This window comes from Cryptomeria japonica, chromosome 1 (genome assembly GCF_030272615.1).
Source record: "Cryptomeria japonica chromosome 1, Sugi_1.0, whole genome shotgun sequence".
NCBI lineage: Eukaryota > Viridiplantae > Streptophyta > Pinopsida > Cupressales > Cupressaceae > Cryptomeria > Cryptomeria japonica.
The window spans coordinates 260,173,352-260,245,440 of record NC_081405.1 but is presented as its reverse complement, the minus strand read 5'-3'; the positions used below and the strand labels follow the sequence as shown (position 1 = coordinate 260,245,440).

Genomic DNA, 72,089 nt, shown 5'->3' with positions numbered 1-72,089 from the left:
CAATACCACACAAAATATCAATTCCATTCTTATCACTTTGAACCATACGTTTTAGACCCTCAATTAATGAAAGAGCTTGACTATCAGGATACTCATGAGACATCCATTGGTGAAAATCATCAAATTGGTTATCCAATTTCGAAAGTTGTTCTACATAAACCTCATGGAGAGCTTCTTCATCATTAGGAGGATTAGAGGAATTACCCATGTCCTCATTAAAAAGGCTATTCAAATTAGTTTCCATCTCCTCGGTAATTAAACCTTGGAAAGACTTAATTCTAAGGCTTCGTCTAACGGGAATAGTGTAAGTAGGGCTTATTGTTGTAAAACTCATGCACTAGAGAGAGAGAGAAGATTTTGAATTTAGAGGTAGAAAATTTCAATAAAATTAGCCAATCTCCTAGATTTAAGCTGTTAAATGCAATCATGACAATCTCCCGAAATTTCGAAAAAAATGTCAGGGATCGTGGCGCTCGGGGTGCACACGGTCCTCGCAACTTTTTTTGAAATTTGCAGGGATGAAAGTTACGATGATTTTAAAGCTAATCTGAAAAAATTGATTGATTTCACGATCTGTAGATAGGACAAATTAAAGTTGCAATCTCAAAATTGAACCCTACCAAGATTGTTGAAAAATGCAAAATTTGAATTTTGAAAAAGAGAGGGAAACTGAAATTTGGAATTTTATGATTTTAGAGGGAATACCAAAAGCAATGCAAGTTTTGAATTTTAAAAGTTGACTCAATTTCACGCAAAATTCAATTTTGAAAGTGGAAATCAAAGTTGTTGTAATTAAACACTTAATTTCAAAAGTCACAAATTGCAAGAATTTGAATGAAGCACTGAAATTTCGAATGAATGCCAACACACTTTTCAGATTTAAGGACTGTAAGAACACAATTTTGACACAAAATTTCAATTTCAACAATTTTTGAATGATTAGAAGCCTTAATCCAAGCAATCACTAGACCAACTTTGACCTTAATTTTGAAAGTGTTGTAATTGACAAAATCAGCCAAAATTCTAGATTTTAGCAGAAAAATACAGTAAGATCTAACTCCCGAAATTTTGGAAAAAATGTCGGGGACGATGGCGCCCGAAGTGCACACGGTCCTCGCAACTTTTTTCCAAATTTTCAGGGATGAAAGATATTATGATTTTATTGCGGAATCCAAAGTTACAGCCGATTTGGAAATGTTTTGATCAATGAAATTATCAGTCAAAGGTTGAATCAAGAGGGTTTTAAAAATTAGGGTTTTGACACTTAACCACTTAATTTTCAGAATTAAAGCACAAATATGAATTGACAATTTGTAATAGAAGGGCAGATCTGAAACAAGCATTAACAATTAAACATTTCACAAGCTCAATTACTAAAAAGAAATTTTAGGGTTTTTATGCAATTCACCTCTAAAACTTGCAAAAGATCAAACATGGAAATGTAATCAAGGCATCCAACTTTCAGATCTAACCATGAATAATCAGAAAGGATGTTCACGTCGGGTTCACCAAAATGTAAAGCGAAAAATCGCGAGCGAACCCTAAGTGTTCCCCCCACCACTCTGAGGAGAAAGGGGGTCACTTAGGATTGACGGTTTTCACTTAGGGGAGACTTTACATTCAAAAGAGGGGTTGAAACCCACAAGATCCAATCCTACACAATGCAAGATTGGATTCTAAATGAGTTTCAAGGGTTAAGACAGCAAGGCTACCCTCTTTTGTAAAGAATGTAGATAGAAGGATCAAGCTAGGAATGCATAGAAAGTGAGAAAGATTCGCTTATAAACAGAGATAGGGATATAGGATGAAGCTGCGAACCTGGAATTAGCAGTAAAATATTGAGACAGCGCTGTCCTACAAATTTGAGCAAAAATTGATGGGACGATGGCGCCCGGCGTGCACACGGTCCTCCGAAAAATTTGTGAAACGAAGGGGGATCTGTTCGTCTCTGCACAAGGATTCCAGATCTTCAATTACAGGCGCGTACCTGCAACCTACACACAGAAAAGCGAAGATGATTGGGGGGTTAGGGATTAGGAGTTTGCCCTTAGGTCAAACCTCGGTTTTGGAATTAACCAAGAAATGAGAAATGTTGTAAATGTAAATGATTGTAATGTAAAACAAGTACTAGTACCTTGTTGTAAGAATGTTTGTATTCTTACATGCGAAGGTGTAGATGTTGTTGTATGTTGTATGTTATATGTTGTATGTGGTATGTGATCTCCTCTTCAATGGTTGAATCCTTTGTCTTGAATGCAACACTTAGCCTTGAATGGAGACTTAGAATGCTCAATTGCTTGAAGAAATGCTTGAATGCTTGAATGCTTGAATGTTTTAATGTCGCTTTCGCCTTTTTTCCATCTATCCAAAATGGGAGAGGAAATGTAGTTTATATACTTGTCAATTAGGGTTGATAGACTGATTTTTCCGACCTTAGGCCGACCAGGAAACAATATTTTCCAATTTGCAAACTAAAAGACCCAAAGCCCCATAGGAGACTGGGCCCAAAATAGGGCCAAGGACCAGGGCGTTGGGCGCCATGGTCCTGGGGGACCAGGGCGCTGGGCGCCTGGTGCAGGAGCACCTAACCCAAACATACACCAGGAGGTTAAAGATCATGTCATGAATCATTTCACTCATATTTGAGTTTATATGGTCATTTTAATGTATTTTGAGTCATTTTGTGAAGCATTGTAAGACATTTGTTCAAGATGTGTATTTGAGTCCTAATATGGTCTAGGAGGTCACATTGTGCAAATATGCCCATGGAAGGGTAAATAGGATGTAAAATTTTGTTTTGAGTCCATCTAAATGTATTTCAAGTGCACAAGCAAAGATTAGGGGTCATATTTATCAAAATGTCAAAATTGTCAATTGTGTCAAAAATGTTGGCAAGCACAAATTGCATTATAAAGTTGCAAACCAAGGATGTAATTGGTCTTGGGTAGTTGTAACTACCATATGGATGTGTGAAGGTTATAAAAACCATCATTTGGTCGAATCCAATGGGTGTGTGTAATATTGGAGGAAGGAAATGAATAATATTTGAAGTTTTTACACACTCCACATTGTTTTCTGGGTATTGCAGTCTGATCATTCACATTTTTTTTTATGAAAAATCATTGGTATCCATTGGAAATGTATTGGATATGATAATGGCATGATTTAACTTTGTTTTCCCTTTGGTTTCATTCAATTTCAATCATTTTGAAGCAAGTTATGCAAGATTTGGTGAAAACTATCAAAAAACCCTCCAAATTGGGGTTTGCGGAGAGTTTCACTAAAATCTTTTGATTTCACCATTGGAAATTGTTGTAAATTTGGTGTTTGATATAGGTTTGAACTATCTTTCAAATTAATTCAGTTTCAATGTGATTGGTTAAGTATTTAATGAGATATTTGATGCCCTAGGCGGACCGGGTATGCACATTTCTTGTTTTTTCTGTAACAGTTAAAAAGGTCTCGGTACAGAGGGAATAACTTTCAAATGAACCGTTGGATCGTTCTAAATTTTGGATATGGTTTTAGAAACCTAGTTTTCTACAGCCTCACTGAAGAGATCTTCCAAATATGCTCAGGTTTTAAAGTTATTAATAACTAAGTACGGGTATATCAAACTGTCATTAACCGGGACAGCATAATGCATTTTTGGTCTTGATTAATGTTCAAGGGGTTATAAAATGATATGATGGATTTGATATTGGATTGGTTGGTTGATATTAATATTGTTTTGGACTGTATAATGATGATTATGATCAGATTATGCCTCTAATGCAAGTGAAGATGTTGTGTTGAGATTGGAACTCCATGTTGATTTGGGGTTCTTGAAGGGTTTTTCATGATGCTCCGCATCAGCGCCATGGTCCCACCTCCAGGGACAGCAGGGTGCAAGGAGGATCAGGCCAGGGTGCTGAAAAATGCAGTTTTTGATGTCATGAGCAAGTTTCGGGGCCTCCATTCAGGTTCGGTGTTGCGTCACCATCGTGAAGACCCAAATGCGATCGAAATTGCAAGTGTCGCAATTTTAGGACGCTACACCGATTTCACCAATTTGCCTAGAAATAGGGCTACAAGGATGAGCCCCTATTAGGCCTCCAAATCCAGTTTTCAAGGGTTTTGAGGGAATCGGTCCAAAAGACCCTACAAAAAAGGTTTATTTTTCTTCAAACACTCACCCAACCCTAAGATATTTTGTTGGTTTTAGTCTTCCAACTTGTCGTACAGTGCCCTAATCCAAAAATGAGGGTTTGCTAGGGTTTCTAGGCCTTTAACCGGTAGTGACTGTTCAAGATTGTGAAAAGGGTATCTAAATGACCTTTCAAGCTTTCTTCTTGCTACTAAAACTCTATATGGACCTCATGAATCATCCTAAATGACTTGGTTAAGGTTTGGTATCCACCGGTGCAGTATGCATTCAATTACACCCTGTTTCCTCTAGCTGGGTTGCTCTTGGACTCACCTAGAACAAGGTGGTAACCATGATGAACTCCACTTCTAGAACTCCTCCTTGCATATTTATACTATACAATTGGTTTCCTTCCATGTCCCAATGGTCCATGATGGTAGCACAGAGGGATTTTATGGGGCAACCATTTTACATGAATTTGCTATTTACAAGCCAAAACTGGTTGTTTGGAAATAAAACAATGAAAGTACAAACACACACTAACTTCAAAGAATGAAATGAATCAAATAGTACTAGAACACACCAAATAACTACAATCCAACACTAGATCAATGGATTCAATCCATTTGTATTCACATTTTAAGCAAAATAAGACAAAAACAGTGATAACAGTCCGAAAATGAGTAGTTTCAGATTGTCAATCATACAAAATCAAACCAACCTTGGTAACCGTGCAAGAAGAGGTTTCAATATTCTTCCCCATATGTGGAGGAATCCTAGGGCATTGTGTTATCCCTAACTCCACTGCTAAGCTCTTTAGGACCAAAGTTGTCATGACAACTTTTACAACTTTCCACATTTTGTATTTCCAACCTAAGCAACCTATTTCAAGTCATTACTCATGAATTTTTAAACATTCCTAATACTATTCTAAACCTCTCCAATGCTCATACCAATTCATGCCTCTTTTGACCATCAAGAAGGCCATTTCAACTACTCAAACTATTACCTATTCACAAAGTGCAAACCTAGGAAGAAAACCAACTCAACTAGGCCTACATTTGACTCAAAACAAACTTTACTGACACACCTTGGACCCTCCTAGAGTCCTTATTAGGAACTTGACTTGGCTAAGTTCAGTACAAGCCAAAATTGTGGAAGGACTATGAGCCTAAGTCCTAGGTGCTCCTGCACCATATCTATATATGTGTGTGTGTGTGTGTGTGTGTCTCTGTGTGTATATATATATATGTATGTATGTATATATGTATATGTATATGTATATGTATATGTATATGTATATGTATATATATATATATGCATATATATATATACATATGCATATATATGTGTGTGTGTGTGCATATATATACATATACATATACATATATACACATATATACATATACATATGTATATATATGTATATATATGTGTGTGTGTATGTATATATATATGTATATACACACACATAGTTATATATATCTCAAAAAAAATGTGTCCAATTGTAATACAATGATATCCCCAAAGGGTAAAAATGTCACACATATACATCATGAGGTGCTAGCTTGCACTTTCCGTATCTCCTACTCCTTCTGAGGGGCCTGCTATTGGTGGTTGAGGAGCTCTCATACCCATAAACTCTATTTGATGTCTGAGTCTGTGTCTATCTTGACTGTGTGTGCTTGACAACAGAGAGAATCCACTGATCTTATGGAACTGATCTCTCGTAGAGACTCTGATAATATTAAACCCTACCCTGAGCCCGTCATAGCACTTCTTTATTTTCACTATGTACTTATCATTTGATACATTACTTTGATGCACTATGGATTTAGAGACTATTTCACAGATGATTTGATATCATTGGATATGATATATCCTATATTATGTTTGATTTCAGTACTTATGTTGATGATGTTATGATTCATGTATGCATGCATAATTGATGATTGCTTTATATGATTTCAATGATGTTGCAATTGAGTGAATGGTCACATATGGATTGTTAGGAAAAGTAGTTGGATTCTATCTTTATTGTTATTTGATTAGGAGATCAATTCATGATATGATGTGAAATTGGATGCTATGTGTTTAAAAGTGTATTTCTTTCATATATATGCATATTGTTTTGGACCTACTAATGTGTGGATTGAGATGTGTAAGATATTAATCCATGTGGCCATGGAAATACATAGGAGAACTAGGGCCAAACCTATGTGTGATTGTGAAGCATGTTGACATTTTGCATAGAGATTTCATTAATGATATGTTGTCATTGATGTCAATTGAACCGATAAAAGGTATTCATGTTATTGCTGATATTGTTGTTTTTGATATTGGCTAGTAACTAGTAAGAAGGGAGTTGTAGATGATATTGTAACCGATATGTAAATTTGTGAGTTGAACCGATGAACCTGTGTAAAGGGTCAAACCTTTCTATGTAATATAACCGGTAAACCCTATCAGTTGTTAAACCCTAACCGGTCAAGTTTGTTGGTTTATTATCTGGTGAGCGGTAATGATGGAGACACATGTGATCATTGTATGAGGATAAATTCAAATTGGTTTGGTGTGTTTTCTTATTGTCTAGGGAAGGAGCAAAGAGGATTGCATTTAATGCAGAATGTGTGATGAGTTACAAATTCCAATGGAGCGGTGATCATGGAGCAGTTGGAATTGTCTTGAAGAATGTGAAGAGATTGTCATGATTTCTAACGGTCAAGATTGAACTGACTTGTTTGTAATCTCAATGATGAGAATTAGGTTTTTGTTGTGTTACCAACCTAATTGCTTTTTATTTAAGGTCGATGAAGTTGTTTGTAAAGGTTGTTGGAAAGATTGGTAGAAAACCTATTGAGTGTGTGGTTGCCCAACTAGTGAATGGATCTACATTTTTTAGTAAAGGCAGATTGAAGCTTAGAAGGATTTGATCAAGCAAATGTAGTGCTACTCAAACAGATCAAGAAAACCTATTGTTTTCTAACAATTACAGTAGAAGTAAAATCCCTTAACCGGGTAAGCTCTAACAAGCTTGGTTACTCATTAAATCCTCTAACAAGGTGGTCCATTAGCTTGGATTCTTAAATCCTTGAGTGAGGTTACTCCTAACAGGGTATTGTGCTTCTAACAAGGCATATTTGTAAATCCCTTAACTGGGTGATTCCTAACCAGAATTAGTTCTTAATGGACTTATTGTAAATCTCTAACAGGCTTTCGCTCCTAACAGGGTGAACTTCGAGAGAGTTCAGATAGCTATCCTTGTGAGTCCCATCTCACCGTGGGTTTTACCTATTTGGGTTTTCCACGTATAAACATTTGTGTCAAGTGGTGAATAATTTTGTGGTTGTGATCTTATTTGTTGATTTGGTTAATTTGTGATAAGGCATGTTATGTAGAAGCAATGAGAGATGAATATGTTGAGTTAAGATTAAGCATTGTTGATGTTTACAAGATTGAAGGTGTTTACTACTAAAAGTTGTCATAACAATTAAACTGGTTAATGTCAAGTATTCCTAAGAACATTGATCTTGACTGAGATATGTTTACTTTATTTGATTGAGTTTGAGCTTGGGAACTTTGTATCAGTTTTTCAATATACTAATTCACCCCCCCCCCCCTCTCAATATTCTATCGGATACTTATTCTTTCATCATACCATCAAAGCCAAGGTTTGTCTATTTGGAGAGACAATACCTCGTATGTAATGTGTTTATTTTTGTATAAGTGAATGCATGTGTGTGTTCAATTTGTTAATTTTTAATTTATTTCAACTTGAAAGGGCATGTCCAGTGTATGTTGATGTGTTGTATTTTATGATGTCACTTGACACTTGTAATGTGTTGTGATTTGGCATATGGCATGTCCTTGACAAGGAAATGTGAAAACCTATGCATTTTTGAAACATCTTTTAGTTTTCCCAAAAAGCAACTTGGTTAGGGAGCCCTTGGTATGGTCAAATCAAGTTTGACCCGTAGGTCAACTTTAGGTGGGTTTTTGGGGGATCAAACTAACTTCTATAGTTGAGGTTAAGTCATTTTTTGAAGGCCCAGTTGATATACCTATGGGTAAGGGACCTTTTGGGCATAAAACCACTCACATGTGATTGCCAAGTCACTTCAAAAGTGACCTTTTCTAGATGGATGAATATCAGCTTTTAGAAGATTGAGTTTTGGTAAGACAACTTTCTATTCTTGTGTTAGAATGCACTTCCCCACCTTACACGTACCTTTTCAGTTTCCTCTTTTAGAAACTTTGTAAGAGGGTTGGGAGGACCAACCTATGAGATCTCACCATCATTTTCCAAGGAAGTTGGAAAGTGTGAGAAGAATCTACTTAGGAGAAAAAAAAAATTAAACTTATAATTCATCACCCACTCTCCAATCTTGGAGATCAAGAGTTGTTGAAAGATTTTGAAATTGAAAGGAAAAAATTTAGCTAAGGGAACAACTTGTAGCTAGTTGGAATCTTGTTGTCCTGGGTTGGAAGCTCTTCATCAAATATTCATAGCACATTCCATTTATAGGAGTTGAGGTTGGTGTATAGTCACCCTTAGGATTTAAATGCATATTCTTGATGTTTTATGTGAAAATCTGCATGTTGAAAATGCATTTGTTTGTGACTTGAGTTTTTGTGTCATTGAGATTTTTGGTTGAGTTGTTGCATATTGTAGTATACTTTCATATGAATGTTGTTTATGGGAGTCAAGACCAAACTCACCCTTGGGATGGTAGAATAGTCTTGGGGTGAAGGGAGTATGATAGTCATAGGGTATAGAGTCTCTCTTCTAGGAAGAGAGGGAAACAAGGATTTGGGATCCTTGGTGTTTTTTTTAATTGGGGGTCATAAGGGGAGTATTTGGCTTGAAACTCTAAGGGGGTCATAAGGAATTTGTGTGGTCATGAGAGACCAAGTTTTGGAAGGAGGTTTTTGGCCTTGTGATGGCTATGGTTATTGTAATATACTTGCAGATCTCCCCGTGTCTAGTCCACCTTCACCCCTCTATGAAAATATCTTTTTATGACTGTGTTAAGCTTGGGTTGGGAGTTTTTGTGTTGAATGTTTCCTCTATGTATCCTAAAAATTTGTATGTGTGTTAAAGTTTGTTTGTCATTTGTTTGGTACCTAGTTCTCCCAAGCTCAGGGGTGGCCTCTTGTAGGCCTGGGTTGGGAGGTGAGCCTCCATGGTCACAACCGAAAGAGTTCTTTTATTTGCAGGTCTGCATATTGGGTGTAGAAGATGGAAGCAAAACAGTTACCTGTGTGGTTGATTGAAGAGTGTTATCAAGTTGCATCTTCATGGATGTTTCAAATTATGCTCCTTTATATTTGATTAGTGAAATCTGGAAAAATTCCGTAAAAAGAAGAGAAAACTATGTATTTCATTTTCCTACTATTGAGTTTTAAAAAAAAAAGGATTATGTGAAAAGAATGTATTTGTTCCATTAAGTTTATTTACTTAGTAGCAAAGAAAGAGAAACTAGAAATGTGTAGTTAAGTCTGTTGTAATCTTTATTTGATGAGAATACAAAGCTGGAAAAAGATTTACCCTTTAAATGGTACTGAGTTGTTAGTTTTCAGATTTAAGTTAATGTTAAAATCAATGAAACTATGCAATTTCCTAAACTCGTATTGCATTATTTACATTCTGTTATAAACTCATAGTTAGTTTTCATTCCTAGAAAGATTATTCTTACAAAAATAAAGAAAGAGTTTCATTCTATCTACAACATTTACATTTGTAACAATGTAGAAAAATAAATTGCTTGGAAAATGATATAGTAGTTATATTTAATCCAAGATTAAGAGAAATGTTATTACAATAATAGGAAAAGATTCTTTTTAATTTCTTGTTTTACTTTCCATGATATTTAGTCAGAAACTAAAATAAAAGACTATTAGTTTTAAACAAAACATTAGGAACAAAAGTAAATTCTATGAGAACTTAGTATTCAAGCTCTTTGTTTTGTTTTTTGGGGAGCTTGTAAGGAGGAAGGATCTCCATATTAGGGAGTCCTCCTCTCTTTCCCATTCTCCTTTCATATCTATATATTCTACTCACTAATACTATTGTAAATGATTTAAAATCTACTTATGAGATATCCAAAAGAACTCAGATTTTTATATACTCTTATATATATATATATATATATATCCTTTATAAACCTGCAACTAGCTATTTTGGAAATGTAACCAGATTGAAATGGAGAATCCACTAAATGTATATATATATATATATATATATATATATATATATATATATATATATGCAAACCCTACATAATAACAAATCTGGGAAACTGATTTATAACCTCATTAAAAAAAATCTGAGCATATCTATATATATTCAACATATATATACTTAGTGTGTATATATATACATATATACATATGTGTGTGTATATATATACATATATACATATGTGTGTATATATATACATATATGTATATATACATATGTATGTATATATACATATGTATGTATATATATGTGTGTGTTTATATATATATTTAAACTATTTTTATAAAAAAAAATATAAAGAAAAAAGAGTGTTTCGGGGGCGATGTGTAGGCCGCGACCCACCCAGGTCGGCTCCCACCAAAATGCCTGTGTAAAAAACTGCGTCGTACCAAATAAAAAGGCAACATCTGCCATTGTTGCAGGGTCGGCACCTGCAACAATTGTGCCTAGTTGCATTTTCGCCCCTCCAAAAAAATTTCAAACTCCCTGCCAAAAAAAAAAATAGAAATCCTAACATATGTTAGGGCATAATGAAATAAAGGGGGTTCTATTTAAAATAAAGATGAGTCTTAATAATATTATAAAATAGGGTTTTAGGGTTGAGTAGATAAAATGAATTCTTGGATATTATATTTATGTGTATTTATTTACATACACAAGGGGTATGTAAATAAACACATATATAAATATATATTTGTATATAGTTTTTTTTAAATGAATAATGGGGATGTATTCTATTCATCCCTTTGGGGTGTATATATATATATATATATTTGATAAAAATTATAAAAGGACACCTTGGGTTAATAAATTAATATTAATACCCGAGAATCGTATTAATTTCAAAAATAGTAAAATAGGGGGTGTTAATAATGAAATAGTAAAATGACCATGTTGGTAAATAGATTCATGACTATTAAATTAATATTAATATAAAGAACTTATATTAATATTAATACGAGGAAATTGGAAAATTTGCAATTAAGGGATACATTTAGCAATAAAGTTATAATGGTATTATTTGAGTTATTTTAAGTAACTCTAAACGAAAAATGGACTTAAATAGTTATTTCAAGGGGAATTGGATTATAATCCTTTGGAAAGTTATATTTTAAGTGAATGGAGCTAAATCAAGCACTTAGTTGTGAATTAATGAATAATTTAATTAACCAAATTAAAGTATTGTTGACAACTCTAGGAATGGGATCTTTAATTTATTTCAAAGAACTATTCCCTATTGAGTGTAATGTAGAGCTATGGCTTAAGGGGTTAAATTTACCCCACATAGTCAATGTATGTTGCATGTTGCCATTTTAATTAAAATTTAAATAAAGCATTTAATCGTTGACACTGAAGATCACATTAAGTTGACACTAGAATAACCAAGTTAGTGAAACTAAGTGAGCAACCACATTTTCACATTACGTAAACACAAGTAATTAAGGGTTTAAAAAAATAAAATGTTGTTGTGTTTATGCCCTAAAGTTTGGGCATTATAGCTTGACAATGGATGGAATCCATTGCTCTTGTGACACTGATCTCTCATAGAGACTCCAGTAATACTAAACCTCTCATAGGGCTCTCTCTATCACTCTTCGTGCATATAGGGCCTCTGTAAACAATGTCATATGTTGTCCTAGGTCTAGTGCTCATCAAGCTACATCCCTCTCTCCCCACAGTCGAACTATCTCCACCTCTTACCTACTTAGCCTTGTTTGGAATGTCTTGAGCTCATCTGCCGTCCTCTGCATCTCCTCCCATAGCTTCCCTATGGCCCCACCACTCTTAGCCTCCTCCAACATCATCTGCCTCAGTCTTGATGTTGTCTCTCTTTGAGATGGCTGCCTCCAAATCTTGCCTTAGCGAGTCTCCCTCTTCTCTCAACCGACCTACCTCCTCCTGTAATCTATCTGCTCAAGTCCTCTCCTAGTCTTCCCTCTACCTCTTAGTGGCCAGTTGATCATCTAAGCTCTGTGCTCTATCCCTCTCGATATCTTGCTCTAAAATGGTCTAATCCAAAATGGCCTGTGGTACTTCTCCCCCTACCTCTGTCTGTCCTCTTGCTTCTGCATGTCCCTCCTACCTTGCTAGTATATCCATCGACTCTACTCGTCCTGCCCCCTCATTCTGTGCAGGTCCCCCAATCTATGTTGCGGGTGCCTAAACCTATAAAGGCACCTCCACTTGTGGTACCTATTGTTCTCTCCCCCTCCTCCTCTATCCTCCTCTATCCCTGTCCCTATCTTGGCCCATCTCCCTCCCTGTCGACGATCTCATCCACCAAGGGTGTCACCTCATCTACCTCTAAGACTCTAGGAATAGTAAGTCGGATCGGCCTATGCACATCCCACCAAGCTGCATAATCTCATGTGCAACTTGGACCATCTCCCACCTACGGTCTCTCATCCCACAACACTGTGGCCACCCCTGTCTAGCTTAGTTGTATTACAAACAAACACATAGCATCTCCCTATGTGGCATTTTCCCTAGTAATTTGAGAATATGTGCGCTCATGAACAACAATATCCTATATCACATTGAACTGTCTCATGACCCTATGGGGCAGATACTAATCAATGACATGAATGGTCTGACCGAAGAGCCAACACTCATTTTGTTCCCATGCCAATTGCCAATCATGCCTCCAATGCTCGTAGTCTCTAAACAACAGTCATGTGAATACCATAATCTTGTCCATGATCCTCCTCTAGAACCATATGGCCCCGACCCAAAAATAATGCAATAAACCTTTGTACCTATCCATATAGGGGTAGTGTGGCATGTAATCTTGTACCCCTAATGATCATGTGACAATGATATGCTCCCACACCCAAATGTGTAATAAGGTAATGTTGGTCCCAAGGTTCTTATAACCTCGATATACACACATATGGATGTCATGATAGAGTTGTCCCAACATTGCCACTCCCCATGTATACTTCACCCCATCCTCCAACATATAGTACACACACCTGCTCCATCTGATAGAAAAATTGTGCCCGCTCAAGTCAAGCATAATTTGTTCACTAATCAACCCGCAAATGAATAAGGCCAATCGGGGAATCCTCTATATCTTTATTGCCTCTCGTAGATGCATCCTTATCTTGTCCATGGGTAGGCCATCACACTCCAATATTCTTTAGAAATAATCCTCCTTGTGATCAAATCTATACTCTCGTATCACTCCTCTGATCAGAACCTTTAGGATCTGCCAGACATTGAGGAGGGTGATGGTAGCATCACCTGTCGATAAATGGAAGGTGTGAGGCTCACTGCTCCATCGCTCCACCAATGCAGTCATCATTGCCGTGTGTGCTCGAATCCACAACAATCATCTAACAAACCCAAACCCTAGTGTGTTTACAACAACACCCTCATCTCCATCCAATCATTGGTACAAGCCCATTGTGGGAGGCCAGTGCTCCCATGACTCAATAATGGGAAGATCTTCCTGCATTAAATCAACTCAGGAGGCCAGTGCTCCCATGACTCAATAATGGGAAGATCTTCCTGCATTAAATCAACTCACTTCATAAACTTATTCTAGCTTATTCTAGTCTATTCTAATCTCTTTTCATGTTTGGGGCATCTTGGTGCCCCCCGCAATTTCCCCCCATCCATCCCATTTTATTCCATTTACCCTAAATTTATCCTTAGGTAGAGATGGCATCCTTCTTTAGGCACAGATGTTGAAACTGCACCCTATGCATCGATATATAGAATAGAGACACCATTCTGCAAACCGTCCCTCTTTTTCCCTTCTACCTGCAGACCCGCATCTGCACAAATGCTAGTTGTCTATGTGGGCAGGGATCGACCATTTATAGCTCATTTGGTACCCACATAGGCATAAATCCCCCACATAGACACTGAAATGGTGATCAATGTTTGCGTCCCAACAACCCTCTTGGTGCATTTATTAGCCCTAACTAATGCTAAACCTACTAAATGACAAAGTTAGGCTGGGGTACATACCAGTGGGTTGTACTCAGCTGGTCACTAGAACTGTCAGACTCTCTCATCATGGTGCTCATGATGTGGAATGTGGTCCATCTTTCCTGAGTGATCTTCTCTCTCTCAATTGCCAAGTTTTATGTGTGACAATGACCCCTCCTTGGGCCCCGTGTGGCTTATATAGGGTCCCCCTTCACCCTTTTTCTTTCCCCTTCTCCGTCTTTCTTCCCACCAAATTCTTTTTCTCTCTCTATTTTCCCTTCGTTGTCCTTTTTTCTTCTATCCATTATTTTCTTCTTTTCGATAATTTTCCCGAAATTTTTTAATTTTTTTTGGTTAAATTCTCGAGGGGGCATATACCACCCGCATCTTCACACTGGGGATTTTTTTTGTCTTTTACCCACTGCCAATTTTGTTGCTGCGTAAAAGAGGGGCAAAATGTAGATGTCTAAAATTAATTAAATTAAATATTTAATTAATTTATCCTTTCTACATAGTTAATTTATTTAATTATGTTATTCTCATTCATCTCAGAATTCATTTAATTTAATTTAATTTAATTAATCTTGTCACTATAGTCCAATAATTGATTTATCAAATAAATTTATTCCCCTATTCTTCTAAAGTCACCCAAATAATTAATTCTCTTAAGTCCCTATTAGTCAATTTTAATTAATTAACTTAACTAAAGTGATTCCTATAAATCACTTCTTCTACAAGCCTAATTATCATTATTCCTATAAATCACTTCTTCTAGAAGCCTAATTATCATTATTCCTCAATTTTAAATTGCTCCACTCATTCTCTCTCCTCGTGTCACATCCTCCTAGCTTATCCACTTTCTCTCTAATCCCTCCTCTTGATCATTTGCACAATCCTAATCACCATTATTAGGAGCAAAGTCAACCATTTTTTGTCCCCTTTCACCTTCCAAACCTTAAATGCACCAAATTTGGTCATTTCAAGGATTTCAAATTCTTCCATTTCCCTATGCTCCCTCACTTCCCAAGGAATTTTTAATTCCTTTTCTCTCCTCTTTCTCCCATGCAATCCATTATTTGATAATTTTTAATTCTCTTGTCCTCTCCCAAAGAATTTGAAATTCCTTTTTATCCTCCCAATGTACTTGGGGGTCTCTTCCCCATGTACCTTGAGGTGTGTGGATACAAGAAATACCTTTATAGAAAATCTCTCGAATCCTACACCTTGTCCTCTCAATCCCTTCCATCATTTTCCTTCAATCCTCACCCTCCATTTCTCCCTTCACAAATCTATAAATTGGGGTCTCCTCCCCTTCATTTGGCATCCATTATTTGTGCAATCTCATGATGTTAGATTAGAGATAGAACCATCTTCATAGCATCCTCATTATAGTGAATTTAGGCCTCCATACTTAGTCATTCTCATTATCCATACACTTATCCATCTAGCCATCATAATTGTTGTTGTGTTGTGGAGAGCAATCCACAAATCCATTTGGGACCAATCCAAACAAGTTGAGGAGGGGCACATTCTCAACTTCATCCAAGGTCCAGTCAAAGGAACAAGTGGCTTCATTGAGAAGGTATAAGTTTGTTTTATATTCTATTTGAATGTTTATGTTTATTTGGATTTAAACTAACCTTCTCACCCTTACTTTTATTCCCACTTGGTTCACCAGCTATAAACAAATCCTGCAATGTCATAGTTTCTTGTACAAGAATCGAAAACTCTTGCTAAAATAACATGTCTTTTTGCACCATTTTCATGATTATTTACATAGTTACAGTAATGAGTTTGACTAGGAACCCCTAATAATCCATGCTTTTCACCAAAGATCAAGATTGTCCCAATCACTTAATAGGAGTGGTCGTATTTTATTGTCCAATATACCTCTTCCAAAGATTCCTTATTGATTCATTTCACATCTAGGGTAACCTTCACTCCATTCTTTTCTCTAACCAACCTTCTTCCATAATCATTCCCATTTCACCCTTGAGGACTTAGCACAACAACCTAATCAACATTTTAATCCAAATTCAGTCAACCAATCAAGTTCAATCATCAATCTCCAAATCTAAGGTTAGCACTTTGTGAAGTCTGACTTAGACCTTTATCATTTGCCAATCCCTAATTAGCTTTGTGCTTGAGAAATAAAACATCTTAAGTACCTTGCCTAATTGGTCTTAATCATTTGGGTTGATCCAAACCCTAATCCCTTGTCTTATTTTGCTTAGGGACAAAGTCTATCCTAAGTAGAAGAAGGCTTGATCAAATCCTAATCTAAAGGTCGGATTTTAGCCTATCTTAGTTGTTACCTCACTTTGTGACCCATATCATTGACCTCGACACCTCATCTAAGTTCTAATCCAAGGAATAAGGTGTCATCCAAATAAATCTTGTCCTAATCCAAGGACCAATCCAATTCAATCAGATCTAATTCAAACCTAATCCAAATTTTCTAAGTCCTTGTCCTTGTCTAGCATCATTTCATCGCCTTTCTTGACTAAGTCTCCTCCATCTACCTCTAACTTGGCACTTCATTCTCATCATTTTGAGGTTACCTGTGTATGGTCTTGACTCATTCCCAAAAAGAAAATATGGCCGCCAAAGGCAGTGAGATGCCCACCCCTAGTCTCCATGTTGACTAGGATCCCCAAGAAGAAGAACAATTAGTTGACCAACCTGAGCATTCCCCACATCCGAATACTTTCATAGACGATCCTTGCAATCAAAAAATGTTGGAAAAAATCTTCAAAGTTGATCCCAATGGGTTCCTAATTGAGTTTATCAAGCAAGGGGCACATCTGCCCCCTACCTTTGACTAAGCAATCCTTAACACCCCTATAGAAGGTGACCTTGTAAACCGCCCTATCATCAATACTAATCTCCATCCACCATACATCCAATCCAACCATCTCGCAACCCCCTAGGTCATCTGCACCTCTTCATAACTCTGTTAATTACGTTAATGCTAGTCTACCTCCCATTAGTAACATTATCGCCTCATGCCCTGTGATCACTTCATTGTACCAGTATATTGGTGGTGGTGGTGTACCCATTGTTTCCACACATATCCCAGGGTCTATCAATGATCAATACATTCCTTTTCCAAAATCCACAGCTTGGCCTTATGAAAGAAATCAGGGACACGAAGGATCTTATCAAAAATCTTAAGGATGGGACACGCAAGAAGCCTTACATGTTTGAATAAATATGTCCTTGTCCCTATGATCCTTCTATTTTGGTAGCTCCATATCCTCCTAGTTTTGAAATGCCTAAGTTTGAAAATACAAAGGTAAATGTGACCCTAGGGAGCATGTGTGTGAATTCTATATAGCTTGTCAATAGGTCTCTTATAGTGACATCTACCTAAGAAGACTATTTCCCAAGAGTCTTAATGGACCTGCCCTTGCTTGGTTTTTGACTTTGCCTCATGGATCCATCAAATAATTTCGAGACCTTGTAGAGAAATTTGTGTCCCATTATGAATAAACATTAAAAATGATGCCTCTATGATGGACCTATGCAACACAAAGCAAAGGCCTACAGAGACTTTCACCAACTTCTTGCAAAGGTGGCGACACCTCATCAAGAAATTTCCTTGGGACATACCAAAATCCTATCAAATCAAGGTGTTCCAACTCAACGTAGTACTAGAAATGCCTCACTCTTTGACCTTTCAGTGCCTTGAATCTTTTGAACAAATCACCAAAAGTAGCCTAGCATTAGAAAGATTTCTCCTAGAAGAAGGTACTCTAAAGCCGAATAAAAAAGATTCTAGAGGGTCCTAATCATACAATGACAATCCTAGGTTTTGGTCCAAAAATAAAAATATTGTCAATGATGGAGTCACTAATGTTGAGTGTGTTCAAATTATGACCATCCTAACCAAACCCACCACAACCAATAACCAATTCAAAAACCAATCAGATTCACGCAATCAATCCCAACCTCACAACAACATCTTCGTACAAGGTCACCCCTCTCATTCTAATAATCAATCCCAACATGATTACACCTTGCTTGTTGAGCCCATAGAGGTCATCTTCCAAAATCTTGTCAAGTCTTGCAATGTTCTCTTCCTGATGACTCTCCCTTATGAGGCTAACCAACCGAAAACTAGATGATACAATGAAAATGAATATTGTGATTGCCATCGTGTCCAGGGTCATGATACACACAACTATATGAAACTTAATAATTACATCTAGGACCTAATTGACAAGGGTGATGTTGAAGTTGCAGTTGCTAAGCTCAACAATTCAAATGATAAGCTAAAAATGTATCAAGACCCTTTCCCCAAACATGGAAAGGATAAACCTCCATCATCTCACAAGGTCCATTATGATTACACCAATCATATCACCGGATTTGACTACTTGGTAAGTCGTATAAAGCTCGTTGACACTCATGTCAACACCATTACCATCCAAGGAGTTGATCCCTCATCCACCCCTCACAGACCTAAGGTAACCATTCAATCTTCCCCCCTACCCAACAATACAACAAGTTTAAGATAGTTATCCAAGGCACTTCATCTTCCACCTCGTATTCCCAAAATGACTACAACATCACCACCCACTGAGGAAGAGTTACTACCCAAGGAGCTTCTCCTCCTCCACAATCTTCTACATCATTCACCAATTGCTACAACATCCTTAACCATCTCGGTAAGATTCCTGCACATATCTCCATCCTTGAACTCCTCAAGACCTCACCAATTCATAAAGAGATCCTTGAACAAGACCTCCTGTAATCCCATGTTTTAGATAACATAAATGTTGCCTGATTCCAGACATTAATTAGCAACCTTGCTACACAACACCATCTCATTTTCACCTCGAAATATGCTTCGTCCATTGACCCATCTCACAATAAAATCCTTCATATCAAAACCATTGTTCAAAAGCATAAAATAAATAGAGTCCTTATAGATGGCAGATCTGCCCTGAATCTTTGTACATATAAATTGATCAAACAACTGGGTATCTATGAAGACTAGGTTGATACATATGGAAAAATTACAATAAAGGCATGTGATGATGTAGAAAGTGTCTCCAAAGGTACAATCACATTACTCTTCAAGTGGGCCTTGCAATGATGGAAACTACTTGTCGGGTCTTGGACCTTGATCTCCCATATAATATCCTCATTGGTCATCCATGGATACATTCCATCCACTTATCACCAATGCCTCAAATTCCCTTACAATGGTAGAGATATCATCGTCCTGATTGATACATAACCTTTCCAATATTGCAAACGCCTTGAGGGAAATCACCCTTACCATTGCCCACTCAATACACTAGTTTTGTCACCTCCATCTAGCCCTGTAAATGTTGCATCCACCTCAACTCAACCTAAGATCAAGGTCAAGATAGTTGATAATGGTTGTGGAGAGTATACACTTCAGTACACATATTATATGGGATAGCTCCCACTCTCTGCAAAGTCCTATAGAAAACCTAATGGAATTGAGATTCAAAAGAAGCCTACTATGAAATGCAAGAAGACCACCTTTGAGAAATGGGGCCCACTTGATGAAGAGAACCTTGAAGCTGATGTCACTTCCTATCTCTACAGAGAAGAGAATGAAGCACCTACAAATATCACAAATAATATGTATCCTAAAGCTTTGGCTATTGTAGAAAAAATGGGCTACAAAGGACATGGCCTTGGACCTCAAGAACAAGGACGAAAAGTGCCCATCTCACCAACCTCATACAAAGTACAATAGGGGCTTGGGTTACTCTCCAGTCCCTAAGGTTACTATGATTGGTGCTCTAATAGAACTATTGTCACAAAAAAATTCACCCTTGATGACCCAAGAAACCTTGGCCATCAACCTTGTGAAACATGGAAAAAACCTCTCAAGTGTGGGACCTTGCGTTGTTGTGAGGTTGAGTCTCCGAAGAAGGTTGGTGATGAAGAGAGTCTCGGTGCCAATATAGGATAGGTTCCCCTAATCCAAGGACACACCAAGGACCCTAGCAATCACACAACACTCCAAGGGTTGAGGAACATCAATTTGACAAGTCCCACATCCCTCTCTCTAAACAAAAGACTACTGGTACAAGGTTTCTTTCATTTACCGGTACAAAGTCTCCATGGTCAACAATGGTTTGGTCCCTTCTCCAATGTAACAATGGCTATTTAAGGTTTTATTAGATGTCCCCTAGGTCAAGGAGACCCCCTACAATCACTGAATTCAGGTTCCCTCTACTAGTTTGGGTAACTGCTCCAACAAGGCCTACAAAACCTAGTAGCATTGTCAGACCGATTTTCTACACTTAACTCTTTATGTCTCCAAAAGACTAGACAAAAAATACCAGATTTGGATACCCTTCTGGGAGTTACAAAACATATCCTAAGAGTTCATACCGGTAGGGAACACAAGAATCCAAACCCTACTTGGTTAGGAGACCGATATAGTCCAATTAGGCCTATTTTACAAAGGAGTGTGTAGACACAGACCTTAACTCACTAAAAACACTCAAGGGATACTCTTAAGCCATTATAAAGATACCAAATCCTAAGTCTTAGGCCATGATCAGACCTTTAACCCTTGATGTGAGACCTGTTTGTTTACACTTACTGGTGGCCACATGGAGTTGCCCACCTTAATGCATCAAACTCTCACCTCCAACTGGTCCTAACCTACAAAAGGCCTTTAAAATATTAAAATACATTGGCCATACTTTCATCCCCTTCAAATCCATGAACCACCAATGAAGGATCAGCAAGGTAAGGCCATTTCTTTGCAAAACCCTAGACAAAATTGTCAAATCTAGACTACTTCCAGAAAGTTGTCGACTTCTTCCTTGTCTTGGTGAATTAGGGCCTCAAACTTGATGCATTTGAAAGGTTATTGGCCACTCTAACACATTCCACTAGTTTCCTAATTCAAAAATTATCGTACAATGCGGTACACCACGTAGAGTAACAGAATAGCAGGAAATTCTCATAAATCTATTACTTCAATGATGCCAAAGTTTACAAAGTCATTCTCTCTTCATTATCCCCCTCATTCTCTCCTCCTCATAATGATCGAGGATGACATTTTTATACCTTCCTCAATATTTATCAACCACCTTTTGAACCAAGGTGAACGTTGGAAAGAAGTTTTTATTTGCAACCAAAAGTTGTCATTAAAGTTGTCAACAAAGTTGTCAAGTTTGAGCAACTTTTGACATATGTTAAATCCGACTACCTAGAGGTGTTCTAAGAAATTTCCAACACATAAACACCTAGAAAAATACTCAACCAAATACCCCTAGGCCCATATGCCCATGGTGGCTTATCAATTTTTCAAATCCATGTCATTGGGTAACAAGGTGGGGTTTATTACAAACAAATCAAACATCAAACAAACAAGACTACCCTATTACATAAATTGAAAGGTCACATTCTCATGTGTGTCCTTTAGCCTTTATTTCTCTTATTATCTTAGTCATGAGGTTCTCCTGCACGAGTTGGCTTCCTCTTTAATCTAAAATCCAGAGTGTTGGACCAACCCAACACTGGTAAAACTAATCTACTGATCTGACAAGGAAAGGGGGGAGAGAGAAGGGTTGCATGAAAGAAGGGAAAAGGGATTTGCACCCAGACTTAAATGACAATCTCCCATGCCTATGACAGCACAAAATATAAATGAAATCACCCAAAGCATACACAAGATTAAATCTAAATCAATTATCTAAGAAAGGATGAAGGTTGGAGCTCTTATGAGATACAAAGGGAGTTGATAATTGGCTCATGATTTGTATTCAAAGATGGATTCAACACAATCAGCTATGACTGAGAAAACTAAAAGACATGCATTTAGACAATAAGGTAAAACCTTACATAGATTGAAAGAACTGAATAAGGGAAAAACAAGTGAATTCCATTCATACAAGGGAAAGACAAAACATTACAAGTGCAGAGAAACATGAAGACTTCTACAAGAGAAAAAAAGGGGGAAGATCCTGAGAAAATTACAAAAATTGCCTTTATAGTTCAGGCATAACTAAGATGGTTACAATTGATGAAAACCCTAACCCTAACCAAGGTTAGGTTACAAAATTTTTGTGAGGGGAGAAGATCGGATCAATAGATCTGATGGCTTGTAAAACTAGCCCGAGAGGGCATCCTCTGCCTTAGAAGAAACAAAAACAATCCTCGCAAATAAGGGAAAATCCTACATCGAAATGTGTTTGGGGTACTGGATAGTGTTTGCAGGCACAAAAGGTCTTCAATCTGCATTAAAGAGGCATGGGTGGCATCTGAAAACTACCTGCAGAGTCACCTCTGAAGTTCTGATGTGCAAATCCGACAACTACACATAAATCTAATCCGATTTAGGGCATTGACTGGGTCCAAAAACATCCTCAACCATCGGGTCAATATCCACCCCTGATAGAGAGCACTCAAACTCCAACAACCACCATAAAAATTCAATTTTAGTCGTTGATTTGAGAGATTCGTGGGAAGATGGATGCGCGAGATCTCGCCATGTAAGCGCGCTCAAAATCCCAACAGAAGATTAAAACATGGCCATTGGATAGGGCTTTTATGAAGATCTGACGATCGCAATAGGCTGACGTAGCACTCGAGTCCACGTTTCCTTCACTGCGTTTGACCACTAAATGACCCTACATTTCTTATCCCGCGACATCACTGCGGGTCTACTTTTACCTTACGGGATAAGAGTTCCTTGCTTTGCTTTCTTTGTTTTTTATCCCACGCTACCATTTTGTCTTCATTTTACCCTGCGAGATAAGGCTTCCCTCTTCACTTTGATCGCTCCTTCTTATTCTACGGGTCCCTCATGACCTCAATTTTACCCCATGGGATAAGACATCTCAAGTTTCGCATTTATTTCCTTATCCTACAGGAATGTGCGAGATAATTCCTTTGTTCCCATCATTCCACTCCATGAGATAAGGAGGAATACTTCCTCACCTTTGAAAATTCTTATCCCACAGCCTCTGCTTGTTCCCTTTTAAACCTTGCAAGATAAGCAAAAAGCCTAACCACCTTTGACCTTTCTTATCCTACGTGATACCGTTACTATGTGGGATAAGAGGAAAACTTCCTTGCCTTTGAAAATTCTTATCCCATGAGATCACCTTTGTCTCCATGTTGTTCTTTGATGTCGACTGGGGCCCGCCTTGGTGCCAAATAATACTTTGCAAACTAAGGCAGTCAATAACATGACACGGTCAATAACACGACATGTTACTGACATGAGCTGTTGATATAGAAAATTAGGCATGGGGTCAATAACACTCATATTATTAACACGTCATATAACCCTCATGTTATATGACTCTCTGCAAAAATTATGAAGAAGCAACTAACTTTGTTGAGATGACTAACATGAAGCGTTAGCCACACTGAAATCTTGGATCTGAGCTCTACCAAGGTTGGCACAAAACTTGCCAACATTTTTGGCGACAATAGGGATGGCAAGCCTGTTTTTCACATTGATCAGTAGCCTTATTAAGTCCATTGGGCACAAAGTCAAAATCTGAAACAAAAAAAGATAATCTCTGCCCCTGCAAAATATAAATTTTTTGGCCATTCTGGAAGAGATGACCTATGTATGCACACTTGCTAGAAAGCATGGAGAAAAAATAACTAATGATTACATTATTGAAACTCATAGACAAAGAGACACTCTGCCTCTGTCGAAGATGATCCTTCTGAAGGAGCTAATCTCCCTTAGGCCATGGTCACAGTCACCAACTAATCGCAACATTTGGAATAAACTGCATGCATACATCAGAATATACATGTTGTTGGTGTGGTGAAAAGGAAAATCACCATTTACCTCATTGTTGCAGGGAATCCACATAAAATAAGCTTTTGAAGCACATGGAGGCATATCAAATGTGCATTCTATAGAAAGGGAAGAGTATTCAAGGAGGAGGCCAATATTAGAAGAATTAACCCTTGTAGAAGAGGAAGAAATCTCTTCACACAAGGGAGAGTCATTGCTATCACAACTGTCCTACTTGTGGTATGAATCAAAACCAAAGGAAAAGGCCTAAAACTCAAATTAGGATGATAAGTGTACCATATCTTTGTCTTGATCTGAATGAGGAGGCTCCTCAGACATATCAAATTGGAAACTTTGAAGCTCACGTACACTGTCAGGTTGAGAAACCAAGACTATATGCATGATCATCATGCTGTTGCTCAACCTCAACAAACCTGGTATGTTGATCCCAAGTAAAACACTCAAGCTTTGGCATCTCATCCCTAATGCCAAAAGAAACCTCCTCATACTGGATGAAGGACTCATACTCAATATTGTTGCATTTAGGGATAGGGGAGAACCAACATACATCATAATCACATGTGTTGATATCCAGCTCATCAACACATTTCTTAGGTTCATGAGACACCTCACAAGAAGATCTAAAACCTTCATATTGTCTCTCTATTTATGTTATTTCTTCTTCTTTCAGATTAATAGCCATTCACAAATCCCTATCCTCTTTTGTGATACTGGGGATAGGAGTGTCCTCATCATGGATGCAAAAGGTGCCAAGTCCTAAACTACTGACCTCATCAATTAAGTCAAACTGAAAAGCATTCACCCAATCATCAAGTAGGCAGTCAAGAACCTCCTCCAATTGAGTTGCAAGATCCCTAACAAATACATCCTTATTCTCCTCATGGAAAGAGAAATTCATCTCTATGGGGCTTGGGATATAGGGCTCGATATGGTTTAAGGCAAAGGCTCTTCCTTGATGGTCACCTTGGTCCCATACCTTGCTCTAAAAAACATGTGAGACCAATCAGAGGATAAGTAGCCACCTATCCTAGCAGTGAATTCCCTTTATAGACAAATGGAAAACTAAGCGGGGAGGTCAATAACTGAGATATCTTGCAATACGCTGCAACCCAGGTAGGCATGCAAGATTAAATTTAGATCCTTAATGACCCCCACACCCTAAATTGTTCTATCATCAAGTTGCACAATTCCTTTGTTCACGGGTTCATATTTGATGCCTAGGCGGTCAACCACTGTCTTGGGCATAACTGAGCTATTGGCCCCACTATCTATCAAACAATTATGAAAAAGGCTATTCCCTATGATTAAAGAGAGATATAATGGGGGAGGCTTACCGATTTTCCTTAAATGCTCTACCTCCATAGGTTGCACCTATTACCAAATTTTAGTACAATCAAATTTGGTGGCCTATTGCAGGCCTTATATTTTGTAGTTGGAAAAAGGTACACAATTATTTTTATCAGTTTCTCTATCTTTACATCATGGTTTCAAAGTCAAAAGTTTGTTTCAAGATATGCAAGAATTTTAATGAAGTAACAACAAGATTGCATTGGAAAGATGTAGAAATATAATTTTTTTGATTTCATTCATAAATAAACATGTATGTTGTACAGAGTATTCATTTTCAGATATGCAATTATTTAAACCAAACAAGATATATTCAAGTTTAATATTACATAAAATACATCTTTATTTATGAAAACAAACTATTCACAAGATCCCACACAAGCCTTGGGAATAGTTGAGACAAGTATATCAACATAGAATTGTAAACATATAAGAAATAAGAGGGGTATGTGAAGGAGATAAGTAACTCGTCATTGCCTAAAAAGGTTGACAAGTTATTTTTGATAGTTGATCAACATCACTTGGAATCCAAGTGCCTCGTTGTGTGCTCCAAGGAATCACCTGAAAAGTGAGAGAAGAAAAGATTTGATAGAGCTCAAGGTTACTTACCTCACCCTAACATACATACTACTATTCCCGATATGCTTACAGTGCTAGTAAAAAGAAAGATCAATGTAGATAAAGTGCCATGAGAAAGCAACAAGTATGATGTTTTATCTAACTTGTTTGTTTCATGTGCAGATGCAGGTTCCATGAATATCAGGTATGTGGGTTAAAATGGGCTCCCACAAGGGTCAAGCTCAGCATACTAGTCATCACTTATGGGGTGACACTAATCGGCTGCCTCATGGAGTAAAATCACATCCACAGTCTCATATACTATCACTCAATGACAGTATAAACTACCATCCTATGGTAGCATATACAACATGTTGGCATTTGGCATTATAACAGACAATGGGAGATTGTTGGCATTTCAATAAGGATATTGAGAAGGTTGTTGATGATTATGTATATAAGTGATTAAGGATATTTACTATCTTGATATTATTATTTTGTCATTAATGTCAAGAAATTGATTTTCTAATTCAGTATGATGTTGCAATATCTTGAGAAGTATGATTTGAAGAGTATAAAGATGTCGATAAAAGACACAGAAAGAATATGATGAATAAGGGGATGAATAAGGTATTCAATGGGCAACTATTACTGAGTCAGACAATGATGAGATCATGATGTTTAGATTGTTTTAACATCGTACATACGTTGTAAATTGTAAGGATAATACTATACTATGTTACTGAGCAAAGAACCTAGTCGGTAAACCCTAAGGAACCTAGTCGGTAAACCCTAAGGTTATCACTATCGGTTAATGAAGGCAGAATGTCTACCGAGTGAAGTTTAGTATTTATCGAGTTGTAATCGAGCTGTAATAGAATACATTAAATGGTTACATGCGTTATTTAATGAAGGAAGCTGATGAGATGGAACTGATTAAATGATTGGTATGTCATGCATGAAGTTTGTTAATGAATCTATGGCAAAGGAAAATCGGCATGAAGATCTACAACGTAGATTGAACCGCATTACCCTAGCACAAGTTCCAAGAAATGTATGCAACTTCCAAGGTAGGGTAAAACATTTTCAGATCAAAGGATACATTGAACCTGGACAAGATTGAAGATCTGATGGCTATGATTGATCATGGGAAATGTGATCAAGGAGATTAAGTGGTTGGCAAATTGTTTATAAATAGGAAACTATTGATAAACAATGTATGCGGGCAAATGTATGCACAAGGATACTACATAGTGATTACCGAGCACAGAAGCTTGAAGACCTATTTGAATAACAGAGTATAGAAGCCCAATAGATGGACAAGATTAGTTCTATGTCTAGATTGTATTGAGCAAATAAGAATCTACTTTAGCATTTTAGATGTGAAGTTGCAGATAGATTTTTATTACTGTTATTTTGTGAAGTGACAGAAAATCTCTTAACCGAGTGGACTTAACAGTCTTATTTGTAAAACCCTCTAGCAAGGTGACATTCTGATTGAGTGTTTGAAATCCTTTAACAAGGTCACTTCTAACAAGGTGAAGATCCTAACAGATCTGAGGGAAATCCCTTAACCAGGTCACATCTAGCAATGTGTTTGTAATCTTTAACAGGATTTGCTTTTAACTGAGCATACTCTAGAAGAGTATATTTCTTAGTGGGTTCGAAATCCCACAGTGGTTTTTCCCTATTTGGGTTTCCACGTTAAATCTGGTGTTATGAGGTTTATGATGTTTATATGCTTTTGAGTTTGCATGTTTAGTAGTTTTGGTTATATTACTGAAGTATATGTTACCAAGGTTGAATCTGATGTTTTTATGGAAGATTAAGTTTATATGATTCACACCCCCCCCCTCTCATCTTGTTGGCTATTGGATCTGTACTTACATTAAGTATCAGAACTATTAATTGGTATCAGAGTTTTGGACTCCAAAAGAAAAGTTTAAAGGTACTTGAGGCAAAGATCCAAAGATGTATAAGAGGGATGCACCGAAGCTGAACAAGTCAAGTTTCTCTACATGGCAGAAAAAGATGAAGTTGCACCTATCAGGAGTAGGAGAATATGTTGTATATTATCTAGAGAATGATTTCATCACACCGAGCACCTATCCATTGATAATGGAAGAGATAAAGGCAAAGCAAGAACATATTCAAGCAATGATTGAAATAATATTCGCATTGACCGACTCAAAGTTTAATGATCTAGAAGGCTGCAATGATGCAAAGGCTATGTGGGATAAGCTCATATTTGTATATGGAGGAGATGAACATGTTCAAAGAGAAAAAGTAGACAGTCTGAGAGGACAACTTGAATCTATGAGGATGAATGAAGGTGAGAACATAACTCAGTACAGTACAAGACTAAAGGAGATTGTCAATCAAATCAAAGGAGCAGGAAGAGCTATTGAAGAAAAGGATATAACAAGTAAGTTGTTAAGAACCCTTCTACCGGCTTATCCAATCCAAGTCTCTACAATCAATGAATTGAGGTCTATACCTAATATACCAGTTTCTTTAGATGCTACTATTGGTAAGCTACATGCATTTGAGTTAAGTAACTTTGATAACAGTGGATCTTCGGTAAATAAAGTTGAATCTACATTTAGTTCTTTTCATCTTGATGAATCTAATGATTACAATGAAAGAAAGTATAAGTATGTTGATGGAGATCACAGTGGAGAAAGTGAAAGATTTTGTAAGAACATGGAAGAAGTACACAAACTATATGAGGAAATCAGAAAGCAGGAAGAGTTTGAAGCACTATTAGCCAGAAGGTTACCGAGAGGCAAAGGTAAGTATAAAGGAAAACTACCTTTGAAATGTTTCAATTGTGATAAGATAGGACATATGGCTTCTAACTGTCCTGACAAAGAATCTACTAAAAAGAGAGATTACCGAGATGATAGACAGAAAGATAATCATTACAGAGGACACCGAGACTTCAGAAGAAGAGATAGAAAGACATGCTTAATAGCCAATGAGGAATCCAACAATGATAAATCAGATGAAACTGACACAGAGGAATTAGTTTATGTGGCTATCAAAGATGGATCAGAAAGGTATGAAGAAAAAGCCCTAATATCTCACGTAAATACTAATGATTCTTGGATCATAGATAGTGGATGCTCACATCATATGACAGGAGATAAACACAAGTTTGTTATGTTAGAAGATTATGATGGAGGCTATGTAAGATTTGGTAATGATGCACCATGTCCGGTGAAAGGTAAAGGATCTATAACACTTCTTGACAATGCAAGATGCAATGATGTTTATTGGGTTGAAGGTTTGAAATACAAACTTGTTGAGTGTAGCACAGCTAAACAATACAGGTTACTGAATAGAATTTCAGAAAGGAATTGTCAAAGTTCATGACAAGAATGGAAAGTTAGCTGCTACTGGGACACAAACAAAAGGTAACACATTTCACCTTGACTCAACTCGGAACAAGTGTCTGTATGCAAAGATAGATGATACCTAGTTATGGCATAAAAGGTTTTGTCATGTAAATTTTGACAATCTGATCAAAATAAGTAAGAAGCACCAAGTAAGAGGTCTACCAAGTCTTGAAAAGCCTGAGAATGCTATGTGTCGAGGATGCCAGATGGGTAAGATGACAAGATCAAGCTTTACAAGTAAGTCTTACACTTCTAAGGGAATTTTAGATCTTGTGCACACTGATCTTCATGGTCCTATGAAAGTTCAAAGTTATTATGGTGATAAATATTTCATATTATTTGTGGATGATTACTCAAGGATGATGTCAGTAATGTTTTTAAAAGAAAAATTAGAAGCTTTTCAAATGTTTAAATGGTACAAGGCAAGAGTTGAAAATGAAACAGGAAGACAATTGAAATGTCTTAGATCAAATAAAGGAGGAGAGTTCACATCTGATGAGTTCAACTTATTCTGCAATGATCATGGTATTAAAAGACAAGTCTCTGCACCGAGAACTCCACAGAAAAATGGAATAGCTGAGAGAACAAATAGATCTATTGTGGATTGTGCTAGAACCCTGATGATTGAAAAGAAAGTGCCACAAACATTTTGGAGAGAAGCAATAAGCACAACAGTTTACACCCTGAACCGACTACAACTGAAGAAAGGTACTTTTAAGACACCATATGAAATCTGGTATGACAAGAAACCTAATGTAAGTTATTTTAAAATCTTTGGAAGTAGATGCTATGTACACAAAGATGATAGAAATGGCAAGTTTGATCAGAAAAGTGAAGAAGGAACATTCCTAGGTTATTCTTCTAGAAGCAAAGCATTTAAATGTCTAATCAAATCATCTAACAAAATAGTAGAAAGTGCAAATGTGAAAATTGATGAATTTGCAGAAAGAAATGATGAAGGAAATTCCAAAGAACTAGAAGATTATGATGAATTTGTCTATGTTCAACCGACAAGTCCTATCAAGAAAATTTTTGAAGAAAATGAAGAGAATATCCAGTTACCGAGTGATGAAGAAGATCATACAGAACCTACCGAGCCTGTATTAGCCAAGTATGTCAGAAGGCATCATGCACTAAGTCAGATTATAGGAGATAAGGATGATCCAATGATGACAAGGAACAAACTAAGAGAGAACACATGTCTGATATCTGAATTTGAACCGAGAATAGTGAAAGAGGCAGTTAACAGTGAAGATTGGATAAATGCTATGACAGAAGAGATTGATCAAATTGAGAAGAATGACACATGGACACTAATCCCAAGACCAAAGGACAAAAATGTAATCGGTACAAAGTGGATTTTCAGAAACAAGCTAAATGAAAAAGGTGAGGTCATTCAAAATAAAGCAAGACTAGTTTGCAAAGGTTATGCTCAAGAAGAAGGAATTGATTATGGTGAAACTTTTGCACCTGTGGCTAGACTTGAAGGAGTAAGAACATTGTTGGCATATGCTACTTTCAAAAACTTCAAGGTATATCAAATGGATGTCAAATCTGCATTTCTGAATGGAATATTAGAAGAAGAAGTTTTTATTGAACAACCTGAAGGATTTGTTGAAGACAATAATAAAGATTAGGTATGTAAATTGAACAAAGCATTATATGGTCTGAAACAAGCACCTAGAGCATGGTATGAAAGATTGCACTCTTATTTGATTAAAATTGGTTTTATAAGGACAAGTGAGAACAACAATATGTACATGAAGAATGATGAAAATGGAATACTGATCTCAGCCATATTTGTTGATGATATTATATTTTGTGGAAATGACTCTTTTTGTAAGAACTTTGGAAATGAAATGAGCAAAGAATTTGAGATGTCATTAATCGGTGAGATAAAGTATTTTATAGGTTTACAAATACTGCAAATGAAAAATGAGATTTTCATTACTCAATCCAAGTACATAAAGGAAATCTTGAAGAAATTTGGAATGGAGGATTCAAAACCAGTAAGTACTCCTATGACTACCAACTGTAAACTATCAAAGAATGATGAATCTACATCTGTTGATGAGACACTTTACCGATCCATGATTGGAAAGCTACAATATGTCGTTCACAGCAGACCAGACATAGCACATGCAGTAGGTATAGTTGCAAGATTCTTTGCAGATCATAAGGAAACACACATGACAACAATCAAAAGAATTTTTAGATACTTGAAAGGCACAGAGGATTATGGCTTAGTATATCAGAAAGGAAATGATTTTGATTTAAAAGTGTATACTGATGCTAATTGGGTAGGCAACATTGATGACAGGAAAAGCACAAGTGGAGGAGCCTTCTTTTTAGGAGAAAGACTAGTGAGTTGGCTTAGCAAGAAACAAGGATGTGTTTCACAGTCAACAACAGAAGCTGAATACGTTGTTGCAGCATTGAATTGTACCAACATTGCATGGATCAAACAATTGTTGGAAGGTATAAATGAGAAAGTTACTGAGCTAGTAACTATATTCTGTGACAATACTAGTGCCATTAACATTTTGAAGAATCCTATTATGCACTCTAAGACAAAGCACATCTCTATCAAATATCATTATCTTAGAGAAGAAGCTCAAGAGAAGAAAGTGGTCTTGGAGTATGTTAGCACAAAGGAACAAATAGCAGATATCTTTACCAAGCCACTACCAAGGGAAACTTTTGAATATCTCATAAGTAAGTTAGGGGTCCTACCCCTATCTTCTACTCACTGACCAAGTTCGGTGAAAGCATCAATTCAATGACTCTATCGAATATCTTTTTAGAGTTGATGTTGATTTACACACTTTAGGATGTTTTCTAAAGGTGTGGAGGAAATAATGCAAGATACAATACATGGAACGGGAATTGAAGACAAAATGCTCTGACTGAGACTCAGTTGATACACAACAACAGGAAATCACTTCCTATAGGAAGAAATTATGTTTTAGTTCTTTACTTTTTGGCATTGTTGTCAAAGGGGGAGAAGACTAATATATGGGGAGAAGACTAATGTATGGGGGAGCATTTCAGCATTTCACAGCAATCTGAATCTGAATCAATTAGGTCAAATTAATTGGTTTTGCCATCAATGCCAAAGGGGGAGATTGTTGGCATTTGGCATTATAACAAACAATGGGAGATTGTTGGCATTTGGCATTATAACAAACAATGGGAGATTGTTGGCATTTGGCATTATAACAAACAATGAGAGATTGTTGGCATTTCAATAATGATATTGAGAAGGTTGTTGATGATTATGGATATAACTGATTAAGGATGTTTACTGTCTTGATATTATTATTTTGTCATTGATGTCAAGAAATTGATTTTCTAATTTAGTATGATGTTGCAATATCTTGAGAAGTATGATTTGAAGAGTATAAAGATGTCAGTAAAAGACACAGAAAGAATATGATGAATAAGGGGATGAATAAGGTATTCAATGGGCAACTATTACCGAGTCAGACAATGATGAGATCATGATGTTTAGATTGTTTTAACATCATACATATGTTGTAAATTGTAAGGATAATACTATACTATGTTATCGAGCAAAGGACCTAGTCGGTAAACCCTAAGGTTATCGCTATCGATTAATGAAGGCGGAATGTCTACCGAGTGAAGTTTAGTATTTACTGAGTTGTTACTGAGTTGTAACCGAGCTGTAATAGAATACATTAAATGGTTACATGCATTATTTAATGAAGGAAGCTGACGAGCTAGAACTGATTAAATGATTGGTATGTCGTGCATGAAGTTTGTTAATGAATCTATGGCAAAGGAAAATCGGCATGAAGATCTACAACGCAGATTGAACCGCATTACCCTAGCACAAATTCCAAGAAATGTATGCAAGTTCCAAGGCAGGGTAAAAAGTTTTCAGATCGAAGGATACATTGAACCTGGACAAGATTGAAGATCTGATGGCTATGATTGATCATGGGAAATGTGATCAAGGAGATTAAGCGGTTGGCGAATTGTTTATAAATACAAAACTATTGATAAATAATGTATGCAGGCAAATGTATGCACAGGGATGCTACATAGTGATTACCAAGCACAGAAGCTTGAAGACCTATTTGAATAACAAAGTATAGAAGCCCAGCAGATGGACAAGATTAGTTCTATGTCTAGATTGTATTGAGCAAATAAGAATCTGCTTTAGCATTTTAGATGTGAAGTTGTAGATAGATTTTTATTACTGTTATTTTGTGAAGTGACAGAAAATCTCTTAACCGAGTGGACTTAACAGTCTTATTTGTAAAACCCTCTAGCAAGGTGACATTCTGATTGAGTGTTTGAAATCCTTTAACAAGGTCACTTCTAACAAGGTGAAGATCCTAACAGATCTGAGGGAAATCCCTTAACCGGGTCACATCTAGCAATGTGTTTGTAATCTTTAACAAGATTTTCTTTTAACCGAGCATACTCTAGAAGAGTATATTTCTTAGTGGGTCCGAAATCCCACAGTGGTTTTTCCCTATTTGGGTTTCCACGTTAAATCTGGTTTTATGAGGTTTATGATGTTTATATGCTTTTGAGTTTGCATGTTTAGCAGTTTTGGTTATATTACTGAAGTATATGTTATCAAGGTTGAATCTGATGTTTTTATGGAAGATTAAGTTTATATGATTCACCCCCCCCCCTCTCATCTTGTTGGCTATTGGATCTGTACTTACATTAAGTATTAGAACTATCACAACAATGAAAAATGGTTGCACTCAATGAGGGATAGCTAACTAGAGCCATTACGCAAGTGCAGAAACATTATGAGAACAACATGGTGAAAATATTAAGATACAGTCGTTTCACAAATAGGGAAAATACATCATACAATGCATGATAAGGTAGCAACAAAGTGCAAGCATGTATGCACTAGCATATCAAAATACATAAGTCACAAATCAATACAAAAGTTATTAACTGATAAATTTCCAAACCCTTATAAATTGTACTCAGTGACAAGGTATAAAGTACAAAATTATTTTTCGTATCAAGTTATGACTGTCAAACAGTCCCTGAATAGTGAATAAACTTGTAATGGATAGTCATCTCAAAAGTACAATGTGACCAACACTAGGATGAAAGCATTACATAAGAATCATACTAGGGAAAAGAGATAAGTAGCAATGATGAAAATAGTCTCGAAGTGCTACCAAATACTTGATGCATGATATTGATAACCAAGTTCAAGAACAGTTAAAAGAGAGGATAGAAATTTCAAAAGATAATCAATGAAAGAATAGGGCTAAGAAGCAGTTCAAGGATTTGTAACAGCCATGAAGGTAGTGTGCAATTGCTTGTAGCATTTTTTATATCTCAGTCCGTAACAACAACATCTCCTAGATGGCGTAGACCTAAGTGATAACTCGTTCATATAATCCAAAAGACAGTCTAAGATAAAGTCATAGATGAAATGATATGATAAAAGGACAATCAATAGACAATTACAACCACGTAATGGTCAAGAAGCATAAAAGGTAGTGTATATCCATTGTTAGGAAACACAGTCACAAAAACTTCTTGGAACAAAGATATAATGGTCATACATAAGAGCAGATACAGGTTCAAATAAGCAATATATATAGTCAAGACACAGAGCCCTAATAACCATAGATAAGAGAGTAAAATCTCATCATCATACATAATGGCTTCATAAAGCTTATATAGTGCAATAATCAATGGATATAAAATAGTTAACATGGAGTTCATTATGTATTCCAAGACAGTGAATGATAGATACAAGACAAAGCACAGTGAGCATCATTCAGTACCAAAAGAAAGTAAAATACAGTGAACAATATAAAGAAAGGATAGTGATGATGATATAGTCCCAGACCTGCATAGGGTAACAATGATTGTCATTGCATGTCTCCAAAATAATAGTAAACAACATTGATAGTAAATCACAAGAAAACATATGTAGATCAATGTTCTATTTTACAGCCTAAGCAATCTTTGTGAACCTTATATAACTCAAAGAAAGCACTGGTAGCAGACAGATTGTAATGAAAAACACAGTCAATGAATATGCCAATTACAATCATAAATTTCACCAAAAAGGATATAAACAACAACTCCAACTAGTAAAGCTACAACTCATTGAAGATTTGAGAAAGATCAAGATGTCTCAATGTTGTATAACAATGATTTTGGCAATAGAATGCTAAGGTTAGGAAAAAGTCATCTACAATGACCTACAAATAGAAAATCACCTTCTTGGACAGTGATAGATGCATGATTTGAATACATCAATGATATATTATTTGTATTGGTCAAGGAGCAACAATGATTTTATCAACATAGTATCTCATCACATTTTAAGTGAGGTGAAAAGAATGTCAAATCTTCTATCCAATAGCAGCCAACTGGGAATATACAGGGATCATTGAAGCAATATACAATACAGAATATCATTAGTACAATCATCATTGTCAATTTATATGATAGTGCACAACAATCAAACAATAATACCTTAACGACAAGGTACAATAGTATGTCACAACAAGCACAAGGTATGTAAAAAAAGCAGGAACGGTGCTCTTGTATGATGCATGGTATATAAAACAAAATAGTTGAATGAGAAGTATGATCATACATCAAATATTGTATCCTAAAAATAAGACAATACTAAAAGGATATAAAAGACTTCAAAGTATGTTTGAAACACTTAAACACGCCCATTTAAGGTTGCAAGACAGATGGATATAGTCCGTGCCCCCAAGACAACATTGGCAGAGGTTTCCATAATAGCAATTATCATGCATGGCACTCAAAAGACATCCACAAACCTTAAGAAGACTGAGACAATACAACAACACCAATAAGAGAGAGAAATCATTGAGAATATTACACATGGAAAGTGTTGAAGCAAGTAATTAAGAACATGTTATTCGTGAGCTAGGATTCGGTCAGAACACAGTCTAAATAATCTCTGGGTAACAACAAATAACACAGTTTCAAACTGTCAAAAATGGACAGTCATGAAGTTCTGAGATAAAGTTCCATAGGACAACTATTGATCATAGTCCATTCACAAGGCAAAAAGAGATGAAGACAGAGTTTCTCTTGGCAGTCAAGGTGCCCTAAAAACAATGATTTTCTTCTTTAAATTGACAGAGCAAAGCAACCTTCCTACATAGTCAAATTTACATGAAAGAGGAGCAGAGAATACTGAGTAACTAGTGACCTTAACTTGTGATGTGATAAAGGTAACAAAGGAAAAGTTATTCAATATTATAGTAGTCACAGTTAAAGAGCAATATATCAATGCATCTCACAATGGTGATAGCGTAGTTCATTTTTCCAAAAATGGTAGCCTTATTGCAACTTACAGTTATGACAAAGAACAAGGAAAGGGTTAAAAACCAATTACAGTGATGGAAGACCATACAAGATTTGTTGTACAACTATGATAGTGAGTAGAAAGGTTTTTGTCTCCATCAAACAAAATAATCAAAGAGTAGAAGCAATTCACAGAGGCAATGTTATAGCACCTCTGAGTAGCACCTTCGTCTTACATTGAGATCACTGTGGTAATAGCACAACAAAGAAACTTACAGGTGTAGTCATAGCAGACCAAAATACAGAGAATCAAAGAGAAGTGTAGAACAGAGAATACAGTCCACTGCCAAAGCAGTACCTCAAAAGAACATGGTTTGAAAGAAGTCATGATATTCACATAAACAATTTTTCATCTCATTCAACCAATATTAGTGACCCATTACCAGTAAATAACAACACTATGTCATACACAATTAGGGATATGATCCAAAGTTCACAGTCCAATAGAGACTTTAACAAACTTCCAAAGTAGTAAAGTGCAGTAGAGCATTTAATAGTAGTTATCCAATGCACAAACACCTATGGAGCATGAATGACAATGAATTCATAGTTATAGATGAAAGAAAATCAGGTCAATTTGGGGCAAGTTGAGACTAAATAGAATCATATTTACTATCACAAAGATAATCTTTCTAGATTATTCTAAACAGTGACATGTAAACAAAGATTGTAGCAATAACAAGATCAGTGTTAAAACTTATGATGTGGAAGAGTAGCCTAATGTCAATAACCAGTTCCAGAATTCAAAACAAAGTGTAAAACACATTGAGTAACATTGCAAAGAAAAACAATCTAAGTTTTGTTCTAGATCAAGGACTAAATTCAAGAGCCAAAATGAAATAATTGTCCAAAGACAATTTAAAGGAGATACAGTTCTTAATGGGTGATAGAATGTCCAACTTCCAATCATGTTTTGTTCTTGAATAACAAACAAAAGATAGTCAATGTTATGACAATGACCTGTAAAGGTCCAGAAGGTCTCAATAGTGTCACCTTCAGCTATCAGAGAGATATTTTGATAAAAGATCTCCAAAGAAATCCCTATCAAATATGTTAATCAATAATAGACCAGATTCACAGTCAAACAGTTTGCAGCCCTGTTAAAACCCTTTGATAGTCTTTGAAGAGAAGAAAAGTTGCAGTCTTCATATGTTGCAATTAGAGAATACAGTCATGATTATACCATACAACGGTCAAAATCTTGTTACAATCTCCCACAGTCTATATGTATCAGTCAAAAACTAGAGATTCCATGAATATTATTTGCCAAATCTCAGAAAATGCAGTCCAAGATCAATACTCACTGTCAAGTACAGTCAAACATGGAGTAGAGCTTCATAAAATAGTGATGCAGTGACAGTCATCTTTGAGTATATTTTAGGGTAATACTTTGAACAAAGACTGCAAAAAATGAATAGAGCAGTGGATTAAACTACAACAATAACATCAAAACCCTAGTAAGTGTATAAGGCCATATGACAGTGAGAATAAGTCTCTGAGCAATGATAGCAGTGCTCATAAAATAAATAAGCTCTGAAATGACAACATTAATGTTGTCAAAGTATCACAGTCAATAATACATGAAGAAAGCAATAATATCAACTTCACGAACACACTGGTAAGATGTATACATAAAGAGAAGAAGCCCTACCAAAAGAAAAAGACTATTCTTTACAAGTGCCACAAGGCTTTTAACTAAGTCATTCCAAAACCTAGAGCATGAATACAAGTCATATACATAGGTTTTGATAGAAACCCTAAATAGATGCATAATAAAAGCAAAAATTCTTGCATTCTTCTCAGTAAGGTCACGACATGATAAAAGGAAGAGAATACCACATACCGTAGTTTGAAGTAAACTCAAGTTTCATGCATAGAAAGCCCTCGAACTCCTGTTGAAATCCTAGTTCGAGCGAGAAATGCAATGCATGCAGTCGTCATAGAGCCTTCATCCAAAAGATTAAAGAATAGAATGCACAATTTTAGGGTTTTCTTTTGTTTTTCGTCTTCACATACCCTAATCCGATGCAAGGATGGGTTTTATTTTTTTTGCAAAAAATCACTTCATGTAAAAGCCCTCGTGGTCATGACTATAAGTCATTTGACCTAGGCAAATTATAAAAGACCCTCACATGCAAAGGGCTTTAAGTATTTTTTTAAAGATTTTGCTTTCTTTTATTTTATAAATTAATATAATTCTTAAAATGTTTGTTTAATAAACTTTTAAATGATTATATTAAATTATAAGTAGAGTTATTTTCTTTATTAATTATTTCTTATAAAACTAATATATCTTTATAAAGATTAATATTTACTAAAGATCTTGATAGAGATATACTAAGTTATATAAAAAGTAATTAAAGGAAAATAATTTTATTAAAAAAGAAAATAATAAATTTACTTTAGCATTCAAAATAAAACAAGTTGTTTTATATTTAAGTGTTAAAATAAAATTATTTAAAGAGATAAAAGGGCAAATATAGAAGATACATGCAGATTCTCATGAAGGAGAAGTTGAAGTGCATGCTTTTCAGAGGAGGAATATGTTTTTCTCATGCAGCTATATTTAGCATCAGTGTGACATGCAGTTTCCAAAGGGGGAGGTTTTGTTTTCTCTCAGTTCTATATTTGGCACAGCAGGGCATGTAGATTTTTGGGACAAGTTGCTTTTTCAGATTGGCTATTTTTAGCAGAGGTGATAGTTCTATTTTCAATAGAGGGGGTCTTTTTCATGCACTATTAGTGGGAGACCTATTTTCAGCATTGGAGGCTATTTTTGGTAGGGTTATGCATGAGTTTTTTATGCTATTTTGGGAAAATTCGCCCAAGGCTTTTTCTCATGCAGTTTTTTCATTTTAGGATTTTTGAAGGAGAATCTTCTATATATTCATTTCTCCTCCTTTTTTCCCTCTGGTTCTTTCTTTTTGCTTACACATACAACAAAACTATTGTATCTCAACACTTATTAGTTTTTAGTTATTGTAATAGAGTTATATTTCATTCAACTTTGCAATACAAAGTTGTTTCCTTATTAGTATTTCTTGCTTTTTCATTGTCAGGTGAGCGATTTGACAGAATCATTGTGATTTTTACGATCTTTTTCTCCCTCTCACTTTTGTTTTGTACAAGTAGGATAATTTCACAATGATTCAAGTTGTGGGTTGTGTTCACCTAGTTTCCAATTCTTTGCATGTTGTGAAAATCACTTTTCCTACATGCAAAAATTGGATAACTTCGAACCTTTTCAGGAAATATTTATAAATTAGGTGATCTAATTGATTTGTGAAGTGTTTTCATTTAGTATTGCAACTATTATAGTTTTTAGTGCAGTAGTTTTGAAACTCCATAAGTTTGGTGTATCACCTCCATTAGGATAGGTTTATTCATCACATGCAAGCCTTTTACTCTTTTCTGACAAAACGTTATTTTTAGGAGATTCATCAAGATAGGAAGTCAGCCTGGTCTCCGAAGGTCTACTTTCAGTATAGGAAACCTACAGGCTTGAAAGTATTCCCATGTTTCATAGGATTGCTAGGTTTCACACTTAGTGTTTTCAAGTGCAATCCTTCATGACAACAGTACCAAGCTTGTGGAAGTTTGAGAACTGCAACCCTGACTAGTACCTTCTGCAACATCCATTCCTTGTAGGGCTTCCTAAAGTTGGTCTCTTTGAGATGGGATAACAAGAGCATCCCACATTGAGACATTAAAGTTGGCCCTCTTCATCTGCTCAACAATATTAAAGGGGATGGTAGCCTTAGCAGGGACCCTTGTACAACTAGTGTTGGAAACCAATAACACTGAGAAGGGGGGTGAATCAGTGTTATACCAGAATAGTATATTTAGCCTTAACAAAACATTCATGCACCAACCGATATATCGGTATAAACAAAATTGAAAGAAGTAAAGCAACCAACAAGCAAAACACATAAATGAGAACCATAACACATAGATTTATACGTGGAAAATCTCAATGAGGAAAAACTATGGTGGGATTTGTGACCCACAATATCAATCCACTGGCCATATTAAGAGATATTACAATATATGATGGGCCTGCACTTGCAAGAAGGCTTACAACCTAGAGCACACTGCTCAATCACAATAGGAGTCTCACTGACTACATAAAATTCCAGACAACAATCCAGAGAAGTGTGAACTACTAAGATAACATCTTCTATGCCAAAATACAGCTCTAGTTTAAGCTCTGTTTGTTCCAGTTGAAACCCTAAACCCCTTTACCGAAATAACCCTTACAATAAATTCCTCACATACATAATCTCTCTGATATATTTCACATCATATTACATTGCATATCCATCACCATGTATGTATCCTTCATATATTAAATGATCTAATCAATCTACCCTATACAAATTTATGCCTTATGTCGGCTTACAAAGGTATATACAATATTAGATTACATGTCAGCCATGTAACATAAATGAATAAACATTAAAACAAGTTGTCGATGCCGGATCCAAGATAAGTCAGCTTCCAATATCAATAACCTTTGCTATACCATGTCAACCTGCATTGCCAATGACCAAAGAAATCTTCCTGGCCTATCGGTGTTGGTGTCGATGTAGAATCTGTGAAGTGCTTGTCGGTATACCATATGAAGCCAGAACCCAAAATCATGTTGCCATCAATGACAACATAGTGAAACCAACCAATAGAGTGTCAATTGCCAACAACTAGGTCCAATCTTGATGTTCTGGGACCCTTAGGTGGCTCTCCCTTCTTGACATTTCGAGTCAAGACTTGCTCTTTATTTGGATCAAACAATTTGTCTGATGCATTTGACATTGGAGATTGTATGGCTGCAGATAAAGATGGAGATGTTGTGCAGAAGTAGTATTAGGGTCTATGACCCTCTTCCTTGATCTTATATTTTTGGCCATAGGGTCACTACTTGTATGATTGATTCCACAAAAATTAGCCTCCTACCAATTCAGAAAAGATGAATCTGCCTATGGGTGGTTTGGACAAACACCAAACTGCGGCTATCTAGACATTGTTGGCTCCTCCTGTGCAACTAAGGCCTGAGAGAACTCACCATTCTGACAAGAGGTCTGATTATGTGGCTGATTGCACTGATTGCACCACTCTTACTCTTGAGCAAGATTGTTTTGTGTTGGCACTAAATCCTTGGAGGTGATAACAACTGAGAGATTTACACTATTTAAGGGCCTAGAATTACTCCATTGATTCTACCTTTGATAACTAGGCCTTTGCTGCTAACAACTCTGATTTTGTAGTTGGTAAGGCTTGTTGGCTTGAGGCAACTATCTCTTGATTGAAACCAACTCATTCTCAAATCCCTGCATTCGTTGGTCCATTTTCTAATCCATTTTATGCATTGAGGCCTCTAAAGAGGCTTATAATGAGGCCTACAACAAGGTTTGGAGCTCCTTAATCTCCAAAGATAAAGGGGAAGGTGTAACTATAAGCAATTGACCTATAGATGCCACTAAGGTAGGCTATTGTGCAGGAGTCTCTAAGAGCATATGTGTTGGAAGCCTAGGAGCTAATTTCCCTACCTGAATTAAGAAGTTTTTTGCCTTGATGGCAATGTCATATGCTTTGGGAAGGTTGTCTCCACCCATTGACTGGATCATAGTGGCAATGTCACTATTGAGAGCCCTTGGGAAATATAAAAAGGCACCATTTGAAGAGGGCTTGACCGACACTGGGATCCTATCCCAAGTCTTTTGAAATCTATAATTAAATTTAGCCATGAACTCATGGGGTGCTCTTTTGATGGTTGACAGCTGCTCCATAAGTGACAAATTGTCACTTTTGTCTTCAAAGTGTTTGCATAACTTTTCTCCCAACTTGTCCCAGTTGTGGATTGAACCAGAGGGCAGACCCCTATACCATTGTAGGGCCTTTCCCTTGAATGAAGAGGCAAGAAGCCTCATTGTAATGTTGTCTTCAGTGACATCAAACATAGTGCAGATGCTTGACACATCTTAGATGTGTTCCTCTGGGGAGGTAGATGTCTGTCCAGTAAAAAATGGAATAGATTTCAAAGATTCTACTGGAATACCATTTTTTTAGGCTAATGCCAAGGGGCTACCACCATTAAAGGTGACAAAAGTATGTGCTGTAGGGACTTCCAAATGAAATAAGGGCATGTTGATGTGAATGGAAGGGCCTCTAGGCTATGTAGGTCTTGTAATAGGAGGTGTGGAATGAGACCTAGGAGGTGTAGATGCTTCTTCTTGAGTTCCCCTAACCAGTGAAAAAGAAAGCCTACCCCTTCTACTCCTATAATTTGAATAAGGAAGCTAGATAAATTGAAAATTACCTCTTGATGATGATCTGGTTTTCCTTCTTAGCATAGGCTGCAACTGGTATCACCGAGAGTCTGAATTTGTCCTTCAAAGAGTCACCAAGTGCTTGATTGATTGCCTATGGATGAATTTCTCAAGAAAAGCACTGAATCCTCACCAAGAATGTTGAATTTGTGTCCCATCGAGCATGCCAAAAATTGTTGTCACAAAAGTTTGCACCCTTGATGACCCAAGAAACCTTGGTCATCAACCTTGTGAAACATGGAAATATCCTCTCAAGTGTGGGACCTTGCTTTGTTGTGAGGTTGAGTCTCTGGAGAAGGTCAACTTCCTCTTCAATCTGAAGTACAGAGTGTTGGACCAACCCAACACTGGTAAAACTAATCTACTAATCTGATAAGGAAAAGGGAGAGAGAGAGAAAGGTTGCATGAAAGAAGGGAAAAGGGGTTTTTACCCAGACTGAAATGGTGATCTCCCATGTCTATGACTGCACAAATCATAAATGAAAGCCCCTAAAGCATACATAAGATTCAATCTAAATCAGTTACCTGAGAAAGGGTGAAGGTTGGAGCTCTTATGAGATACAAAGGGAGATGATAATTGGTTCACGATTTGTATTCAAAGATAGATTCAACACAATCAGCTATGACTAAGAAAACTAAAAGAGATGCATTCAAACAACAAGGTAAAACCTTACACAAATTGAAAGAACTGGATTAGGGAAACCAGGTGAATTCCATTCATACAAGGGCAAGGAAAAACTTTACAAGTGTAGAGAAACATGAAGACTTCTGCAAAAGAAAAGAAGGGGGAAGATCCTGAGAGTTCAAGCATAACTGAGATGGTTACAATTGATGAAAACCCTAACCCTAACTAGGTTTAGGTTACAAAATGTTTATGAGGGGACAAGATCAGATCGACAGATCTGATGGCATGTGAAATTGGCCTGAGAAGGCATCCTCTACCTCTGAAGAAACAAAAAAAATCCCCACAAATCAGGGAAAACCCTACATCAGAATGCATCTGGGGTACCAGATAGCGTATGTAGGAAAAAAAGGTTTTCAGTCTACATTGAAGAGGCATGGGTGGCATCTAAAAACTACCTGCATAGTCACCTCTGAAGTTACAACGTGCAAATCTGGTAGCTACATAGAAATTTGATCTGATTTGGGGCATCGACTGGGTCCAAAACCTTCCTCGACCATCAGGTCAACAACCACCCCTGACAAAGAGCATTCAAATGCCAATGGACACCATCAAAATTGAATTTTGATCGTCGATCTAAGAGATTCATGTGAAGATGGACATGCGAGATCTCGCCATGTAAGCGTGCTAAAAAACCCAACAGAAGATTAAAACATGGTCGTCGGATCAGGATTTTATGAAGATCCAACGACTGTAATTGGTTGACATGGCACCCAAGTCCATGCTTCCTTCACTGTGTTTGACTGCTAAACAACCCTATAGTTCTTATCCTGTGACATAACTGTGGGTCTACTTTTACCTCGCAGGATAAGTATTCCTTGCTTTGCTTTCTTTGTTTCTTATCTCGCGCTACCATTTGTGTCTTCAATTTACCTTGTGGGATAAGGATTCCCTCTTTTCTTTGATCTCTCCTTCTTACCACGTAGGTCCCTCATGACCTCAATTTTACCCCGCGCGATAAGACACCTCGAGTTTTGCTTTTATTTCCTTATCCTATGGGAATACGTGGGATAAGGAAGTCCTTTGTTCCCATCATTCCACTCCATGGGATAAGGAGTACTTCCTCGCCTTTGAAAATTCTTATCCCGTGACCTCTTCTTGCTGCCTTTTAAACCTTGTGGGATAAGCAAAAAACCTACCTGCCTTTGACCTTTCTTATCCCACATGATGCTGTTGTGCTCTTCATCACCACGCGGGATAAGAGGAAAACTTCCTCGCCTTTGAAAATTCTTATCCCGCGAGATCACCTTTGTCTCCATGTTGTTTTTTGGTGCTAACTAGGGCCTGCCTTGGTGCCAAATAACACACTAAAAACTGAGGCAGTTTATTGACATGAGCTGTTGATATAGCATATTAGGCACGGGGTCAATGACACTTATGTTATTCACACATCATATAACCCTCATGTTATATGAATCTCTACAAAAATTATGAAGAAGCAACTAACTTTGTTGAGACTAATAACACGACTTGTTATCGGTATTGATTAACACGAAGCGTTAGCCACACTGAAATCCTGGATCTGAGCTCTGGAAAGGTTGGCACAAAAATTGCCAACAAGAACCTCCCTCTGAAATCAAAAGTTCTGATGAAGAGGAATTCCACTAAGTGTCCTTCGAATACCTTGATGACCTTTTTGACGATGCCTACATTAACACCATCGCCCTTGTCACCCCTTCCAATCCATCGAAACTACAACTTGTCCACATAGAGCTCATTGACTGGGACCAAAAAGGACCACCTACCCTTGACATTTGCGCTAACAACAATGCCCTCTTGGCATTATTAAATATGTGAGACCTTGAGAATCACACAACTATAAATGGGACCCAACTCAATGGGAAGGCATACTTTGGCAGTCAGGTCAACTCCCTTAGTCGCAAAGATGAAAATCAAAATCAAAATTCCCCTCGTGAAAACCTCTTTGAGGTACCTTTGGACACAAAAAAGTAAAAACAAAGGATGTATATTCTACGTGAAAACTTGGATCAGGCGCTAGAAGATGAGGGACTTGACCTACCTACCATGGTTCCCCCATATCAGGAGAAATCATCACTGTTGACTAAAGAAACTGACACCATCAACATGGGAATAGATGACAAACTGGAGAATGTTCTTGTGGCTAAGTTTCTCATTGATTAGGAAAAACAAAACTTCATAAGCTTCCTTAATGAGACACAAATCAACTTTTCTTGGTCTTACGTTGATATGCCATGCCTTGATCTATAATTAGTAGTACACAACTTTGTTGTCCGAACAAATGCTAAACCAATTAAAAAAAAGTTACGCGAGATGCATCCACAAATTTCTCTACTCATCAAGGCAGAATTGCAGAAAATGTTGGATGTCAGATTCAATAGGCCTATTGATTACCTTGAGTGGGTCTCCAATATTGTATCTATTGGAAAACCCACTGGGGGCATACACATTTGTACATAATTCAAGGATCTCAACAAGGCATGTCCTAAAGATGATTTTCCATTACCCAACATTGACATGATCGTTGATCTTACAACTAGGCACGAGATACTTTCCTTAATGGATAGTTTCTTTGGTTACAACCAAATCAAAATCGTCAATGAAGATCAACACAAGACAACATTCACCACTCCTTGGGGAACATTCTATTATTAGGTCATACGTCCTTTGGGTTAAAGAATGCAGGAGCCACTTATCAAAGAGAAATGACAACTATTTTCCATGAATTGTTGCATGACATCATGGAAGACTGTGGATGATCTCTTAGGAAAGTCTAAAACACGAGAACACATTCCTATCCTAAGGTGTATCTTTGAGAGACTGGAAAAATACAAGATATGGCTCAACCCTAAGAAGTGTATCTTTAGGGTCACATCTGGGAAATTTTTGGGATTCATTGTGTCTCACAGAGGAATTGAAGTAGATCTGACAAACGTAAAATCAATCATAGAAATTCCTCTCCCTAAGATTCTTAGACACCTTCATAATCTACAAGGCAAGCTTTGGTCCATCTTCTCATTCATAGCACAACTTGTAGATAAATGTCACCCCTTTGCACACCTCCTATGCAAGGACACGAAGTTTAAGTGGGACTTCTGGTGTTAGAAAGATTTTGATAAACTGAAAGAATACTTGGCCTCCCCTCCAATGTTAATGCCACCTATTCCAAGACAAACACTTCTCTTATACATATCAACAACTATAGTAGCCCTCGAGCCATTACTAGCACAAAATGATGACCAAGGTGAAGAGCGCACAATATATTACATCAACCGAACTCTTGTAGGATATGAACTCAACTATACTCCCATAGAATAGGCATGCCCTGTAGTGGTTTTTAGTACTAAAAAACTTTGCCACTACATATTAAATCATAAGACCAAGCATGTTGCAAAGATAGATCCCCTCAAGTATCTACATTTAAAAATCTTCTCTCAGTAGACATATAGCTAAGTAGGTCATGCTACTAAGTGAGTTTGACATTGAGTATGTAGATAGGAAAGCAATAAAAGGAAAAATCATCGTAGATCAACTGGCTGATGCTCCTCTCCAAGGAGACCACCCCCTCATAACATAATTTCCTGATGACTCCATAATGTCCATCACACAATCTACACAATGGTAGTTATGTTTTGATAGTTCTCACACACAACATGGATCAGGGGTAGGAATTCTATTGAATACCCCTCAAGGTGATTGCATCTCGAAGTCTTATAAAGTAGCCTTTGCTTGCACAAACAACATCATGGAGTATGAAGCTCTTCTCACAAGACTTCATTTGGCTATTCAATGGAAAATCACTAATCTACATGTCTATGATGATTCTCGGCTGGTCATTAGGCAAGTTAATGATGAATACCAAACCAAAGATGACAAATTTCTACCCTATCGCGACATGGTTGAAGACTTTGAGCAAGTTCCTAGGACAAATAATAGAGTTGTCGATGCAATGGCCACTATTGGCTCTCTCCTACAGATGCCCACAAATAGTTAGAAGTGTGAATTCTTGGTTGAGAATGTTTTAGTACCAACATATGATGTCCTTGAATTAGACATGGTATATGTCCTTGTTGGTTTTGACTCACCATGGTAGCAAGAGACCTTTAGCTACCTTCAAGATAATACCATTCTTCTTCACCTCACTAAAACCCAACAATAGACATTCATTCGTTGATCTGCCCAATATAGTATCCTTGGTGATACCCTACTTTGAAGGCACTTTGATGGGACCCTCCTAAGGTGTTTAGACAAAGAGGAGGTTGAACAAGCACTATGTGAAGTACACAAAGGTATCTGTGGGGCACACTCAAGCGACCTCACTCTAGCTAAGAAGTTACTGTGTACTGGATACTACTGGCCCACAATGGAACAAGATGCTTACCACTATGTGAAGAAATGTGATCCTTGTCAGAAACATGGTAATAATATTCATGCGCCTTCTCAAGATCTACAACCATTCATTAAACCATAGTCCTTCTCTTAGTGGGGGCTCGATCTCATAGGTAAAATTCATCCCACCTCATCCAATGGCCACAAATTCATAATCACTGCCACATAATACTTCACCAAGTGGGTGTAAGCCATACCACTCCCGCTTACCATTGACAAACAAATTTCTAAGTTTATCCTAAATTTTCCATTACTTAATCTGCCGCTATGGAATTTTCCTAAATTTAACATTACAAATAGTGGCAAAAATTTCAAGAATCAGGATGTCAAAGAGCTATGCTATAAATTCACCATCTAACACTACTTCTCCACTCCATACTGGCCGCAAGGTAATGGTTAAGCTAAGGCTTCAAACAAAACTCTCATCAAAATCCTTAAGAAAATAGTCAATGAAGCTGGTTGTGATTGGCACTCGCAACTCCATTATGCTCTTTGGGCATACCACACCAGCATTCACACCCCCACAAGAGCCACACCATATTCCTTAGTCTTTGGTTTTGAAGTTGTCCTACCCATTGAGATTGAGATCCCCTCACTTCAGGTATCGCTGTAGAACATCCTTCCTAATGAAGAATATGGAGTGGCCAGTCTATAAGAGCTTGAATTGCTAGATGAAGGGCATCTTAAGGCCTTAAATCACCTACGAGTTTATCAAAATCACCTTCGATTGAGCTACAACAAGAAAGTTAGGACCCGAGAATTTGACACCGATGATCTTGTCCTTATGGAAAATCAGAGAAACCTTCAAGATCATGAAAATAAGGGTAAGTTTGAGCTTAATTGGCTTGGACCTTACATCGTCACTGTAAAGTATGGTTCAAGAGCCTATCAGTTGGCTACACCTGAAGGAAAACCTTTGGATGATCCCATGAACATCATGCATCTGAAGAAGTTTTATGCCTAGTCTTCAAAGTATACTAGTTCTAAAAAATTAGAAAAATATAAAAAATTTCAAAAAATCATAAAAATACAAAAAAATGAAAAAAGTAAAGAAAAATCATTTCGTCGATTAGTGAAAACCACCCTTTGGCGCTATGGGCAAGTACCTTGGTGAAATCCTATTTACAGGCGTCAAGGTAAATAAGTCAGATCCATCATCTGTTTGGACACTCATCATATTCACTTGCATCACTTCCACTTCACATCCATATCCCGCTCCACTCATGCGTATCCATATCCCCTTTCTTATCTATGTAGGTACCCTTCATCTTAATTGTCCCATTCATATCCTCACATTCACTCTATCCCATCACACTAAGCTTTCTCCCATATTTTGAACTTTTTCCCAGTAATTTGAGCTTCTTCTTGACTTGTGCATATACCAAGAACCCACACGCTATGCTAAACAAATCTCAGCGACAATGTCCATTTTTGCATACACTTGCACCTCCAGCTGATCTATTGCCTATTTTCAATCACATCAGTCACCTTTGCCCATCGAGATGTATCCTTCCCATGTCTGGCAGTCTACCCAAATCGTCGTCCTACTCTTGGAAAGAGATGTTAGTTGGCCATGTGTTTTGGCGTTTGCATGATTGGTATTTTTGCTTGGATTTTATTTTATGTCCTAGCAATAATCATGTCTAGGGCTACCTAGATCATTTTATATCTTGGTATGTCTTGGGTTGGTACACATTGGGACATTTTTTGTGTTATGGCGTGTTTGACGATTTCTCTTGTGCAATCCAACTATCTCACTCTTACACCATCATCGATGTTTGTGTGTGCATTGAGATACCTATTGTCTAAGAGTCTCGTCCACACATTGGATATTCACAACATCCTAATTCCTATAATCAGTGGTGTAGATAATCCCTGGTAATATAAAAACTTGGTTTGCTCTCCACATCTACACAACAAGAAATCCCATCCACCCACTCATTTCATTGCATCCAGTTACCTTGGAGACTCCAATTTATCCATCTTCTCTTTTCACCCATTCTTCTATCTGATCCCTTTCATTGTATTATGGTTGACACATCATAAAAAATTGTCCATCTCCATTTTTTTGCATTATCATATTAGTTGCATTTCACTTGCATCTCCATCATCAGTCCCATTTGCATGATAATTTTTAGAGTCATATTCATCTCATGTTAAATTTCATTTGCATCACTCATCTTTAGCTTGTCATTACATCCATCTCATCTTAGAAATTTATCATATAGGTACACTTATCATAGGTTCTTTTGCATTATCATTTTTCATCTAGGATTCATTTGCATATTAAGATCATTTACATATCATAAATTTGCATCTTATTTAAGTGTGGTGTGGGGAAAAGTGAATGATGGAGAGATCAAGAGGAAAGCTTTTCTTCCCTCCAAAGAGAAACGAAAGTTTCACTGTAGATTTCCCTTCAAACACTTTATCCACATCACATTTAAAAGAGGGGGGGAATTCAATAGATCCAATCTCTGAGGAGAGAGATTGAATACTAAATGAATTGATAATGAGATGGAAGTGACAAGCGAACCCCTCTTTTAGAATGAATAATGGTTGAATTATGTGTTTTAAGGTTGTGTAAAAGTAGTAAAGAACTAATTATAACTCGAGATAGAAGCGTGGGATGAAGCTATGCACTTGGATCTGGTTATAATATGTCAAGACGAAGCTGCCCTACGAATTTGAGGAAAAGTTGTCGGGACCGTGTTGAAAGTGCACACGGTCCTCCGAAAAATTTGCGAAATGAAAAGGGTTTTTCCACCTCTGCAAATGGAATCCAAATCTACAAATACAGTTGCGCACCTGCAACCTACACATAGAAAATAGAGGAAAAGGGGTTGGGATTGGGGGTTTGCCTTTAGGTCAAACCCTAGTTTTGGAATTAACCAAATGATGAAAGAAAGTACTTGCAAGTAAATGTAAATGAAAGACTGAAATGTAAATCACCTCAAGGGAGGTTGCAATAGGAATGTAGATAGGATTGCTTGTGTGTAATTGAATGTTGAAAGGGATCTCCTCTTCAATGGTTGAATCCTTGACTTGAATGCAACACCTAGCGTTGAAGGGAGACTTGAGATGCTTAATGCTTGAAAGGAATGCTTGAATGCTCTTGAATGCTCTTGAATGCGTGATCTCATGTATTCGAACATATGCAAATGGGAGGGCAAATGTAACTTAAATATTTGTCAATTAGGGTTAATTGGACTGATTTTTGTCATAGGCCAACACAGGGAAAGTTTTCCCTCTTTAATCGCAAAGATCAATGCAAAGTTTGAAAGAAGGGGCCCTAAAATAGGGCAAGGATAGGGGCGCCATGCCCCTGTCCTAGGCCTCTGTCCCGCCCTTAACCAGGACATAAAGCAGGTTTCAGGCATGCAGAGTGCGGAAAAAAGTGCAGTTTTCGGGGATTGAGCAAGTCTCAGGTCTTCGACCAGGCTTGGGGATTTGATTCGCCAATGTGAAGACCCTAATGTGGTCTAAAATTGTAAGGGTCGCAATTTTATGACACTACATTAAGTTTGATCCATAAACACTCATTTTCATCCATTTGAGAAAGCATTTTAGTTCATTAGAGTGTTCATATCATTTAGGCCCATTTTTTAATTACATATTGTTAGGATTAATTTTTCATTTGCATATTATATAAATTCATTTTTATCATTATAGTGCATATACATTTATTACTGCATTTCATTTCTTTCATCTCATGAGATACTATTCATTACATTCATTATGTATCCATCTCACATCATAATAATCACATTGCATCCATAGCATATACATTATACATAAATCATTCATGTCATTTTTCATTTCAATTTTTCTCCATACATATCTCGCATCATGTATCATACATCCTATGCACACAATAGGTTAGCCATGCGATCAAACATTTGCTCCCCGACCCCTTTTAGCCTCATTTATTACCCCTAATAAATGCTAACCTACTAAAATCACTAAGCTTCGATTAGGGTACATACCGGTGGGTCATACTTAGGTGGGCTCTGGTGCCTCCAGACCCTCTCAGTGTGATGCTCGTGCACTGGAATCCTCAAGATGGTGCTTCTTTTCTCTGCTCTTTATAGGCTCTATGAATAGTAAGTGTGACAATGACCCCTCCATGGGCCTCGTGTGGCTTATATGGGCCCTTCTTTCACCCTTCCATTATGACTTCTCCATTCCTTTCTCGCAAATACTCCGAATTTCTTCATGTCTCCATCTTTTTCTTCATTTTTCTCCATCCTTTCACACAATTTCCTTTCTTTATCGAGAAATTTTTCGAAAAATTTCAAATTTTCTGATTAAATTTCTCAAGGGGGCATACCTTACTTGCATCTTCACACTAGGGCATCTTTCTTTGTCTCTTACCCATCGCCAATTTTGCTGCTGCGTAAAAGAGGGGTAAGGTAAATTTAATTTTCTTTCTTTTCTTTTTTGCTGGGATGAGTCGCAAAGAAACCTCTACGATAAACAAAAAAAGAAAAGAAAATTAAATATAGACTGTAGGAATTTTATTCAAATTTTTTAATTCTATGCGATGATTGGTTAAATTGTTGAAAGAAACTAAATGCAATGAATGCATAAATATTCGTTTGACAGAAACTAACAATAGAGTTATATTTAAAATATCTATTTTAGTAAATTAATAAATTTCATAATTTCTTTTCATTAATGTCAACATATCTATTGAACTTTGGATCCAAATACGAATATATAAATTAATAAAATTTAAAATATATAAGTTTAATGTTTGCCTATACAAACCTCTCCATTTTCTGCTTGTCACCTTGTAAATTTAGTAGCCCATGAGAATGAAATGAGTGACCATGTCCACTTTAGCACCTGGTACACATGGGTAAAATACTTGAGGGACATTATTAGTCATTAGAGATCATCACATTTCAAAATTGACTATGTAGTCAACAAAATGTCTAGTGTGATCATTTTGTGTTTTTTTAAATGATTTGTGTGATCATTTTGAAAAACACAAAATAGTCACATGCCTATCCAAATCCTAAAATACACCAAACATCTAGACATTATAATATATGAAAGATATTGATGTCTTAATGTATTTTAGAGTACGAATAATCTTTTCCATCGTAAACATTTGCTAGCTGAATAGCCAGTTTTTCATTTTCCCTTATTTTATTGTTGTTTTTTGTTCAGTTAAAACTAGCAATAGGTATTTACACAAAATAATCACATGCCTATCCAATTCCTAAAATACACCCAAAAAAATATTGATGTCTTAATGCATTTTAGAATGCTGATAATCTTTTCCATCATAGACATTCTGCTGGCTGAATAGCCAGTTAGTCATTTTCCCTTATTTTATCGCATCGTTGTCTGTTGTTCAGTTGCAATCAGCAATAATTTTTAGATGAAAAATTAATAGCGGTGCGCCATATAACGCTTCTTCGCATTACGCAGCCTTAAGGAAGGAAGGAGCCACAGCATTTTTTCTTCTTTTTCAGCAAGAGGTTCTTTCTTTTTGCCTTTTGATCATTGTCTTCTTTTCTAGTCGAATTTTTATAAAATAAATTAATTTATGTGGCGCAAAATGTGGTATTTTGTGTTAATTTGGCTGGGCATTTGTGTCAATTTGCGGCAGTGACAGGATCAGTTAAAGGAAGGATGCTGCGAGGGGCGGGACGGAGGTTGATCTCTCACGGCCGCTCGAAATCGACGTTGCCATTTTCATCACCGACTCTGCTAGGAAATGTTGATATCGGATTACAGGAGGAAAGAAACACTCAGGGATTTAATGGCTCCTGGAAATCTCGCTTTCTTTTTCACGGTTAGTAGATCATATTTCTTTTTCATTACTGTTGATTGCATGGACTCCCCTTTTTTGGGTTATCTTCGACCTAATTGCTACCAAGAGTTGTATTCACACCGGCTCCATATTCTTTGATTTGATAATTTCCCCTTTCATGTTACCATTTGACACAGTTGGGGATTTTTTTTGGCTTTATTATTAATTAAATCTTTCCCTCAGAGTAACGTTGGATTTTCAGTAGGCCTCTATCTGTTGGGGCTTATGTCACATGTGTACAATTTGTTTTTAAATTTTAATACTTTGTGATCTCTTGTCCGTGGGTTTTGCTCCTGCGACTTCACACTGAACCTGCCTATTTTCTTTTACGGCTCGAACTCATCCTATTTAGAAAGTCGGGTGCAATATTTTATCCAATTTAAAGAATTCATAATGTCTCAGGGTTTCAAAAGCCCATTTGTTTTTGCCTCTGGAGCTCATCGTATTTGTCTTTGCGAGCTAATAGACTATTTCTCTCCTAAGGGTATTAATAAAATGATTTCATTTCTCCAGTCTATCGAAATGCTGTTAAACAATCCGGTCAAAACTAAACAGAACAAGTAAAGATTTTCTATTAACCTGCATGTTTAGTAGTTCAATAAAATTTTCTAACTGCATCTAAAAAGCAATGGGAACGCCCAAGCTTATTTTTTAAGAATGCCTGCTGAGTCTTGAAACTGTGACAATAGTGCTGTGAGTGCACCGTCTCACTTCTAGCTCACAGCTTAATGGGCTTGAGAACGCTCAACATTGTTTTTGAACAGTTGCAAAAATATTGTTCTTGAGAACTGTGGTTTTTCATGCGAATTTTTTTGAAAATGAGCTAAAGAAATCTGATATTTTACAATGAACAGATCAATGGTTATTTGATTCTGTCAATTAAGCCATGTGATTGATGGGATATAGATTTTGTAGGACTGTTAGAGATTGGGATATCGGTTGTGTAGGAACACCTGTTTTGCCAAAAGATTCATAGGTGATATATTCGTTTTATAAGATCTGCTACAGAGTTGTTTATTGTGTGGGTAGAAGTTCAATATGTACTATAGATCTCCAATAACAATAGCTATATTATTAAGAAGTTTTAGATATCCTCCACATTTGAACTGAGGGACAGACTTCGGGAATAGATGCATTGCAGTCTTTATGATGAAATTTTCAATGTATGATAGATCCTTTCTTCTTTGAGCAAATGACCAATTAAAAAGATGATAAGATCTTCTGTTTTTAACATGGGGTAAAGACATGAGATCAGGCAGGTCTATTATCGTGTACCTTGCCACAGCACACTTTATGATAAATGAGCTCTTCCCTATAAAGCTCATAGTTTATTTCAATGTTTTCTTTAGTTTTAGGTTCGTAGAATGTGATCGAATTTTCTATGTAGAAGAGACCACTTTTGTCACACGTGACAAAGAAATATGAGCTAAAACAAAATCCATTTTGTCAACATATTCAATTGTAGATTTTTTTTAGTTTTTGTGTGATTTGACCTTCTGTGGTTTCTAGTCATCTCCAAGACTGGTCTCGATAAGTGGTTGTCACAATAATGATATTTTTCCTCATTTATCATTTATGTTAGCAATTATTACAAGGGAATCCACTTCTTACCACACTAGCACTTTTAGTTCTAAGCATTTGCTAGTGGGGAAGAGGAATGGTAAATACAATTCACTACTTTGTGCTCTTTACCCTGTAGCCTCTTTCCCCACTGGTAAAGCTTTTGTAGTATGCGATGCCTTGGAACATGATTCTTACCATTAGGAATTAAGCCAATTACAATGCATTCATGTACTTGTTAAGTAGGTGAAGGCTTTTTATGGATTTGAACTAGGTTTTTCTATTTTTGTGGAATTGAACCGATGTGGTTTCTAATCATCTTGAAGGTGATATCAATAAGTATTCTATTTGACATTTTTTCTCTTTTATGTTGGTAAATATTACAAGGTGATGTAATGTCCCCACCTAAAAACTAAAAGCTGAATTAAACCTAGTGACCATCTTTTTCTGTGGATTTTGGGAGCATCTTTTAAAGGGGATTGGTTCTGCTGGTGTTATGAGGTGTCAAGCAGTTGATATATCTCCATTGAGGTGTGTCAACTAGACTATATGGCTTCTAACTGCAGGTGCATGTGAAACTCTTTTCAGAAATATCAAAACAACTACCAAGTATTTGTGTGATGAATTAATAAATACTGCAGAAGGGGTCTTCAAAGTTTCAAACAGCTATGAACTAAAAGAAGGTGTAAAGCGGAAAATCGCGAGCGAACCCTAAGTGTTCCCCCCACCACTCCGAGGAGAGGGGAAGGAGGTCACTTAGGATTGACGGTTTTCACTTAGGGGAGACTTTACATTCAAAAGAGGGGTTGAAACCCACAAGATCCAATCCCACACAATGCAAGATTGGATTCTAAATGAGTTTCAAGGGTTAAGACAGCAAGGCTACCCTCTTTTGTAAAGAATGTAGATAAAAGGATCAAGCTAGGAATGCATAGAAAGTGAGAAAGATTCGCTTATAAACAGAGATAGGGATATAGGATGAAGCTGCGGACCTGGAATTAGCAGTAAAATGTCGAGACGGCGCTGTCCTGCAAATTTGAGCGAAAATTGACAGGACGATGGCGCTCGGCGTGCACACGGTCCTCCGAAAAATCCGCGAAACGAAGGGGGATCTGTTCGTCTCTGCACAAGGATTCCAGATCTTCAATTACAGCTGCGTACCTGCAACCTACACACATAAAAGCGAAGACGATTGGGGGGTTAGGGATTAGGGGTTTGCCCTTAGGTCAAACCCCGGTTTTGGAATTAACCAAGAAATGAGAAATGCTGTAAATGTAAATGATTGTAATGTAAAACAAGTACCAGTACCTTGTTGTAAGAATGTTTGTATTCTTACATGCGAAGGTGTAGATGTTGTTGTATGTTGTATGTTGTATGTGATCTCCTCTTCAATGGTTGAATCCTTTGTCTTGAATGCAACACTTAGCCTTGAATGGAGACTTAGAATGCTCAATTGCTTGAAGAAATGCTTGAATGCTTGAATGCTTGAATGTTTGAATGTTTGAATGTCGCTTCCGCCTTTTTTCCATCTATCTCCCAAAATGGGAGAGGAAATGTAGTTTATATACTTGCCAATTAGGGTTGATAGACTGATTTTTCCGACCTTAGGCCGACCAGGAAACAATATTTTCCAATTTGCAAACTAAAAGACCCGAAGCCCCATAAGAGACTGGGCCCAAAATAGGGCTAGGGACCAGGGCGCTGGGCGCCATGGTCCCACCTCCAAGGACAGCAGGGTGCAAGGAGGATCAGGCCAGGGTGCTGAAAAATGCAGTTTTTGATGTCATGAGCAAGTTTCGAGGTCTCCATTCAGGTTTCGTGTTGCGTCGCCATCGTGAAGACCCAAATGCAGTCGAAATTGCAAGTGTCGCAATTTTAGGACGCTACATTTAGCCCCCACTTTAGCGGGAGTATAAGCGTACGCTCATACTTCCGGTAAAGTACAAGGAAACAACATTGAAAAACTTTCACCACGTCAAGGAGGCAAGATACACCAAGCCCCCATTGGACTAAGGATCTTACGACTTCGATTGACAAAGTAAAAGGGAAGATCACGAGGGAGAACCATGACTATCAGTAGTAAGGTTCCCTCACTATGAGTCATGCAAGAGAAATACCAAAAATTTTCAAGGCAAAGCTAAGTTCGCCAAGAAGTTTTCAAGTATCTTGAAGGGATAGACGGGGTGTATGCCCCCCTACGTTAAAGCGATCGCACACGCCTCAACGGGGGTGATTGCTTTAACGTAGTGATACACATAAGAAATGAGAAGGGAAAGGAGCACGTTATCACAAAGATTTAGCCCCCAAGTGTGAGATAAACCCAAGGATAATAGACACAAAGCACAAAGCACGAGGTGACTTCGCTTTCCTCGGGGTCAGTATGCTGTATGATAATTCATGTATATCATATGTATGTATGCATAATTGTTCTTCATTCCCCAATCAAGGAAGGTCACCTAGAAGAAGGGAACACATGTGTCTTTTGAGTCAACATGAGAGAGACCAAAAGAGATCTCAATGCTTTGCATCGTCCTCAAGTAGACAACACTAAGGACAACAAATAGAAGAATGAGAATAACACATAGAAGAAGTAACAAAAGAGAGGAGGAGAGAGTCTGCTATGCTAATGAAACTAGTCTAGCACGTCATCTACCCCCCGATCTTGCTGATCAATGTTTCGGGAAGGTAGGGAACACGCTAGAGGAGGAACATCCAACACAGCAGATGGAGCTATCACAAGATCCAAACAAGGGCTATGTTCATGTTCCAAGCCACGTTGTTCTTGTCTAGGAGCTAGGATAAGTGCTTTAGAAAATTCGTTAGATAAATGGTTATCAATATCAACAAGTTCATATTCACTATCAGAAGCAAGAGAAGTAACATTTTCATCATGAATAACATTTTCATCTATATCATCATCAAGATTTATAAAAATAGGATCTTTAACTCGCACAGGATCAAGACCATCATGCATCTTATGTTTAGGAGATTTTGGAGAAAATGGAATAATGCTTGTTGAAGGTGTTTTTGGGGATTGCAAAGTTTGAGAAGCAGCTGCCTGAGCTCTAAGATGACGCTTTCGTCGGCGTTCACGTGCAGAATGATTTCGTCTAGTCTTAGTAGGAAGTGGAGAAGATTGAGGAGGAGGAATGTTCTCATCCTTATCACTTGGGTGTTTAGGTTGTGGTCTCTTAGGCTGGATAATAGGAGAAGAGGAAGGTCTTTTCTCTTTATAAAAGGAAGGAGGAGGAACTGCTCCATATAAAGGAAGAATATTTGGTTTAGGAAGGAGACCAAGTCCATCATGACGAGGAGGTATAGGTCTACTTTTAGAAAGTTTATTAGGCATAGACATAGTCACATCCATAGGGATGGGTTGGGAATCTTCTTGAGGAAAGACATTAGTTTTATCTTTCAAAGGAAGAACTTCCTTCTCAAGAATGATAGGAATATCAAGTTTGGGTGTTCTAGGTTCACTTAGAGATAGGATCATATCTGTTTTCCACTTTTGATAAAATTTGAAAAGATGATCACTTCGCGGAGGAAGAGATTGGAATTGTTTAGGCCAAAAATAATCAATAGGAACGCTAGAAGTTCTTTCAGCTGGTTTAAAGAGACTATGATTGACAGTAACAACTTCACCATTATGGGGAAATTTCAAACACTTATGAATAGGAGAAGCAATAGCTTTCATGGAAGATAGCCAAGGATAGCCAAGCTTCACACAAAATTGTTCGGATGAAGGAATAATAGAAAAGTTCACATCAAGGGATTTGTTATGGACCTCAATAGGTAATGTAATAGAACCAATTGCAGGAGAAGAAAATGCATCAAATAATTTCACAACCACATCTGTTTTGTCATAGATCACTTGATTCAATTGCAAAGTAAAAAGAAATTCTTCAGTAATAACATTAACCATGCAAGCAGGATCAATAAGCACTCCACGGCAAGGTGTATTCTTGACTTTTGCAACTATATATAAAGGACCATCAGGTGCCCTGATAGTTTCACTAGAATCAAATGTGATGGAAGGTTCTTTAGGGTTTTCTTGCTGCTCTACAAAGTTAATCACATTCGGAGTCATAGACACAAGACCATCAGATGAGAAAGAGGAATCATTAGTTTGAATCACATTAGAGGTATGAGAAGGTAATGGATCAGTAAAAATCTGAAGATTTTGGTTAGGAGGAGCTACAGATGTGTTGCCTTTATCATTCACTCCTGAAACAGAGATGGCATTATTATCAATCAAATCTTGAATTTTACCCTTTAAAGCAAAACATTTTTCAGTATCATGCCCAGGTTGACGATGAAATTGACAAAAAGATTTGTTATCAAAATAGGGTGAATTAATCTTTGTAGGATCAATTTGCTTTATAGGAGGAAGAGTAAGCACATTTTGTTCCAATAACTTATTCATAATACTATGCAATGATTCATTCAAAGGAGTAAACTTTCTTTCTTTCTTGAAAAACTTAGAAATAGGAGGCACACCTGATGCTGCATTCACATTGTTGTTGATGATGTTTTCATTGAATTTAACGGACTCTCTGTTCGGTTTAAACTTCCCAAATGGTTGTTGACTACTATCACCCTTATCACTCGGAGCCATAGGATGTGATTGTTCCATTTGACTCACAGTCAGTTGATAATTGTGAAGAGTTGCACACAACTGTTGGAAAGAAGTAAACTCAGAAAACAGAAGTTTATCTCGAATATCTTTTTGTAAATTAGAAATAAAGATTCTTTGAATATCGTTGTCAGGCACTGGAAAAGAAATTTGAGCATACAAATGCTTATATCTACCAATGAAATCAGTCACTTTTTCTTTAACACATTGTTTACAATGCATTAAATCAATCAAAGTAACTTTAGGACTTATATTGTTTTGAAATTGTTGAATGAAAGCATTTGCAAGTTGTTCAAAAGAAGTAATAGAATAAGAAGGCAACGAGCAATACCATTGTAGGGCTTTATCTCTTAATGTTCTAGTAAACAGTTTTGCAAGCAACCTTTGGTCATAAGCAAAATCGGTATATATTGTTTGAAAAGTCTTAACATGTGTTAGAGGATCACCTTTACCATTATAAAGCTCCAAATGCGGGATTTCAACATGTTTAGGAGGGATAGCTCGAACAATGTCAAGAGAAAGTGGGCTCGCAACATCAAATGTGGGCACACTAAACTTAGATTGATTCATAGAGACAATTTGTTGCTGTAAAGAAGAGACAGTTTGTGCAAGATTGTTAATGGTCGCTTCAGTCGAAGAATTCATATTAGACGTGTTAGATTGTGATGGAGGTATTATGTTATTGAAAGAAGGTATTGATTGAGAGTAAGGTGGCGGGACACTATGATAGTTAGTCATAGGAGATGATTGGAAAGGAGGAACACTACAAGGAGGAATGGAATGGTTGAATGAATTGCCCCCTTGCGCCAGGTTCATTTGTGGAGATGTAATAGGAACACTCATTGAAGGAATGAATGAAGAAGTCGGATTGAATGAAGGAAGAGGGTTAATTGAAGAGGAAGGATTGCCCCCATGACTGGTAATCATAGGCGGAATATCTTGTATAGAAGTAGTCATTATGTTTGATGTAAAGGTAGGTATACTAGCAATAGAAGTTGTCAAAGGAATAGAATGATTGACTTGAGTGGGAGGTTGTGTATAACCTAAAGTTTCGGCACAACTCTTCATAGGCATCACATTCAAATCCACAATGTGTGCAATACCACGCAAAATATCAATTCCATTCTTATCACTTTGAACCATACGTTTTAGACCCTCAATTAATGAAAGAGCTTGACTATCGGGATACTCATGAGACATCCATTGGTGAAAATCATCAAATTGGTTATCCAATTTCGAAAGTTGTTCTTCAGAAACCTCATGGAGAGCTTCTTCATCATTAAGAGGATTAGAGGAATTACCCGTTTCCTCGTTAAAAAGGCTATTCAAATTAGGTTCCATCTCCTCAGTAATTAAACCTTGGAAAGACTTAATTCTACGGCTTCGTCTAACGGGAATAGTGTAAGTAGGGCTTCTCGTTGTAAAACTCATGCACTAGAGAGAGAGAAGATTTTGAATTTAGAGGTAGCAAATTTCAATAAAATCAGCCAATCTCCTAGATTTAAGCTGTTAAATGCAATCACGACAATCTCTCGAAATTTCGGAAAAAAAATCAGGGACCGTGGCGTTCGGAGTGCACACGGTCCTCGCAACTTTTTTCGAAATTTGCAGGGATGACAGTTATGATGATTTTAGAGCTAATCTGAAAAAATTGAGTGATTTTACGATCTGTAGATAGGCCAAATTAAAGTTGCAATCCCAAAATTGAACCCTACCAAGATTGTTGAAAAAATGCAAAATTTGAATTTTGAAAAAGAGAGGGAAACTGAAATTTTGAATTTTATGATTTTAGAGGGAATACCAAAAGCAATGCAAGTTTCGAATTTTAAAAGTTGACTCAATTTCACGCAAAATTCAATTTTGAGAGTGGAAATCAAGATTGGTGTAATTAAGCACTTAATTTCAAAAGTCACAAATTGCAAGAATTTGAATAAAGCACTGAAATTTCGAATGAACGCCAACACACTTTTTAGATTTAGGATAGTAAGAACATAATTTTGACACAAAATTTCAATTTCAACAATTTTTGAATGATTAGAAGCCTTAATCTAAGCAATCCCTAGACCAACTTTGACTTTAATTTTGAAAGTGTTGTAATTGATAAAATCAGCCAAAATTCTGGATTTTAGCAGAAAAATACAGTAAGATCTAACTCCCGAAATTTCGGAAAAAATGTCGGGGACGATGGCGCCCGGAGTGCACACGGTCCTCGCAACTTTTTTCCAAATTTTCAGGGATGAAAGATATTATGATTTTGTTGCGGAATCCAAAGTTATAGCTGATTTGGAGATGTTTTGATCAATGAAATTATTAGTCAAAGGTTGAATCAAGAGGGTTTCAAAAATTAGGGTTTTGACACTTAACCACTTAATTTTCAAAATTAAAGCACAAATATGAATTGATAATTTGTAATAGAAGGGCAGATCTGAAACAAGCATTAACAATTAAACATTTCACAAGTTCAATTTTTAAAAAGAAAATTTTAGGGTTTTTATGCAATTAACCTCTAAAATTGGCACAAGATCAAACATGGAAATGTAATCAAGGCATCCAATTTTTCAGATCTAACCATGAATAATCAGAAAGGATGTTCACGTCGGGTTCACCAAAATGTAAAGCGGAAAATCGCGAGCGAACCCTAAGTGTTCCCCCCACCATCCGAGGAGAGGGGAAGGAGGTCACTTAGGATTGACGGTTTTCACTTAGGGGAGACTTTACATTCAAAAGAGGGGTTGAAACCCACAAGATCCAATCCCACACAATGCAAGATTGGATTCTAAATGGGTTTCAAGGGTTAAGACAGCAAGGCTACCCTCTTTTGTAAAGAATGTAGATAAAAGGATCAAGCTAGGAATGCATAGAAAGTGAGAAAGATTCGCTTATAAACAGAGATAGGGATATAGGATGAAGCTGTGGACCTGAAATTAGCAGTAAAATGTCGAGACGGTGCTGTCCTGCAAATTTGAGCGAAAATTAACGAGACGATGGCGCTTGGCGTGCACACGGTCTTCCGAAACGAAGGGGGATCTGTTCGTCTCTGCACAAGGATTCCAGATCTTCAATTACAGCTGCGTACCTGCAACCTACACACATAAAAGCGAAGACGATTGGGGGGTTAGGGGTTAGGGGTTTGCCCTTAGGTCAAACCCCGGTTTTGGAATTAACCAAGAAATGAGAAATGCTGTAAATGTAAATGATTGTAATGTAAAACAAGTACTAGTACCTTGTTGTAAGAATGTTTGTATTCTTACATGCGAAGGTGTAGATGTTGTTGTATGTTGTATGTTGTATGTGATCTCCTCTTCAATGGTTGAATCCTTTGTCTTGAATGCAACACTTAGCCTTGAATGGAGACTTAGAATGCTCAATTGCTTGAATGCTTGAATGTTTGAATGTCGCTTCCGCCTTTTTTCCATCTATCTCCCAAAATGGGAGAGGAAATGTAGTTTATATACTTGCCAATTAGGGTTGATAGACTGATTTTTCCGACCTTAGGCCGACCAGGAAACAATATTTTCCAATTTGCAAACTAAAAGACCCGAAGCCCCATAAGAGACTGGGCCCAAAATAGGGCCAGGGACCAGGGCGCTGGGCGCCATGGTCCCACCTCCAGGGACAGCAGGGTGCAAGGAGGATCAGGCCAGGGTGCTGAAAAATGCAGTTTTTGATGTCATGAGCAAGTTTCGGGGTCTCCATTCAGGTTTCGTGTTGCGTCGCCATCGTGAAGACCCAAATGCAGTCGAAATTGCAAGTGTCGCAATTTTAGGACGCTACAGAAGGAAATCATGGAGTGTAAAATTGTGGGGTCAAGGGGATTAAAGCTGCAGTCATAGATAAAAGGCAAAACACAGTGATACACCATGATGGAGGCACAGCCAACGATCATGTTAGTATTAATTAATACTATAAAATAAAATTAGTAAAGTTTACCTATCAAGGGGCATTTGGAGAGTCATGACTATTGGAGGAAGACCAGGCAAGGAGTAGAGACATCACCGGGAATACATTTTATACCTGATCATCACTGCTTGTGGAGTGTGGACTGTAGTTCAAACAACTTGAGGAACAAGACCCCTTTTTAGGTTAGAAATTAGATGACAAAACCCCTCCAAGTTTCATTGATGAGTTATTGATGAGTTAGTGCATGAAAGCCCGTGATTTAGACAGGTTTTGGAGACATTTCAAAGGCATTTAAGGGAAGATTAATGCTGCAGATTTGGGACAAATTAAGAGCAGATACAAAGGATAAGTTCAATCTTTTCTGAAATATATTCTAAGCATTATATCTGAATTAGATAATAAACTTTGAAAACTGCAATAGCTGGGTTGATTTCATGTTTATAGTCATTTGTACAACTATTATTGTGAGCCAAGATTCATTATATTTAAAGAAAGATAAAAAACATAAAGCAGGACAGTACAGGTGAGCGGATGTGTTAGTGTACAAGCACCATGAAGAATTTGTTATTATGGGGAGGAACAATGATTACATTCCCTGCATTGGGCTTTTCACCCTTTAGTTCTTTTCCCATTCATAGCATAAGGTACGTAGGCTACATCTTTCATCTCACTAGAAGTTGAAAACTGCTCTATTGATAACTTGGTCCCCACTAAAATAGGTACACACAATGGTTTGTAAGTTGTCATGCTAAATCTCTCTAGAGTCTAAACACTAAGTTCACATGCTCTCTCTATCTCTTCTGATCTCTATGCTCAAGATGACATTGGTAGCCCCTCAATCTTTCATCTCAATATGTGCTGGAAGATGAGTCTTCAATTCATTATCAACAAATGATGCAGTTGTAAGGGAAACAATCACTATCCGTAGATGCAATTATTCGATTTGGATCTCCTAGTGCAATTACAAAAGAATAAAAAGGCTTGTACCACATCCTAGGTGATTGTTTAATACCATATAATGATTTCAACTTTCAAACTAAATTTTCTTCACCTCTTTCAATGTAGTGCTTGGCCATGTCATATAAAATTCTTCCTTCAAATCACCATGAAAGAAAGTTGTTTTTACATCCATCTATTCAATTTCAAGATCAAAGTTGTTGCAATAGATAATAAGAATCGAATGAATGTTAGCGTAGCAATTGGAGAGAAAATCTCACCATAATCAATTCCGTCAACCAAGGAATATTTCTTTGCAACCAATCTTGCCTTGTACTTCTCAACATTGTGAGTTCAACCAATCTTTTATATGAGCACGCATTTGTATCTAATAGTCTTTCATCCATCAGACAAAGATACTAAGTCTCATGTGTCATTTTTCATCATTGTAGCCATCTTCTCATCAATGGTCACTCTGTAGGATTGCATTATCTATATCACTTTGTAGCATTGCATTATCTATACCCCTAGCCTCCTTCATAGTCCTAGGTTAATCAGTGTTAGAAGCAAAAATATATCTTTAATCATTAGGAGTATACCTGTCTAGTTGCTGCCTTTACTGAGTGGAACCTCTTAATGATTGAGGTGGAGGTTCTACCATTTATTTAGAACACTTTGAACAATCTAAGCTTTCCTCTTATTCAGGTTCTTCGTGGGTTTTTGCTTCAATTTTCTGTCTTTTGATGTAATTGAACCACATCTACTTTTTGTCCTTTTTTTGGTGCAATATTTTGGAAGAGTATAAATTCTTTTAAGATAATATTTCTGCTATACAGATTTTTTTGGCCACAAGATCCCCGATGCCATAGCCAGTGAAGATACATTTTATAGCCTTGTTCTCCAACTTAGATTGCTTCTCTTTAGGCAGATGTGCAAATGCCTTGCGACCAAAGATTCAGATATGTCTCAATGAAGATTTTGTGCCTGACCACACTCTATAAGTGTCTTCTCAACAAGAATTGAGGTAGGAGATCTGGTAGCCAAGTAACAAACCATGGTAACTGCTCCTGCCCAACACTTTTGTTCTAAGCCAGGGGCACTAAGCATACTCCTAGCCCTCTCTACCAATGTCTTGTTCATTCATTTTGCTATTCCATTTTGTTGAGGGGTGTATGGAGTTGACTTATGTCTCTTTATTCTGTGACCTATATGGGATCTATTGAAATTTGTTGAACAAAGTTCACTGCTATTGTTAATTTTCCTACTAGCCTGATTTTCTACAATAGCCCTAAATTCTTTAAAACAACTAAAGAGTTTGGATTTACTTCTAAGGAAATAAATTTGTGATGATCATATTGAAAGCTTTTAGATGTGGCCACAAAACCATCATCCTCCATCCCAAGGGTATACAATTTCTTTCCTAGGAAAAACGTTTTTATCAGCGATGTAGCTTGATAAATCTCACCCAGTTTTTTCGAAATGTTCACTGGGGTAGTCTCTTCATGCACATTCGGCAATACTGGTTTGGCCAAATAGAGTCTAATGAGACTCTTAGCTTTTCTGTCCAACATGTCAATTTTCTCATTTCATTGTGGTAGGTTTGGATCCAGATATTGCAGCCCATAGATCGTACTCGAAAGCATATCCTCTATCTTGAGCTTCTAAAGCTCAAAGTTTGTGTTGCAGAATTTTTCCATCTCTATTTTACATGTTCTTGCCATTTTTTCCGCAGCAAGATCCTTTTCTGCACAAGCTCCCAGCCAATTCAAGATTAGTACCGAAAATCATTGTGCCTAAATTCTAGAAGCCAAGGTGATCAGGCCCATATATCAAATGAAAGGAAAGTAGAAGAACAACTCCACTCTCCAAAGCAACTCAATGTATTATTTAGTAACCAAGGTTACATTACACTTGCAGAGTCTAAGCCTTTATAGGAGTATCACCAACTGGAGATGATTAATTTGACAGCATAGCAACACCGACAAAACTTACTATCAAGCAATTGAGTTGCCTAACACTTCACTGAAGAAGCTAAGAGGCAAGTTTACTGTAGTTTGTTTACAGAACTTTGATTAGAATGCATACATATTATTCATTAAATGGTTGTTGCTTATGTCACATGATAGTCAGGAGCCCAATTGTTCCAGACTCTTGTTTACAATCAGAGTTTCCATAATTTGTTATAAGATATTTTATGTAGCAGATCATCTTTGTAAACTGTATTGAAGGAACTTATAATCCTATGCAGATATGAAATGCAGGTTTCCAGTTTCAGTCAGGACTCCCATATGGGCTCCTACACAGGCATTTAGTTCCGACATTAGTGTGTTTCCCCCAGTAACAGACCCTGATGTTAAGAGGGCACTCAAGGATGTATTGGCTTCGAATTGGGATGAGCTTGAAGAATCTCTCAAGTCTACTGTTATGGATGCTTTGTCAAAAGAAACAGATGATGAGTCTGGAAAAGAAGCTTTGTCCAATGTTTGGCGTGCAGCAGAGGCAGTGGAGCACTTCTCTGGAGTTTTAGAATCCTTGAGAATGGAACTAGATGAAATAAGTGGGTCCACAGGCGAGGTTTGTATCATCTTTTTAAATTTTTTGAGATACTTTTTAAGTAGATCTCATCGTTGAGTTTAAAATTTGAATATGTTTGCCCATGGTATATACGTTCAACAACAAAACTAGAATATAATGCATATACATGTTTGGAAAATATGTGCAGAATTTTCAATTTGAACATAATCGTTGTCAAAGTTTGTCAGTGTAAATATACCATGGCTTGCAATTTGACAAAGTATGCATACTAGTTTGGGGTTGTTTTGTATGCAACATGAAAACATGTTATCATATTTCTTATCAGAAGGGAGCTTCTTGTGCAGAATGTGAGACCCTTACCAGATGAACTTCAAGGTGCTTTACAGGCTGCATATAAACGCTACAGCAATTACTTGGATGCCTTTGGCCCTGAAGTAACTTACTTGAGAAAGAAAGTTGAAAATGAGCTGGGCACAAGTATGATTCATATAAAGATGCGATGTGCTGGGCTTGATTCTGAGTGGGGAAGGGTGAATAGAATTTACCAATGGTTTTGTGAGAAGGATTATGGCATTTTTTTTGAGTTGTACCATTCAGTAGTACTGAAACTAATATGAGATGCCAAATTTCATGTTGATGATGCACTAAGTTGTCAAAGTTAACCTTATCGCTGTTATTTGTTTTATTTGACTGCTTATTCATTCTAGTTTTATGAACTGAAGTTGCTGATTTTTGGTTGTCAGGTTACACTTCTTGGAACCTCTGGAATTTCTGGCTCATACATTGAACAACGCAGTTAGCCTTGTCAAATCTATCCCTAAAAAAGGGAGTGGAATTTTAATTGAAAATTTGCCAAGCCTCCTCTACCTTCTAACATTTCAATATATGTCATTCAGAAGGAAGTGATTGACAAGAAAAGCCGTTTGGAGTGTGATATATATTCTGGTGTAGAAAGGCTGTATTGATAGAGATTTTGCAACTTGTAGTTCAGACTACAAAGTGCATAAAACAATTGCTTTAGACATAATAAGTATTTCCTGCAATAAGGAATCTTCTTGATGGCATGGCTGGGTGTTTTGGGCTACTAAAAAGTTGCAAAGACTCTTAATATTCATTTATGTCTGATCTTAGGGCAAAGGGTTAGGTTCAACCATTTTTATTTAGGCAGCCACTTCCACGCACTTCTTCACATGCCATCTTGTCAATCATCGTATACAGTATATGACATTGGATTACACATTCATGTATTAAGGACAAAAATGTACTTGTTCTTTATTTTTGTTCATGTCCATTTTTCTACTTGCGATGGATTTAGAATGCATAGTGATTTTTCTATTATTGTCTTTTTAGTTTTCTTAATTAGACGCGTGAGTGGAATGGGGGGAATGGCCCTATTTTAGTTTTGAGTAGGATTGTGGACTAGTATAGGAGAATGTTAAAAGCCAGCACACACATGTTTTCATGACACATCCTTGTTTGTCTTGTATGAATTTAATTAGTCTTAATGAATGATATGTTATTTTTAGTGACTGGTAGGAACACTAATCTCAGTTGTTGACAGTTCATATATATTTTTGGTTTCACATATGATATATTTTAAAAAGTATCGTAGTGTCGAATAAATTCCTTGGAGTGATTATAGCTTTATCATAATACGAGATGGGGAAGGTTGTTAATCATTCAGAGCTGATGGATTCTTAATGATCATTCTTTTTTCTTGCTGGGATTTTTTGAGAGCTATGAATTTTTATTGTTATCAGTCTTTTTTTCTTGCTGGTATTTGGTCAAGTTCCCATAAAGGTTCTACAATGGTTACCAGGTTGAAGGGGTTCTATCCTCTCCTATAGAAGTTGAGTATCATGTATGTGGTTGTAGAGGAGGGGATTTGTCACCTTCCAAGATGATGAATCTCAGAGGACAAATCGATCTCCCGCTACCTCACTCGAACTGGTGTTAAGGTGAGCCAGGGGATAACAAAACTAATACTTATGCTAGTATGAAAAATAATTAAACAATATGAAGTACAAGAACAATGAAATACAAGAATCTGAATTAACAGAGCGATATAAAACTCAAAGTAGAATGTACCATAGAGTTAGGAAGCTCTCAGGTTTTTGGACGCTAGCACGACACGTTGTCGTCTGCGCAACCGGAAACCACATAAGCGTCTTGAGAATCAACAGTAACTTCCCTCCACCGTGCGGGATCTGTTTGCCACCTACACACACAAAGATGAGGGAAAATTGTTGGGGTTGTATAGGGGCTTGCCTCAGCCAGACCCCCATTTAGCTGTTTCCATTGCCATGGACAGCCAGATAGATAGATTGGAATAAAAGATAATTGGTAAATATGCAAATAGAAACTATACTTCTTTTAATGGAAGTAAACCCCTATTGCAAACAAACAAATTGGTAAATTGGTAAGTTAAATGCACCTAGATGATAGATACATTCAAAGATGAGATTGAGATATTGCATGCAATGATAAAATATGGATAAAAGATAAAGAGAAGACAAGGCGTGCAACCAAACCCCCCTTTTCAAGATATGAGCGTGATGAAGCTCGGGATACATGCTCGTTGGAAGATAGTTGCAAGATCACCGTAGATAAAGATAGCTTGATAATGTTGGTAGAGCATTCAAGAGAGCGTTGAAAGATCAATATGGAAGCCAAGAGAGAGACCAAGAGAAGAATGAGATCTAGAACCCCAAAAGGGAACCCTTCAAAATGGGCAAAGAAAGGTTTTTAAATCCGGAAAAGAGCGTGGAGAGTTGTTATAGCTGAAAGCGAGCCAAGGGACATGCGTCAATAGGCATCCGATTCACTGTAGGATCCAAGATTCTACGGTTTCATCAGGATGTTTGCGCGACGCACATACGTCTTACCAAAGATAGGCCCAAATGGGATTTTGGGAAAACGGGGGCACTTTTTCTTCGGAACTCATGATGTCAAAATGATAAGATTTTGATCATGAGTTCATCATTAATGCATTGGGCGCCATGCGTAAGTGTTATAAAAGCACTGGGTACAATTTAGGACATTGCAGTGGCTAAGACCACTATCAATCATCCCCACAATTTATTGGGGGTAGCTCTTGGACTCTTGATTGGGGTGATTCTATGTTGAAGGGGTTTGATCCTTCGTATAAAAGTATCATGTATGTGGCTAAGACCACTATCAATCACCTCTGGAGTTTATTAGGGGTAGGTTTTGGACTCTTGATTGGGGTGATTCTATGTTGAAGGGGTTCTATCCTCTCATATAGAAGTTAAAGTATCATTTATGTGGCTAAGACCATTATGAATCACCTCGACAATTTATTGGGGGTAGGTCTTGGACTCTTGATTGGGGTGATTCTACGTTTGATAAATCATGATGAACTAGTGCGGTGCATAAATTTGTCTTCATTCTTGTTGTGTACATAACTCATGGTAGGATTTGTTAAATTACAAGGTACATCCCATATCACTTTGCGTTAGTCTTTAGCAAAATCATATCGCCATTGCTTGATTGGTTAGTCACGGACAATTTGACAATGTTCAACTCATCATAACCAATGAATGATATTTTTACCCAAAAAGGAATGGGAAGATGGAAGATGTAAATATTGCACTCAAGGTGTGGTGGAGATAGAATGGCATTACGTCATGGAGTGTCTAACTTACAATGACAATTTGGATCAACTATGTTGACACACTAAACGTAAACACCTTGAGTAATCTATTTGACGAAAAAAAGATAACAAGACTTTCAGATTTCCTAATCAAGATACATAGCAAAAGATCCAGGGTACAGAAGGAGAAAGAAGTCTAACAGTAACAATGTTTCGTTTGGGTTTGCTTGGGTTTTGGGTTTGTTTTTTGCTAACTATTTGTGGGTCCCATAAGTTGTTTGGCCTCGTGGACGTTATTAAAAACATTCATTCATTCGTACCTCTTCGTAGTGGTTATAGTTTTCAAAGCTATAACTTGATATTTGAACTTTGTGAAAAATAAAATTAAGAACCCTAAGTGTGCTTAAGGTGTTAATTAATATCTAGGTCATATGTTTAAGTTATTAGATTTTTTCTATGTCAATGGCAACATAAAAAAAAGGAATTGATCTATTGTTATCGTAAGTTCTAAATTGATTATGCTTAGAAGATCATGTTATGTGTGAAATTTGAAGCCATAGATGGATTTAGAAAGGTTGCAAAATAACTATTGTATAATTTCAATGAGTGTGACAAAGTTTTATTATTATTATTATTTTAGGCTTAACGTCTTAGTGTTTGGTTTTCTATCCAAGAGTTTGGCACATGTCCTTTATTCCAATTGTTTTGCAACTTTATAAAATTTGGTAGCTTTGCTTATTTTATCATTTGTCTCATTAGGTTCTTCATGCCAACCTCCCGTATTGACATATTTGTTAGAGAACGTTTGGGGAAAAAGAAATTTTGGTTTGTGCTATTAGGGATTTATTTTAGTTAGTCTTTTATTCAATTTGTTCAGCCTCCATGACAACACATAAAAAATTGGATATTTGTCGATCTCTTAGGAGGTGTTTGTAGTGTGTGGAAGGTTTTGCAACTACC

The 72,089-nt window shown here is 37.0% G+C and overlaps 1 protein-coding gene across 2 annotated transcripts; it reads left to right on the top strand.

The window, feature by feature from the left end:
* The first annotated feature begins 53,438 nt into the window (after positions 1 to 53,438).
* LOC131073780 (succinate dehydrogenase subunit 5, mitochondrial) lies at positions 53,439 to 68,791 on the top strand. 2 transcript variants are annotated; one of them, XM_058010279.2, is made up of 5 exons: positions 53,439 to 53,617; positions 53,755 to 53,934; positions 67,230 to 67,555; positions 67,861 to 68,046; positions 68,260 to 68,791. In XM_058010279.2, exons 2-5 carry the CDS (start codon positions 53,772 to 53,774, stop codon positions 68,314 to 68,316), a joined length of 732 nt encoding a protein of 243 aa, XP_057866262.2. In that variant the 5' UTR covers positions 53,439 to 53,617; positions 53,755 to 53,771; the 3' UTR covers positions 68,317 to 68,791. The 2 variants fall into 2 exon arrangements, with proteins under 2 accessions (XP_057866262.2, XP_057866261.2); XM_058010278.2 differs by having other exon boundaries at positions 53,441 to 53,617; positions 53,749 to 53,934.
* The last annotated feature ends 3,298 nt before the right edge of the window (positions 68,792 to 72,089 follow it).

Excerpts from the sequence above, each read along its gene's own strand:
- LOC131073780 (XM_058010279.2), top strand. The coding sequence starts at position 53,772 with ATGCTGCGAGGGGCGGGACGGAGGTTGATCTCTCACGGCCGCTCGAAA. Across the intron at positions 67,556-67,860 it reads TAAGTGGGTCCACAGGCGAG|AATGTGAGACCCTTACCAGA; the intron begins GTTTGTATCATC and ends CTTCTTGTGCAG. Across the intron at positions 68,047-68,259 it reads TTGATTCTGAGTGGGGAAGG|GTTACACTTCTTGGAACCTC; the intron begins GTGAATAGAATT and ends TTTGGTTGTCAG.